The 72,089-nt window shown below is 42.2% G+C and overlaps 2 protein-coding genes and 1 pseudogene across 2 annotated transcripts; 2 read left to right on the plus strand and 1 right to left on the minus strand.

Moving 5' to 3' along the window:
- Positions 1 to 417: 417 nt before the first annotated feature.
- On the minus strand, positions 418 to 16,480 carry LOC121439428 (annotated as a pseudogene).
- Positions 16,481 to 16,743: 263 nt separating this feature from the next.
- Positions 16,744 to 27,710, plus strand: Atp1b4 (ATPase Na+/K+ transporting family member beta 4). Its single transcript, XM_041639934.1, has 8 exons — positions 16,744 to 16,806; positions 17,035 to 17,083; positions 19,624 to 19,752; positions 20,025 to 20,129; positions 23,426 to 23,622; positions 24,795 to 24,851; positions 26,705 to 26,800; positions 27,489 to 27,710. The coding sequence occupies exons 1-8, from the start codon at positions 16,744 to 16,746 to the stop codon at positions 27,648 to 27,650; spliced, it is 858 nt and encodes a 285-aa protein (XP_041495868.1). The 3' UTR covers positions 27,651 to 27,710.
- Positions 27,711 to 59,372: 31,662 nt separating this feature from the next.
- On the plus strand, positions 59,373 to 62,471 carry LOC121439507 (EH domain-containing protein 1-like). The gene has a single exon (XM_041640008.1). The coding sequence runs from the start codon at positions 59,388 to 59,390 to the stop codon at positions 60,990 to 60,992; it is 1,605 nt and encodes a 534-aa protein (XP_041495942.1). The 5' UTR covers positions 59,373 to 59,387; the 3' UTR covers positions 60,993 to 62,471.
- The last annotated feature ends 9,618 nt before the right edge of the window (positions 62,472 to 72,089 follow it).

Consider the following 72,089-nt stretch of genomic DNA (forward strand, 5'->3'; position numbering starts at 1 on the left):
AACAAACTGCTTGGGCTCATAGCTTAGAACATAGGTGGGTGGAGTAAACAGAACAGAATGCTGGGAGGAAGAGGAAGTGACCTCGGAGACTCCACAGCTCTCCTCTCAGGAGCAGACGCCTCAGAGAGACGCCATGCTCCCAGCTCCCAGGCAGACGCACGCGATGAAGCTCCGACCCAGGATGGACATAGGCTAGAATCTTCCCGGTAAGCGCACCTAGGGGCGCTACACAGATGATTAGAAATGGGCTAAATTAATATGTGAGAATTAGCCTAGAAGAGGCTAGATAGAAATGGGCCAAGCAGTGATTAAATGAATACAGTGTCTGTGTAATTATTTCGGGGCATAAGCTAGCCAAGCGACTGGGGGGCTGGGGACGCAGCCCCGCCACTCTTATTACTACACTTGGTCCCATCATTAAAGTGGAACATGGGCACAATCTTTGTATGTACTCCCTTTATAGAATTGCCGCTGCTCCTCGGCCATCTCTGTGTAGATAACAATAGTTCTCCCGGAGAAGAAAACTTGAAGAGCCAAAATAATCTCTGCTACCATGGTATCTTTCTCAGTATGCCTAGCATAACCCAAAACCTCTAATGTTCTTCATTTCCTTTTCGGTAAACAGCCCGGTGAATCTTTTTGTATAGGAAGAATCATATTCCGCAGGGTGCATCTCTGACAAAGGCAACCACTTTGAGACTTTAATGACACCACAAGCTACTTTTTCAAGCCAATAAAGAGGTTGTGTGAAATGTTGAAGAGCCAAAGTTTTCTCCTGGAGATGCCGAAGGCTAAGGTTGTGGTCAATTCAACCCCACACAAAGGACAAATGGTTTAGTGTAGTTAATTGCATCCTGTCTTAGCCAATCGACCGTTTTGTAAGTATTCTACCAGTCCCTCCGGTCACTGCTTTCTATTTGTATTGGAGATAAGATTAACCATAGGCCTGCCCCCTGGTCTGAGTCAGACTGCAACATCTCTTGTCCATGTTTCCACACAATCACTGATGGAGTGATGACCTGGAGTATACTCTACTTTCCCAAATGTGTGTGTCTGACAGCCTTGCTTCTCCATGACATCCATCCAGGTTGTATAATTTGGATGGAGGCTCCAAAGAGCCCACTCCACACTGCTACGTGTGGTCAACACCAGAATGGAGTTTGTGGAGGCATTCCGAAAGGAGATGCTGTGTACCTTCATGAAGTTGATGAGTGCAAGTTTGGCTGAGTGGCTCCCTGGTTGTAGTGTTAACATTTCCATCAAAGAAGTCATTGGCAACCAGCACCACATTAGGTGTCTTGGCCACTCCCTCAGCTCCTATGCGCTGGAGTCGTTGCCCCAAGTGCCACACTCACAGCAGCAGCTGTTGAGGGGTGAGGAGGGCTAGGACTCTGGATTTTTCGTTTGGTTTCCAAATACTACAGTGGGATTGAATTTTTCTCATTACAAAGTGTGTCTTTTATGTTCAGTATATGTCTCAAACACACACACACACGCACACACACACACATATAATATATATATATATATATATATATATATATATATATATATATATATGTTTTTTGAAACAGGGTTTCTCTGTAGCTTTAGTGCCTGTCCTGGAAGTAGCTCTTGTAGACCAGGCTGGCCTCGAACTCACAGAGATCCGCCTACCTCTGCCTCCCAAGTGCTGGGATTAAAGGAGTGTGCCACCACCACCTGGCTTGTTCCAGTATTTTTATCTTAAACCTACCTTGTTCTGCTTTCTTTACTTAAAAAATATTTTATTTTATTTATTCCTTACTAATTTTATACATATATATATATAAAATGTATTCTGTTCGTAAACATCCCTTTTCCCCTATTGTGCCCCACTCCCATTCCCTCTGTTCTCTTTCTTCTTCCCAGCAGCATGTCCCTTTTCTGTTTTTATGTTTTCCCAGATTTCTCATGGTTGTTTTTTGCTTATCTGTCCTCTTTCTTTACTTTATATATGTATATATATGTATATATATAGTATAATATATATAATATTATACAATATTCTGTCTGTGTGTATGTCTGCAGGTCAGAAGAGGGCACCAGACCTCATTACAGATGGTTGTGAGCCACCATGTGGTTGCCGGGAATTGAACTCAGGACCTTTGGAAGAGCAGGCAATGCTCTTAACCACTGAGCCATCTCTCCAGCCCTATATTTTATATTTTTTAATCTAAAATGTGTTTTGGAAGTAGCATATATTGGATATGTCTTTTAATCCATTCTCGAAAACTCTGCCTGTTAGATAGCTTATTTGATACCACCTATGTCATTATTTTGGAGATAAGCCTGAAGTCTAAGCTCTCCTGCGTTAGCCTCCCAAGTGCTGGGATTCCAGGCATGTGCTGCCATGCCCAGCTTCAATATCATTACTGGTATAGTTGGATTTATGACCACCTGTTGCCTGTTGTCTATATGTATCACGTCTGTTTCTTTTGTTTCTGTATTATACCTTTACTGATATTTTTATATCAAGTAGATTTTAAATGCAACATTTTAATTTTGAAAAATTTTTTATACTTTTATTTTCTTAGTGCTCTTATAAGCCTAGCATATTTATATTATCGTCTTTCAGGTATCTATAAAATTGTTTACAGTGAAATATAGATGGCAATCCTATATTGAACAATATTACTTATGACTATGGATTATAAAAATGTTGTACTAACAAATATGTATCTTTTGGACAATATGAAATGGTTACATACTCTATGGTTCTAATTGTATAATATTGTAGAAAAGGTAAAACTAGATACTATAAAAATGTCAGTGACTGCCAAGTTAGCAACAAAAAAGAATGAATGAGCCATAGACTATAGAGGATTTTGAGAACTATGAAACTGTTGTGAATGCCATTGTGATGATGGACAGGTAGTCATGATCCATTTGCCGCACAGAATTAATCCAAATGTGAACCATGGGCTTTGGGTGATAGCTATGCGGGCTCATCAGTTGTCCTAAGTGCACTGTTCTGATGGATGGAGAATATAGGTAGTGGGGCGGGGGGGGGGGGGCAGAAGTAAGCAGGGAGTGTTAGCTTCACTTATGCTCCATTTTGCTGTGCCTCAGAACTGTTCTAAATAAAGCCAATTAAAATGTATTGTTATGAGGGCTGGAGGTGCAGCTCAGTAGCAGAACTTTGACATAGCATGTGTGTGATCCCGAGTTCCATCCCCAGCACTGTAAAGAAAATTGCTATGTGCATTTCTTCCACGTTTTTAAATAGATGAAAGTCTGAAGACTTATTGTAACCGTAGCACTTTAAGGTTCTTTCATTTTTATTTTTTGAGACAGGGTCTCTCTTTATAGCCCTGGCTGCCTGAAGACCAGGTTGGCCTTGAAATCCTAGAGATCTACCTGTCTTCACCTTCCGAGTGCTGAGAGATTAAAGAAAGACCTGTGTCATCATGCCTGGACAGGTTCTTTTATTTTGAGTAGATGATGGTAGTTAAATTTGGACCTGGCTATGTATACTGATATGTCTCCATCCAAATTCAGTGTATTTTCTAAGCCTGTCTTTCTCCATGATACTGTCCTGGTCTATAATCAAGTTAGAAAGCGTTGACTTCCCAAATGCTTAGTTCCAATCCCAACAAATAAACAGTAAGACTCAGTAAGCTGGCTAATTTTCAAAGTTGCCATAACTTTCGTCCTTTTTGCTACCTGTAAAGGTCCCTGTGCCACCATATTTGAAGGCTCCTTCTGTCCCTAATCTCCCTAAGGAGCCAGCTTCTTCCCTTGGACCCCCAAAATGACAATAGCTGGAAGGTAACCGCCCCTCTCCCAGACCTTGCTAGAAGTCAATCAGCACCTGTCTCCTGCCCATCTCCCAGGATGAAGTGTGGAAGAAGTTTTGACCTCACACTTGGAAAATTTCCTGACTCGGGATCAAAGGGATTAGAACAAGAAAGAAGACAAGCTAATGATTAAAGCAAGAGTTGGGGATACTGTTTCTTTGCGGCTATTCCTAGCAGTACTGTACTAGCATGTGATTGGCCAAATTTAACACGACTTTCTATCTGTGAAAACAGGGAAACTAATCTGTCTGGGCTCACAAATGACTCAGGGGAAAGGGTGTCTGTTGCTACCATAAGGAGGTCTGACCAAAGAAGTCTGGGAATTTTTATAAATAAATAATGAAAAAAAGATTCTGCTGGTAAACACCGTGCCTTTCCACGGCATCATTTCTTTTCTTAGCCAGGTTTTTTTTAAGGAACAGATTGTTTTTGTTTTTGTTTTTGTTTTTGTTTTTTTTTTATCATTGAATAGATACGAACTTGGCTGGGAATGGAGGACCACAGGTTAGAAGGGATTTAGAAGGTACACATCTTGCCTTCAAGGTTCTTATACTCTTACTTGAGAAGGAAAACTTAACTGGAGAGGAAGGGTGGTAACAGACGAGTAGGTATTCTAGCAGTTCACAGTGTATGGTCCTTCCTATCAGGAGCGAGGCTGGGTTTTTATGAGAGGAAGTTTTGTGTGGCTAATAAACTGTGAAAAATGAGGACACTGGCCAGACATGGTAGCATATGCCTGTAAAGCACATGAGAGGCTGAAGAATAACAATTGTAAGTTCAAGGCCAGCCTGGGCTACCTAAAATCTATCTTTAAAAACATGAGGGTACTGTACATGTTTCTTAAGAATGAAAGGAGCTGGGCGGTGGAGGCGCACACCTTTAATCCCAGCACTCAGAGGCAGAGACAGGTGGATCTCTGAGTTTGAGGCCAGCCTGGTCTACAGAGTGAGTTCCAAGACAGGATCCAAAGCTACGGAGAACCCTGTTCTAAAAATACAACAAAAAAAGGACAAAATTATTTGAAAAGTTGCTTTCTCTTAAAGAATGACTCTGCTAAGCCAGGTATGGGAGCACAGGTCTGAAATCTCAGCACTTGGAAGGTTAAGGCAAGGCAGGAGAATTACATATTTGAGGCAAGCCAGAGCTACATAGTGAGATCCTGTCAAAGGAAGTAATGGAGGAAGGGAGAAAGAGAAGGAAAAAAGAACAGGGAAAAATAAAGCTCTCCTAAAGCCTCCCTGGATCTGTTCTTTAAAGACATTAGCAGATTCCAGAAGCCTTATTTCCTTGACCTTCGTTTCCATCGCCAGTGTTGCTGCCCGTGTTAAGAAGAAATAGGACTCCGCTCCTTGGACAGTGCTACATCTCAGCTGCCCTACAAGTTTAGACTGCCCTTTCATCTAGTTAAAGCCCAGGAGAGACGGTTGACTCCATCAAGGAAAAGTGGTGAGAGACGTGACCCTATATGGACTGTACCTTTGGCTTGGTGAGACAGTGCATACCAAATTAGTAAAGTAGGGGTGCTCTTCTCGATGTTCTGCTTTCCTGATGGACAGTAATTTCATGGGATTTGTTTATTTGTCCCACAAACGAAAGAGCAAATAGCGTTGAGAGTGGTGATCTCGTCTGTTTTGCTCTCTGCATCCAGGACCACTATCTGGGGCAATGTGTTGTATTAACCATTTAGTTTACGGATGGATAGATGCATTACTTAGCAGATTCATTAAAGTAGACTTCCAGCCTGACAAGGTGTAGATGACAGGGAGCAAATAAGTGAGGACAGACAGTGAAAAATAAACTGAGTTCTTTGTTGGGAGACAGGGAATGACTACGAGAACACAATGGGCAATATCAGCTAATAACCTTCTATCATTGTAGTAAGAAAGTAAGGGTGGAGATAAAAACCAACGATCGTTGATCATCCTCTGACTGTCTAGTACTTTAATGTGTATGAATTCATTTCATCTCCACAATCCCAGAGATGAGTACTATTATGACACATGCTTGAGAGATGAAGAAGAATTAGGACCCGAGAGATTAACTAACTTGCTCATGATGCCCTCTTGAGACTCATCTTCCGCTGGTTTTGTGTGTTTCTGAGCTTCCTCTGAGAGGGCATTCTGGTTGACATTGTTCCAGTTCACTTTGCCAGGTCTGTGTGAATAGTTCTAGAAGATAAGCTTCCGGCCGGGCGGTGGTGGCGCACTCCTTTAATCCCAGCACTCGGGAGGCAGAGGCAGGTGGATCTCTGTGAGTTCGAGGCCAGCCTGGTCTACAAGAGCTAGTTCCAGGACAGGAACCAAAAAGCTATGGAGAAACCTTGTCTCAAAAAATCAAAAAAAAAATAATAATAATAAGCTTCCCCGTGGTACAAGCAAAAAGTCAGGCATAGTTACTAGCCCTCATGAAAGATTTCAATACTCAGTACTCAGCAGGAAGAGGTAGGTGAAGCTCTGAGTTTGAGGCCAGCCTGGTCTATAGAGTGAGTTCCAGGACAGCCACAGCTACACAGAGAAACCCTGTCTCGAAAAAACAAAACAAATAAGTACAAAAAAAAAATCCAGTGAGTTCAGATATTTCCTCTTTGAGTAACTGGGACAGGACTTGGAGAGAAGGGATATTAACCTAAGAAAATGTTTATATTCTGGCCAGTGCTATCGCTGTGAGAAAGAGTCCCTTATCTCTCAGGAAATTATGTCAGGAGTTTCATGTCTTCTGCCAGCATCTAGGAAGATGTGACAAATTACCTTGTTACCATGCGAGTCACATTGAAATACTCAGTATCTTCCCGGCTCGTCTCTGTCCCAGATGAAGTGTATAAGAACTGCACCCAGAGTTCTTTAGCTCTGCAGTCCCCCCCCCCCCGCCGCGCCCACCTCCCAGGGTGGATTTGCTTCCCAAGGTGCTGGGATTGCATTTGGTGGCGGTGTTCTACCGTGAGCTGTCACTCATACCTCTGCTCCACTAGACCTGAGCTCACTTTCCAAGTATGGGGACAAAGGGAGCAGGTTTAGCATATCCGATTGGTTCTCCTTCTATATTCTAGGATAGTGCGAATACTTTTCTTATTTTCTTAGTCATGCTCTTTTCCAGGACGGTGGTTCTTGTGGGAGTCGGGTTTTTACCAGGTAAAGATATAAGAACGGACAGAATCCCCAGATAATACAACTGGAACGCCCTAGACACCTCATAAGCAAACAGCTAGTCTTAGTTGTTTCAGGAAAACTGGCTAAACCCTACATTGATACAGCAGGCTTTGTTCATCTGTCCTGGGCCACCTAAGTGGCGGGATCCAGAGATTCCATTTCCCCACTAATTCTAAGCCTTGGCTTAGTCGGGAAAAGTAATTTCAGTAGCTATTTCTTGTCTCAGGTGTCCCAAGCATCCCTATTGTTCACTTAGGTCTTTTCCGCTCATTGTTTACCAACTCTTTTTATGTCCAGTGACGTCAAGGTGGCAGACAATCCATTTTCTTTGTTCACAAGAGCCAGAGAAACAGCTGCCACCCTGGGGCTGGAGAGAGAGGAAACAGGAGGCTGTGGAGAAATGAGGCCATTTTCATCTATCATGTTCCCAGAGGACTGTTCCACCAGAAGGCCTGATGACTTGTCTATTATTTCCATCAAAATGATTGCATACCACCCTCACAACAGCCCTCTGAGTACACCAAGGCCTGAAGAGATGAAGTGACCAGGCCACCATAACATGCAGTTACAGCAGCCCTATGCTAGGGTTTCTTTCCCCACCCTGGGTGTTGGCAAGTCAAGAGGGGGGTTCCAAGAAGAGCCTCAGGACAGAGACTCTTTGATTCTCACAGATTCTGTCCATACTGTCCAGAACACGGAAACTCAGCGGCAAAGAGCAAGATAATTCTGCTTCCTTCCAGAAAGATGGGGTAGAAGGAAGATTTGACTTGGTAAGGATTGGTGTACTGCAGAGAAGCTCCCCTGGCCTTCACTATACTCACCAACCCCCAACCACAAGATTATTTCGTTGCTACTTTATAACTGTAATTTGATACCTTTGTGAATCATAATGTAAATATCTGATATGTGGCCCCCAGAAGGGTTGTGACCCACAGGTTGAGAACTGCCGATCTGCACACTAAGGAGGATCTTGAGCAAGTTGATTCCACTTGTGTAAGTTTCCTCATTTGTGCGTCTATAAGAAGAGGCCAGAGAAACGAAAATAGCTTAGTTCTGGCCTGCACATGCCATAGAAAAACCTTTTCCTTCATGGTCTGAGGCTTAGGAATTCTGTAAGGGCAGGGCAATACAGCTCCATTTTAGAGGATTTTAGCAAGCACAACTCCTGCATTCTGTTCCCAACGCGCGCGCACACACACACACACACACAGAAAGAGAGAGAGAGAGAGAGAGAGAGAGAGAGAGAGAGAGAGAGCGGGGGGGGGAGGGAGTGGAGAACATATGCACAACACAAAAGTACAAAAGCAAAAGGGAACTAGGAATTCTTTAAGAACTGGTATCTTCACCAAGGATGTAATAATTTAATACATTCGCCATGGAAAACAGAAGTTCTCTTAGGACACCACAAGAAAAAAAAAGGCTATGGGGAGCCTATGCACATCCTAGAAAGCCACCAGCAATCTCAACTATCTCCGGGCAGCATTATGCTGTTTTCTACATATGTGGGTACCAGGCAAGCACTTGACCAACTGAGATACATCCCCAGGCCCTCTTTCTCTCATGTGTAATGCTTCCCTCTCCATTTTCCTTTCTCACGGCTGACTGGAAGAACTCGCAGCAGATAGAAATAATTCCACAGGGTGTTACTCTGGTTCTCTCAGCTTGCTACTGTCCAACTGGGAAGGGTCTGCTGTGTATCTTTATCTGTTAGCAAATTGTGTGACTTATTCCTGACATAGTCAAATTCTATAGCCAAATATATACATGTGTATATGTCCTATGTGTGTCTAGAACAGAAAGCATGTATGCAAATGTTGCCAAATGTTAACAGTTTATAGATAAAGGGCATGCTGGTGTTTATCACCATTTACTTTTGGTTTTCTTTGATGGTGTTGTTTTGTTATTATTTTGTTCTTGTTTTTTCCCAAGACAGTGTTTCTCTGTATAACAGCCCTGGCTGTCCTGGAACTCACTCTTCATTTGAGCTATTGCCTATTTCTAGAAAGTCCCCCCACCCATTTTGTGCTCACTGGGAAAAAGGTTGTTCCATCCCTAGAGGCAAAGGTCAGATATACCAGCCTTCCCAAAGCATTTCTTGATTTCATGTCCCTTTAACTCCAATATTCTTCAGTTAAGAGAGGTGAAGAATACTAGGGACATAGAAAGTGAGATATAGGTAGCTATTGGGATATGAAAAGGTCATATTAAATAAAGGGGGAGTTAATAGTTTGTTCCAAATTTTTACTTGGAAAAATATTACAAATTGAAAATAACCTTGATAAATACCAACATACTCTTGGTATGTAAATTGATGACATCTTAATTTACATGTATGTATTCTTTTATAAACATATATAGGTAGTACTCACAGGCATGCATTTGCCTGCAGCATTAGATATGAAATTTCAATCATACCAATTGACAATTAAATACTCCTAATATCTTCTAAGAATAAGAGGACCCTCTCCTTCTCTTGCATAGCCATATAGCATTGTCATATTTAAATATTATAACTATTTTAATAGAATAGAATAACATCAAATCAATGTTCTAAAATTGCCTCCAAAATATTCTAGTGGTTTGTGTTGACAGGATTCAATCAAGAACTACGGGTTTCATTTTGTTTTCTTTTTAAATCTTCTTTAATCTAGATTCTGAAATACTACTTCTGTTTTTCCCCTTTTATTAATACTAATATTTTTGGATAGTCCAGAAAACGTGTCTCATAAACCATTTGAATTAATGTTATTTGATTTCCTGCTTCTGCTGGTTAGTTTTATGTCAACTTGACATAGGCTAGAGTCATCTGGAAGGAGGGAGCCTCAATTAAATAAATGTTTTCATAAGATTGGCTATAGGGCATCTTTCTGTGATTGATGGGAGAGGGCCCAGCCAGTTGAGGGTGGTGCCATGCTCGGGCTGGTGGTGCTGAGGCCTATGAGAAAGCAGACTGAGCAAGTCATGGGAAGCAAGGCAGTAGCCAGCACCCCTCCCTCCATGGCCTTTGCATCAGCTCCTGCGTCTGGGTTCCTGTCCTGCTTAATTTCCTGTCCTGACTTTCTTTGATGATGAACAGTGATATGGAAGTGGAAGCCAAGTACACCCTTTCCTCCCCAACTTGCTTTCGGTCGTGCTGTCCATGACAGCAATAGTCCCCCTAGCTAGGACACAAGAGCATCAGCTAGAGGCTCATATAGCACTAACAATGACCCTGATATTAGCTGCAGTAAATTTGATGCCTTCACTAAGATGTAAATTTTCTGAAATTCTTCATTGCAAATGTGCATTTTTCTTTGAAAATAATAAGTCATCTTTGGAGTAATACTTAGAGACTGAAATGACCTAAAAAGATGTTACTAGTAGTTTTAGAATCTATAGATTCAATTGCTGTATTGATAAAGATAGAAAAGGACCTTAAGAAGTCACATGTTCTTTGAGGTACTTACCAATAGCAGCCACACCAGATATGATATTGTAGCACCTGCTTTTAGTTCCAGCACTTGAGAGGCAGAGGCAGACAGATCTCTATGAGTTGTCAGCCAGCCTGTCTATAGAGTTCCAGGCCAGCCAGAACAACATAAGATGTGTCTCAAACAAAAGCTATAATAATGTACCAAGACAGGAACTTTATTTAAGTTAAATCATTTATCTTTCTACCAATATAATGGCTGCACACCTAGGAAAACTGAAGTCCAGAGAGGTGAAGGTCATAGAGTTATTATGAGAAGAAATGAGGCGGGGAGATGGCTCGGTGAGTAAGAAGGTTTGCTCTGCAAGCATGAGAACCTAAGTTCAAATCCCCAGAACCCCCTTGAAAACCTGGGCATGACTGTACATGCCTGTAATCCCAGCACTGAGGAGCAAAACAGGTGGATCCCAAGAGCTCACTGGTCAGGCACCGTAGCCAAAATGACAAACCTCCAACTCGGTGAGAAACTCTGCCTCAAGGCAGTAGGTACACAGTAGTAGAGCAGGCTTCTATATGGGCGTGCACACTCACATTCTTGGGTAAATGTAATTTCTCTCTCTCTCTCTCTCTCTCTCTCTCTCTCTCTCTCTCTCACACACACACACACACACACACACACACACACACACGGGGGGGCGGGAGAAGAGCGAGCACAGTGGGTGGGGGATGGAGTAAGGAGGAGAGGGAAGGAGCTGTTCAGGAGTAGTGGCAGTTGCCAGTAACCTTAGTATTCAAGAGATAAAGGCAGAAGGATTGTGAGTTGCATGCTAACCTCAGCTACCTAGCAAGCACCTTTCCAAAAGGATTGAGCATGTAGCCTATATTATGCCCTGGATTTGATGTCCAGCACCACAAAATTAAAAGTGGCTACTAGATTAAATTCTAAAATCCATGTTTACACAGTATAATGTATTCCTTAATAAATAATATCACCTGATTTAAAACTCTTCCCAGTGTTTTTCAAGAGTTCCAGATCCGTGACACTCCTGAGAATGAGGGAGCGGGGACAATGAGCTCTCAAGGGGGGCTTTGCAGATGATGCCATCGAGAAATCAATTGGCATTCCTGTGGTCTTACAGCAAATGCATCACTGAACTCCGATGCTGATGGAGAGACCTTTAGATCTGGCTTACGAGTCTGACTTTGATTTAAGAGGCAGCTGAGAGTCCCTGTGATTTCTGACTACTGCTTGCTGAATCTAGAGTGAGTTCATATTGGATGAATGTCATTCACGGCCCTCACTGTGATGAAATGCAGCTGCCTGATCATAAACAGGTTTGCAGGATTTCATGGGAAAGCCTCATGTTATCTAACCACCCCTTCTATGTTTGGCATGTCTGATTGGCTTTCCTTAGGCTTACTGCTCTCTCTCCTGCCTGGTGCAGGGAAAATTCTCCTCTTCAGATATAACTACTTCAAGGAGATCTCTCCCGCTCGCCCTCCATCCTACATCCTCTGCAGACAGTAAAAGAAGTCTTGCAGTGTATGATGAATGAGTGTAGTCCATGGCTGCCCTCCTAGTCTACAAATGTTCGCTTGAGAATGCAAAGAAAATGTGGCAGGGAAACACATACAACACATATACTTACATACGCACATGCATACACTAACATGCATATATACCAGCACACACATAAACACAAATATATACCAACTCACACACTAACACACATATACACACAAATAAGCAGCAACACGTGTACATAAACACACAAATGCACAAAAACACACATATATACTGACACACACACACAAATGTATGCAAACACAAACACACAAATACACATTCACACATAAATATACAGCAACACATATACATACAGAAGCACACACACACACACCAACAATCCAAAGGCTCTGTTCTGCTCAAAAGGGCCATTTGTGATGTGGGGCTTCATTGAACATTTAATTTGAGGCCAGCCATTTCTTAGTGATAGAGGTGTCAGGAAAGCATGCCTGCACCTGTTGCAAAGTCTCACTTGCTGCTGGGCACAGACACACACATATAGAATATCATCCCAATTTTAGCATATGTGCTCTTGAATAAAGTGCGTGCGCGTATAAAGTATCATCCAAGTTTAGCATATGTCCCAATAAAGCAGTCAGCATCAGATATAGACACAGCACATTTCAAGCTTAGGCGAGTACTAAGAAGAGGTCATGCATGCATAAAAAGCCCCCCTTCCTACTCCTCAGCCTGATAGTGGATGCTTAGGGCACCTCTGTCCTATGACACCAAAGATTGAGCAGCTCCAGGGACAAGCTGCTTCCCAACCTGCAGAGGAGACTGAACTCTCTGACTAGATTTGTTTAACAATAATCTACCAAAAAGAAAATCTGTTACCCCTGTATCTTTTTACCTTTAGAGGCTTCTGCTCCCCCCCCCCTTTGGAGTCACTTGGAACAAGGAATGCGCTTTCCCACATAGAAACTTCTGCCACCGGTTCCCAGCAGGGACTCTGAGATGATTTGTTCCCTGTGTCTCTAAAGTCCATTTTCACAGTTAGTGCTGCCCCCACGGTTATTGCACCGCTCCACCTTGCTCAGCAAGCAAACAAGAGTTGCTGGGAGGCTGGGCCACTGCGGGTCCACTGCTGTGCTGTCATTCTGCTGGCCAAAAGCCACTTAAGGAAGCAGGTAAGTACGCGGTTCCAGAGGCACATTGGGGTTCTGAGAGGTACCAGCCTAGTTTAGGCAGAAATAGGCTCTAACTTGATAATCGGCTCATCACACACAGTAAGAGACACCCTGTCTTATTCAGAGACACCGTGGGTGGTGCAGAGGATGAATAAGCATGATTCACTGCCACTCTGGCACCCGGGGCACGAAGAATAATAAAACCCAAAGAATTGTAGCCGCCTGAGTAGTAAATTAAGAGATCCAGGGCTCAGCTAGACTCTAGACATCAATGTTACCATGGCAATAAAGGGCCCCAGCGTTCGGCAGCTATTACAGAGCAGGCATCTAATAGGCTAGTCTATGTCACAGCCAAAGCCCAAGGGGCTAACAAAGAAGACCAATTAGCATATCCGTTCATTATGGGCCTCTGCACACTTCTTCTCTTAATTCCAATTAGTTGTTTGTTTGAACCAACATCTCTTGCCTGTATTATACCCATTAGTGCCTTCTAGCCAGCAGAAATAGGATTGAATTTCCACAAGGTCTTCGCAATTTCCCAAGCCTTCAATTTTCCCTGCAGGGGTCTAGTCTTACGTAGTCACAAACCCACGGCCTTCAGGCCCTCGAAGTGAAAGCCTCTCTCACTTTCCAACTGTACTCTACAGATGGAAACCGCTTTGGAATGTGATGGGCTAAGGGATTTTCCTGGAACCTAGTGAAATAGGGATCTGGGGCCGTAATCTGGACCATTTAGGTCAAGGAAACCCTCTGATCTTAGCCAGTGAGCCTGCTGGCTTGGCCTACTGGTCATTACTCAGAGGCTAGCTGTTCGGGAGACAGGGGAGAGCAGGGGGGTGGGGGAAGAACACTGGACACCAGGAACCAGGCTGACACCATCAAAGTCAAGCCATAACTATTCCAGTCCGAAGTACTGCCCTTCAAGGTCTGGCCTGAGGCCTGCCTATTCTGGAAACTCTCCCTTGGTCATCATAGCCCCAAGTGAATTCTCCCACTTCCTTCAGTTCAAAAAGGACACCCTTTGTTAGGAAGTGTTTATGGGTAGCCTCGGGCCCTAATTTGGCCTATCACTTCCTTCCTCAAATGACTTGTCCACTGAGAACACAGGTGACTAAGGCTAAGATGGACAGAGGATTTGGGAGCATACTTAACAGTGCCTGAATGACTCCAATATCAAGAAACTCTTAAGCTCCATTGCCCCGCCTACACCCTACTCCTCACCCCTAGTCTGAGAAGCCAGCTACTCCCTGCAGAGAGAAGCTGATCTCCTGTGACTGTGACCCACACTGCCCATTCACATACAGACACACACCTCCATGGAAATGGTCCACAGGAACAGATGTGAGGAATTAGCCTATGTCACATGGTACCGCCAAAAATCCTCTAAACTGCTCTATCACCTCTTCCTTCTACTCAGGACAGAAAAGTAGAAGAGTCCAGAAGACTGTTTCTGTTCTTAATTGCCAGCCAATGGCCATAGAATTTTACCAGAGCAGACAACCAGGACATCCTATGGGGGGGGGGGGGGGGAGAAAAGCAGCTTTTAATGCTTTGTCCAAGGAAAGAACATGAGGCTTTGAAGACTTGAATAATGTTGTCTTTGAATCTGTAGTCATATTCAAGGCTTTTTAAATTCCCCCTTCCATGCCTTTGCAGCCACTGATCTACTGACCTGTTCTGGCTCCATTCTGTACACTGCTTAGCATATTGTCTTTTTTTTTTTAAATTGACAGAAACGGCTTCTTATTTATTTCTTTTTAGGGTGTTTTGCCTACATGTATATCTGTATACCACATGCAAGCTGTGTTTGTGGAAGCCAGAGAGGGTGTTTCATCCCCTGGGACTAGAATTACAGATGCTTTCGAGCTATCATGTGAGTGCTGGGAATTGAACCCCGGTCCTCAGGAAGAGCAGCCAGTGTTCTTAACTGCCGAGCCTTGTGTCCCACTCCGACAACTCTTTCAACTAGAGTTGAATGTGAACACATTCAGACGTTTTTGGCTTTGAAGGCAGTCTGGGCTGTAGTCGAAGCGCATTGCAAATGTCCTGAGTATGTATTAAACTAGTTGGGATAAGAAATTCTGGAGAATGCAATATTTTATTACTTGAAGTCTTCTCACACCAAATTTATTTTGTCTCCATACTCTTGATTTTTGAACTGTCATTAAAAGATCATATTCTCTTTTGTTAAGATTTGTTTTATTCTCTCTCTGTGTGTTGGTGCGCAAGTGAGTGTGGGTATCCATGGAGGTCAGAAGAGGGCATCAGTTTATCTAGAACTGGAGTAATAGGTAGCTGTGAGCCACCTGACATGGATGCTGGGAACTGAACTCTGGTCCTCCACAAGAGCAGAAAGTGCTCTTACTGCTGGGCCGTCGCGCCAACCTCTAGGAAGATAAGGCCAGTTAATAGATCCTGTATTTAGTTTTGAGGCCTCCCTAGGCCTCGGATTTATCCTTTTCAACCCCTGGGATAACACAAAGTACTGGAGTGGAGAACGTATAAGAAATAGAGCTAAACATGTGTTCAGCACTGATGATGCCCTGAAATCGATCTTTATTTTATTGAAATTCAAAGAGGGGAGTGACTTAATTTACTGTTTGCCTTGGTTATGCACTATTCTGTAACCTGGGTGAAATTGAGGTAGGGGGTGGTTTTTAAAGGAAGGATCACAAACTCCACCCAGGCCTCACAGTAGTGGACCAAACCGACCCAAAGTGCTCTACAGTGTTCCTAGCAGTTTCTAGTCATTTTCTTTCGCTGGATCCCATCTTGGCTTCAGGGGTTATATATGTCTGGGAAACGGACACTGCAAAGTTCTGCCTTGTTCCCTGCCCTGAAGCTAAGGGATAAATATAGATCTCAACCACTACAGAAATTTGGCCAGGATTCCAAGGGTGTGGATGAGGGGCAGTGACTGATGGGGCCACTGTGACATGTGGCCTAGAAAAATACTTCTTTCTATCCAAGACCCTCTTCGGGATAGGGAAGGTTCAAGAAGGAGCCTTTGCATCTAAGACATAATACACATTTTTAGGAGTTCAGGAAGTGATCAGGCAAGGAATATTTTATAGATGGCTTGGAGTGCGTGGCGAGAAGACGGTAGGGAGAGCGAAGGGAATCTTCCCTAACACCCTAGATCCTTTTGCATGAGATCAGCCTTACGAAAAAAGCAAGTTATTCTTGGACATCTCCCCTCACCCTAACTCCCACCCACACCCCACCCCCTTGCACACACACACACACACACACACACACATGCACGCACGCACACACGCACACACATACTGATATTCAACTCTCAATTGAGAAGAATATGACTTAAGATTTCCACTGAGTCCATCATATTTCGGGTGCTGGCGAAGGGCAAGAGGTGGAAAGGCACACGAAGGGGGCGGTGAGTTGCTCATCCTCGTGACCCAGAATATCTCCCCCTCCCTGTAATGATGAGCTTGCTTTTCCAAAAGGGCTTTCCTTTGATTCCAGGAAGGGGCCAACCAATGAGAGAGGAGCATGTTAGATTATTTTGGGGAAGGGCTCGTGCCAGCAAGGTTCACTTTTAGTAGGCGCCAAGTGTCCCCAGCAACCAGTGTCTCCTGTACCAGCAGAAGCTCCAGAACTCCGACCTACTCGCCTGCCTCTGCTCTGCAGCATCTTGGCCCGCTGAACAGCCATGAGAAGGCAGCTCCGCTCCAGAAGGGCTCCGGCCTTCCCTTACGGTTATCGCTACAGACTTGTGAGTCTCGGGGAGCCGAATATTTTGCTGCCCGTTTTTAATTGGTTGAGGTTGTTGAAGTCAGTGGCCCTTCCTCCCAAAGGTCCTTTTGGCCAAGATTCATGTGTTTTGTAGCCAATGTTGCTAATTCAGCTCCGTTTGCATGAAGTAGCCAACTCTATCTCCTGAAATTAGGAAGAGCAGGTGTGAGGCTCTAAACAACGCCCATCTCCCTTTGCTCCTCCTCAGTTCCCAGCCCCACCCCTGCCCAACCCTGAAACTGTAAGTAATGTACCACGTAAGGGACATTCCAATGTCCTGGAAGCTACAGACAATTGCTAGTCACTCCTTGGAGCTCCAGAGGGGGTCCAACTCTTTCTTCCTCGCCTGAAGAGGACTGGTAAATCTGGCTTGGGAAATGCAAGTCCAATTCTGGGAGAGGGGACCCATACATTAACCCTTAAACAACCATTGGCACTTCACTAGACATCATCCATATAAATTGTTGTGGTGGATGGCAAGCCGTGGGACAGCAAAAAGGGGTGATGTAGAAAGGTTCAAGTGCTTGGGGAAGACATAGCAATGGGGATGCTTAATTGTAGGCTGCAGCCAGACCCATGGCACACAGGTCTTGTGCTAGCGCAGTAATTCAGACACCTGTCTGCAAGACAGCTGAATATTGACAAGAATCATATGAGATAATAAATATTATTATTATTATATTTTTCAAGTGCAAAAACAGGCTTAGAAAGGCCTTAAAATCACACAGTAATTTATAAGTAACTTATAAGTGACAGTTCTGGGATTCAAATACCAGAATTCATCCTCTTGCCAGAATGCCTCATTATCTTCATGAATTTGACCAATGAGCAAGGCCCTCCCTGATTTGTAAGGTCTCCAGAGATTAGAAGCGCTGTTGGGTAAAGAGTTGGGAGCATGAGCCCTTAGTGGTCTGTCCAAACTTGGGTGGGGACTACTCGGGACAGAAACCTAGAGGAGGATCCCAGGTACAGCTATCTATCTGGAGGAGGAGAGATTAGAGACATTGATGACTGTAAGTGTGGCAGAGCTTGCTTTTGCCTGAGGGCTGTGAGAGACCAAACTTGCCAGTCTCAAGGTTACCTCTCCCCGCATCAGGCTAAGGGGACTCACTAGTAGTGCCACTATCTTATCTATAGCTTTCTGGCCCACACATTTTAAGGAGGAGAGAAGATATTGCCAAGGGAATAAACAGGTGATTCATCGATTACCCTACATGCATGAAACTGAATGTCTTGGTCCCCTAAGATGGCTCCAGGCTGTCGGTCCATTCCCAGGATGGGAATGGGAGTGGAGAAATGGAGGCAGAAACACAGGATGCATCCAGTTAGGATAGTCAGTGAACAACAGGCAAGAACCACAAACACACAGACATGGTTGCTTCTTCTCTGGGAACTCCAGCGAAATCAATGCGTCCATGTTTCAATTTTGCTTTAGTTCATCTTACGCAAACATAAAGGGTCAATTCCATTTCCAGCTGGATTACTACAGTCACTCTCTCTCTCCCCCTCCTCCACCAATTTTATTTGGTTCGTGGTTCAATTTTCAGAATTAACATTTGAACTTATTTTGGGGTACACTGGAGTTGTATGGTTTATCCCAGTTTCTGGTTCATGATTCAGTTCAAACCTTTAGTCCCAGTATCATTGGCACATCTATGAGTGAAGGCAAATACATTTGCCTGAGAGGTCCCCAAGGAAGGCTAAAAGAGCTCTGGGCATTTAGCTCATGCTCATTTTCCTCACCCTGCTATATAGTCCTGGAACAAACATAATCTTAATACAACACAGAGAAGGGCAATTCATATAATCATGCATCTGAGCTTATAGCAATAATAACAATATTAATAATAGCAATAACGATGGATGCCATTTATAGAGCACTTAGGATCTGCCAGGCAATGTGCCATGGTGTTGACATGCATTATTTAATGTTTATTTAATATATCAAGTACTACGCTTCTGTCCTTGTTACCAAATGAGGACACTAAGGCCCAGAGTGGCAAATCTCAGATCCAAGATGGAACAGACAGAAGTGGTAGAATCAGGATAAGATTATGAAAAGACTGAATTTGGGATACTGTCAGGGATACAGATGAATATATGTTGTAGATTCTACAACTTTCCCAAGTTCACATACAGCAGATATCAGTGATTAAGTACTATTTTCTCCTACTGTCTTCCCCACCCTTCATTAGTGTTCTTTTTGGAAAGAAGAGCAACTTGAACTTTGCTAAGGATGAATAAGATTTGAAATAAGTAGTCAAGGATAAGCCTTGATTAGAAGTAAGTCCAGTGGAAATGAGTCAAAACTTTGAATTCTAGATCATGTGAAAAGCCTTGATTAGAAGTAAGTCCAGTGGAAATGAGTCAAAGCTTTGAATTCTAGATCATGTGAAAAGAAGGGCTGCTTTTCAGTCCCTTGCAAATATCTATAATCACGTTACTAGGTCTCTTTAGGATACCTGACATAATGAAGAACAAATGATCTGTATTCAGGACATCAGCCATGGCCTAGAAGACTCCCAAGCCATGTCCCCACTGCTCTCTGTTGAAGCCCACTCCCTATAATCTTGCGTATAGTCCTCATGTGCCCGGCAAGACGCTTCTCTGAAGATACTGTAAAGGGAAAGCACTTTCAAACCCCTGACACAGTCAGTCGTCACCAGTTCCAGATTGACAAAGGCCAATAAGAAAGGAGATCCTGAATCTGCCTGAGTTGATTTGGGTTCATGAGTCCAGTGGGGAGGTGGGGCTCATTGGCAGGCACTGACTACTGTCATCTTCAATTGCTCTACAGGTCTGATTTTAGTCATTTACTTCTTCTTCTACGCCTCCCTGGCTGCTGTGATCACACTATTCCTGTACATGCTGTTCCTAGCCGTCAGTCCCTACATGCCAACCTTCACCGAGCAGGTGAAACCTCCCGGTGAGTGTGCCCAAATGCCCTGCATTGTCAGAGCTCTCTGGACAGAAATCCGCTTGCACAGCATGTTCAGCCTCAATTAACTTGGGTTCTTCCCGGTAATGACTTAGAGATTCAATTATTAAGAGGGAAAGTAAAATGGTACTTGGAAAATTATGGCCCTTTTCATTTTGATTGCTGTGGGGGGTGGCAGGGAGGGAAGTGTCATGGGAATCTGTATAGGAAAAAAAATCCAAGAATGGGTTAATCTATCCCAGACCTGTTTTCATTGCCAGGAGTCATGATCAGACCCTTCACTCATAGCCTTAACTTCAACTTCAACATTTCCCAACCTGAAACTTGGCAGCATTATGTGGTCAGCCTGAATGGCTTTCTCCAGGGTAAGTTGCCCTGAGGAGTGAAAAGCTCTTCAGAAAAGTAGTGGGTGGCCAGGAAAGCTGCTTTAGTCACTCCTATCCGCCATGGTCCTCTGCTGTCTCACATGCCTGCTTGCACCCTTTATAATTTTTTTTTTTAATGCTCCGATTGTGTGTTGCCCGATGTGAGCTCTCTAAGACACAGAACTTCTTTTCTCTTCATGAGCACACTGCACCACCTACTTAAATCCTGGGCACACCCAGGTGATTGGCTTCCTAAGTGATCTCTTCTAAATGATCATTCTGGAGGGAGCTAATGGTGAGGAAAGGAGACTGTCCTCCGAGAGCTGCAAGATCCCCGCCTCCTGTATGTCACTGGGGTAAGAGGAGTCTGGGATGAGCTATCTTGAAGAGGGAAAGTAAGTGTCTTCTTGTAACAGCAATTTATAAACGAGTCAGAGGACTGAAGCTCTGCCTAGCACGTTGACCTCAAGTGTGCTGAGAATTCCCGTGTCTGTAATGTTCTCAAATGAATGGCTTTGTCTTTCACTCTGTGAACGCTAAGGTGGGAGTAGCTTGGAACCTTTAGGAGAGAGAGCAGCTCTCTGTTAGCCTGGGGTCTGCAACATCAACATCACACAGGTGTTGGTAGAATCTCAGACCATACCCCATAGCTATTGAACTGGTCTTCATTTAAAATTTTTCTAGTGGCCGGGCGGTGGTGGCGCACGCCTTTAATCCCAGCACTCGGGAGGCAGAGGCAGGTGGATCTTTGTGAGTTCAAGGCCAACCTGGTCTACAAGAGCTAGTTCCAGGACAGGCACCAAAGCTACAGAGAAACCTTGTCTCGAAAAAAAAAATTCTTTTGATGTGTATGAACTTTTCAGTGTGAGAAATGTCATGATTCCTGACCATGCTGGTGCCATTTAAGCAGGAGTTAGAAGTTCAGCTTTGTATTAGTGTTGCTCACTGCTGTTTGGGGTGAAACAGCTTCAGAATCCGCTCCTGTAGAATGACAGAGCTGGGTTCTTTCTGATCCATGGAGTTCTATTTTGGGCCACAAAAGTATTTTGGGCATCTTAGTCAGCATAGTATCTTTCTTTAAAAATGCTTGTGAGCTATTTCAAGGATGCAAGTTGCCAGCATTTCTGCTGAGGAAATCCCTGCAATAAGATAGTAGATGGGGAAATACCAATTTTGTCCCGATGATGACGGCAGGGAACAACAAGAAGGCATTGGGTTACTTCTAAAAAGTCGATGGCATGTGACTGGGGAGATGGCTCAGCAGTTAAGCCCTTGCCACTTGCCAAGCGAGCAAGAAGACAAAAGTTCGGATCTCCAGAATCCTCATATGCTGTATGGCTATGGGAAAGAACCTGTAACTCCAGCCTCGGAAGGCAGAGCCGTGCAAAGCTGACTAGTGAGATGAGCCATATTGTTGAACTCTGTGCTTGATTGGAACACCCTTGCCTCCATAAATAAAGTGGAAGAGCAATCCAGGAAGCATCCCAGCATCAATCTTGGGTCTCCACATGCACGTGCACATGGATGTACCCACACACATGCAACACACACCACGTATGCAATACATGCACATGAAAATGAGAAATAAAACTAATAGATACGATGTCTTTCCCAGAAGGACCAGTATCTGAAATCCATATTCCAGAGCATCGGTTTCATCCCTATGAGTATGGGAATGGTGCAGTGAGTGCCACACCCATGCTACATTTTTAACGGAACTACCTCAAGAAAAATGCTGAGTCGTGTGAGTGCAGTTTCTATTTTAAAAGTTAGTGTTTGAGCATAGTTCTTATTCCTGTAAAAAGATTAAAACAAATCTTTGAATTAAATGTAGTTTTGTCAAAATAAGTTCTCTGGACTGGGAACATAGCTTAGTGGTAGAGCATTTTCCTATTATGTTCAAGGCCCAGGACTGCAAGTAAGAGTTCCAATGGAGGAGGTAGATAAAGAGACAAAGTGGGATCCATGTGTGAAAATATTATAACAAAACCTATTTTCGTTACTAACTTAATTGCAATTCAACATTTAAAGTCAAGGATTTTTGAGAAATAAAATAAAATAACCAATTTAACATCTCATTATATCCAAGTTACAACCTGTCTAGATTTGGAGCCTGCAGTCCTTTCTAAGTTTTGCCTCTGGTGGGTCAATCTTTTCCAAAAGAGTGAACAGCTTCGGACATAACAGCATGTCTGGGTGCAAGAGGATTCACTGAACCCCACCATCTAGGGTGGCACAGTACATTTTCAAGGCCCAGTTTTATGGACTCCGAAGGCTCCAATAGTGAACGCGCAAATAGCTCCACTTCTCTCTCTCTGAGATAAGTAGCTGGGACAGACGCCCCATTCTGTCTAATATAAAAGGTCCAAAGTACCTCAGAGTTAGAGAAGCCCTCCCTCCCTTATTTGCTTGCTGGGGACCCTGTAGCTGTCTTCAGTTTCTAGACTTCAATGTAAACCTTCCTTTTGCAGTGGTGACTTGCCTCTTTAGAAGTTGAGGAGTCTTCTTGTTTTTTTTTCCTCCTCTTCTCCCTCCTCTTCTCTCCTCTCCTTCTTTCATATCTCTCCAGTTCCTCTACCACAGTCACCTGTGCTTGATCTCAAAGGGAGACATTTCCTAAATTGAATTTAAGGACTTTTAGGCTAGAAACAGCCTCCTGACATATACTGTGTCTTGATATGATATAGCCCCTCTTACAAAATCTACTGATACAGGCCTGTTCCTCTCTCAGAATAGAAGGGACAGCCACTCCAACTTTGCTGTTTGCCATATCCAAACAGAAATAATGGGAAATGGAGAAAAGATATAAAATGATCAACTTCTAACCTGAGACGGACACTTGAAAGTTCTGAAGAAGTGAGAGGCAGTGGATTATACTAGCAGCTGGACTGAGAGGAAAGCTGGCTTCCTTGAGCAGTGGCTCTCAACCTATGGATCACAACTCCCTTGAGTAGAGCATAGCAGATATCGTGTGTATCCAATATTCACATCATGACTCACAACAGTAGCAGAACTACAGTCAGGAAGTAGAAATGAAAATAATTTGATGGGGGGGGGGTCAGCACAACATGAGGAGCTGGATTAAAGGGTCGCAGCATTGGGAAGGTTGAGAACCACTGTGCTAGAGGGTTGGCGCTGGGAATATCCCTTGGTACCTAATACCAGTCCCCAGGGATTGTGGTAGAACAAGAGGACTTCAGAAGGAGTACAGGGACTTAGAGGGAAACAACTGAAGGTGTGGGCTTCCCTTCTGGCACCTCTCTAACATGATCCTTTGCCACCCACATGTGCTCTAGGCTATAACGACAGTCTTCAAGAGGAAATGAATGTAGATTGTCCTCCGGGACAGTTCTTCATCCAGGATGGAGATGAGGATGAGGACAAGAAGGCCTGCCAATTTAAGCGCTCCTTCCTGAAGAATTGCTCTGGGCTGGAGGACCCTACTTTTGGATACTCTACTGGACAGCCCTGCATCCTCCTCAAGATGAACCGGGTATCTTAGCCCTTGGGGTCTGCTGTGTTATGTGGATGCATGGGTAGAGAGCATGGAAACCATATTTCTGCTGGACTCTGGTATGCACACATTGCAGCTTTGCCCATCTTTATCCACATCATCAAAACTGCAAGTAGCCGGACACATTGACCAATTAATTTTTTTCTGAACATTTCCTACACACCAACCTGCCCCTTGAGGGCCACTAGTTGAATGCAATAGAGTGTGTCTCTAATCCCAGCACTCAGAAGGCAGAGGCAGGAAGGTCTCAAAATTCAGGTCAGCCTCTGTCTCAAAAATGGAATGGAAATCCAGAAATGGTTGTAACACAAGCAGGGTTGACACTGGGCGAAGATGGAGAGTGATTCTTATGCTTTTATAGCACTTAAAAATGCACTGTTCTGGGCTGGGGAGATGGCTCAGGGGTTAAGATTACTGGTTACTTTTCTGAAGGACCTGCATTTGATTCTCAGCTTCCACATGGCACCTGTCTCTAACTACAGTCTCAGGGGATCTAACACTCTCTTCTGGCCTCTGTAGCCATCAGACATGTATATGGTGCATTCACATACATGCAGGCGAGTCACCCATACACATACAAATAAATTAGTAATTAACTTTTTAAATGCACCTTAAAAAAAAAAAACATGTCTTCCTTAGGGAGTGCCAGAACCTTTTTGTCAAATATAGTCATTGAAACTAGAAAGTTCTTTACATCTTTTTGGTTATTTTTGCAGTAGTCTTTTATTCTGTGGATGGACCTAATACACAAATATTTCAGGAAGCAAGCTGGGCTACACAACTTTGAAGTTGTTTGTAACATTCCTAAAAAGGGGCATAGATGAAATTTATGTGTGAGGAGTAATGAGCAAAGGCAGGGAGAAAAATCCCATTTTTACTGTGAAGTCAGTTTCTTCAAAAGTAAATAAATAGGCCAGGGTGGTGGTGGTAGATGCTTTCAATCTCAGCAATTGGGAGGCAGAGATAGACAGATGTATGTGAGTTTGTGAGTTCGAGGCCAGCCTGGTCTACAGAGTGAATTCTGAGACAGTCAGAGCTGTTACATAGAGAAACCCTGTCACAAAAAAAAATTAAATAAATAAATAATTAAATAAATAAGTATAAATATATAATTAAAGCAAGCGCTGTTTGTTTGTTTTTTTTTCCACTAGATTGTAGGCTTTCGTCCTGAGCTTGGAGATCCTGTGAAGGTAGCCTGCAAAGTTCAGGTAAATTCTCCTTTGGAGTAAGTATGTTTAGCGCTTTTGCTTCAGTCAATCAGAGATAGTTCTTCTGTTGCAAGAACTTCTACATGGGTGGTAAGTAGGAAAAGCATTAGTGTTTTTCATAATTTTTCTTCCTTTTAATGTATTAAGGTCTTATTTCCAGAAAGCATTCAGTATGTGTACGTGTGCGGGCACATGTGTGCATGCGTGCGTGCGTGCGTGCGTGCGTGTGCACCTGTGAAAGCCAGAGGCTGAACCTCACCTCGGGGCCACAGCAGGGAACCAGACTGTGCTGAGACATTAATTGGGATTCTGTTTACACTCTTGCTTTTAGCTCTAATGGCTTGCTTCTTTGAACCAAACAAGCAGCTTTCATTAGAGTCATTAGTCCCTGATTTTAAAACTGAACTTCACATTTTACAGCAATGACCAGTGGCACTGGGTGTTGCAATAACAAACGACTACAAGGGAGGTATACACAGAATCCATTAATATGCTAATTAACGGTCCTTCAAGGGACCATTAACTCCTATCTCATCTATGTCAGTTAGCTCCTTTGTAGGCAAAAGCCCTCAATCTTGGCATTGCTTCTTAAACATTGTTCTCTTCTGTTCAGTGACGTCATCTGCATCCTTTAGCCTTGGATAGTTGCCTTGCAAACGTGAAAATAGTCATTGTCAGAACTAGGAATAAAGCAGACAACTCTAGGCTTCATAGGGGCAGAACGGAAAACAGCAAGAAAGACTCATTCAGCCACCCAGCCACATTCAGCAAATGTCTATCAATCACTTTCTATATGCTAAGTGTTTAGCTAGCTGTTGGGGATGCCTAAGTAAACACAACTGAAATCAGGGCCAAGACATCTTAACAGGCAGAATGAAAGGTACCATGGGGACACGGAAAAGAATGGCCAGTCCCGCGTGGAAAGTGGTAATAAGGAAGATGAGCTTCCTGAGGTCAGGCCGTATTTGCTAGCTGAGTAAGGTGAGAAGAGACGAGCATTCCTTCTGTTCAGATGTATGTGTGTGTGTATATAAAGTCACATGTGGGCTATGACTACAAACTAATGGAATTGATCCCACAGGCCATCATTAAAGATAAATTCATTCGTTTTTGAATATATGAATAAGTCATAAAGACCAACGCAGTTGAAAGTAACAGCAAATGCTGTGCCACTGAGCCACATCCTAGCTCTTAATCTAACACATTACCTGGTGTCGTGTAATTCAGGGTAGTCCTGTTTAATCATCCCCCTTATTTGGGTCCTCTTGCTTACTGTCGGAATTTTGTGCTCAGTGATGAAGCAGTACAGAGAATGCGAAGAGAAGCATGCGTTCATGTGAGCTAACTATAGATGGTGTGTCTATACTTCAGGCTCCTGTGTACTTGATGTGACTTCCAGTAGAACTAAACCTGCAATGGGAACTTAGGGAATGTTCCCTAATGCATACCTGCTTCAGTTGCAAAATCCAAGGCCGGGTAGCATACTGTGATTCTTTGGAGATAGGCTACAATCACAGGCTCTTCCTAGAAAAGTACAAAGTTCTCAACTGCCTTTGAAGCCTTTCTGCCTAGGACCCAAGAAACCAGAACAAAGTCATACCGAGTAACTTTGCTCTCAATCACCCAGGCCTTCAATATGATTTTCTTTGAACTATAATGCCAAGGCACATTCACACCCTAGAAACGCTTCTCTGAGGACAAATCAGGGTTGAGCCCTAGCCAATTCTGAGTTTAGGTTTGAAACAATAGGTTGAGAGTCACATAGTGACTTTACCTGAGCCAGAATCCCTTTAGACTGGACTCTAACTCTCTCTGTAACCCAACATTTCACATTTATCTGTTTTTGCTTACAGAAAGGTGACGAAAATGACATTCGATCCATCAATTACTACCCAGAGTCGGCGTCTTTTGACCTCCGCTACTACCCTTACTATGGCAAACTGACTCATGTAAGCTGTATCCTTCTTTCCCCCTTTTATAACGAGCTCAGAGACAGAGGGAGAGCTGCCTGGGATTTGTGAAGATGAAGGAGCAGGTGGTGGTAACAGACAAGTGAGCTGTGGACTACAATAGGAGTGGGGGAGGGGACCCCATCCACACATTCTAACAACCGCACATCCTTCCGGACCGGAAAGGCTGTCATATATGGTCTTATCTAAGCACTTCAGTTTTCAGATGAGAAAATTGGAGCTCAGAATGCAGAAGGGATTACCCAAAGTCACACAGCTAATTACCAACCAAGCCAGGAGGAGACATTATTAACAGTGTGTTTAATGTCCAAGTAATCACACATTCCTGTGGGCCAGTGCAGGCTTCGTCTCCACTATAGGATCTTGAGGTATACTAGCTCTCGTTTGATTTATGGTCTGATAGCCATAAAATCAAATCATTCTGAGTCAGAATTGACTTCCCCCCAGAGGATAATCAGACAACTTGACACTGACTTATGAGAGAGCAGTGTAATTTCTCGAAAGCAGGGAAAGCATGTTAGTTGCTGGAATCACTTGGGACTTGGCATCATGATGTCTGCACAGTTCCCTTTGCCGAGGTTATCCTAACTTGAGCCTCTGATCACCACCTCCCCAATCCTTGCTGCCATCTTGGTCCGTTTAGAATGTATTGTTCTTGCCCCTACAGGTTAACTACACCTCGCCCCTGGTCGCAATGCATTTTACAGATGTGGTGAAGAACCAAGTAGTGCCTGTACAGTGCCAGCTGAAGGGCAAAGGCATCATCAATGATGTCATCAACGATCGTTTTGTGGGGAGGATAATCTTCACCCTGAACATAGAAACCTAGGAACTCCTGGGGGCCACTCACACCGGTTCTGGTTTCATTTTGTGTTATCCCTGGTAGCACTTCGATTCATTTTTCTTCAGTTAAGACACAGCCAGATGGACGCCTAAGACCAGATCATCTTTCCTTGCCTTTGACGTGTGGATGAAGTGATATTGTGGGACCTGCTTGGTTTTTTTTAAGGTCGTCTCTCCCGGTGACAGACTATATTAATTTCCTCTCCTTCCCTACAAATTCAGACCTCTTGATAGAAGTCTCACTATCTACAGCATCTGATAGCATTCATATTGTCAGGACAATGTCTATCATGTTTTCTTAAAATGTGTTGGTTTTAGAGGTGATATTATTCCCAGTCAGGTGGGTATTCTAACCCACCACGCACTCACCTTTAAAACTGCCTTCCAAGGTCTTTCCTCAGAAACTAACACCAGACAAACCCAGACTATACAAAACTGAAAGCCACTCTCCCTACCTAACTTTATATAGGGGTAGGGGGCTTGAACATTTAGCTGTCTCCCATAGGTGACTTAATACTGATTCATGATTCCATTATTTTCCGCCAGGACAGCAAGCAATGCTGGCAGGTTATTGGTCTGGGATAGAGATGAAGACCTTCTGTGAGACATTTTGTGGAGGGAAGTAGATCCTAGTGCAACCAGGGAGAAGTGTTAGCATAGGGAGGCGCTGGTTCTTGATTGCTCGGTAGTATAACCAGCCAAAGGCAAAAATTCTTGCAAACAAGTTTTTCTCAACTCTTAACAGAAGAGAAAACATGAAAAAAAAAAACTTCTTTGGTCAAATCGTCTTGGCCCGCTTGCTTGATAGTTGTGTGGTTGTCTTTGAGATCAGCAGGGATGGGTGCCTTGATCCCCCAGCTACAACCTTGGGGATTGAAATTAGGATTCTCCAACTAATACGTGGCAGGACAAAAAGCTCCTGCCAGGCCTCCCTGAAGCCAATGCTCATTAGCCAGTTTTGCATTTCCTTTAAAAATCACACGAGGCAGATGTTTATCCAGGTTGTGTATCAGCCAAGTTGCTTTGTTTTTTCTTTGGCCATGTGACCATTCCAATTGCTTCTTAATGCCTCCACCAGAGGGAGGGCTGGAACAAAAAGAGGAGGCGTGCATTACAGAATAGCATAGTGTCTCAGGGTCCAAAGCAAATTAGAATTCCACTTCCAAGCCTGCAGTTTGGATCTACACTACAATGTTTAGTTTCTCCAGGAAGGGGCAACTGATAGCCTGCCGGGGAAGACAAGTGAAGACGTGACTATGACATAGGGTAACGAGAGATACAGACATAGTATACGGAAATGCTATGGGGAACACAAGGGACAATAACTCTCTCTGGCTGAGAAAGTAGAAGAGGGAATTGTGCACTTAAAGCCATAAGCATGAAGCAATCATCTCGTGCTTTGGTAATTTTGAACTGTTCACATGAGAGCTCAGAGGAAAGGCTGGGAGAGTGGATTGCATGAGTATTCAGGGACGATGCATGAGAGTCTTTAAAGCATTTTAATCAGGGAATCTCTGTGTGCACATTGGCATTTTAGCCAGAGCACTTGGGCAGTAATAACATAAGGGATGAATCAAAGACAGAGACGACAAGACCAAGACAGGAATTGAGGGGAAGGAAGAGTATAAAATGACCCCAGAGTTTTAAGCTTGGCTAAAACCAATGAGATAGTGATATTGTTAATCATGACTGGGTATAAAAGAGAAAGAGATTGGAGAGGAAGTTGCTGAGATCACTTTGGGACCGATTTAGCTTGTGGTTTCCTCTGGTCAGACACTGCTGCAGAGATACAAACACAAGTAGAGTAGAAGAGAAGGAAAGCTGAGAACAAAAACAGCGCTTGGTGAAGTGAACTGATTAAGGAAGTATTTAATCTTGGGAACTTGAGCCGATTCAGCTTGGGAACTAGAGCCACAGATCTAGCTCCTAACACGGTGCTTTTCTCTGGGTTTCGTGGCAGAATGGACTGCTGTTGCTCTTAGGACTGCCCCTTCCAGACCCTTCTAAATCTTCTGCATAGATTACAGAGGGGCTGGCCGCATTTAACAAGCAACTGAAACAGGTCAGTTGAGCAGCAGAGTGGGCCTACGTAACACGGAGACATAAAGAAACTCACTCCTCCGGCCCTACTTCCTCAACAAGTTCAAGTTTCCTAGCCCTTGAAAGGGAGAATAAGGAAATGAAAACAACAACAGCTTGAGACCGGTTCAAAATGACCTCTGTCAAAACCTCAAGGTTTAACAGCAAAAGAGTATACAGCAACAAATCTGGGAAGGCTCTTTAGGGAAAACAACCTGCATTGCCTCTGACTCCAGGTCCAGTGCCCTTTCCACTCAGAGCCACTGCTTACCAGGAAGTGCCTACCATCTTTTGAAAAAGCATATCCCAAATCATATCCCAAACATTCTGAAATATATCAAACTTGAGTTAAGATAGTTAACAGTTCGCAGGAACCCAACTACTGGTGCTATATTTTATACATAATACATGGTCCTGGTGAATGTGTTTAACTATTAGGTAAGAAATTAGAAATGATCTTGTCATGTGCGTTTCTCATTCAGTGGCAGATATCACGTTCACACGTTCCAAGAAGTTTCGAAAAGGACTAAGACAGTTTGGGCTGTCAGCTAGAACATGGAAAAAATAGCTTTCTTATACAAAACTAAATATTATACAGAACTGGATTAATGAGTGTGTTCGTTCATGTGAGAGTCTAACTGTTCAGTAAGCTTCTAGTTGATTCATTTAAACAGGCTCCCATACTGTGCTGTACCAGGATTTGATTTGGATACCATCTGTTGCAATGCACTTGGTTTTACTTGATTGTCAATGAGAAATACTACTTCCACATGGCTTCATGGTTTTGTTCTTGCTATACTTTGTGTATGGTTTTTCACTTTCTACTCCTCTAAAATGATTATTCTAAAGTCATCTTTCTTAGGCATCCATTTACTTGGGGTCTTCATGTAGAAAATATTTTTATTGTCTTGGGGAATTGGTGGCAACAATAAATGCAATTTAAAAGCAATATATGAATTTCTTTTTCTGAATCTTACCATTGATTTTTTCCCCCAGAGGAATATGGGCAGCAAGCCATATGGGGGGAAAGCTTGACAACTGATATTCTATTAGTTCAAGACTGGTTGGTTTTTGTTTTTGTTTTTCAATATTGTTTTTAACTTGTAGGGTTTCATCTATAGGGACAAGAAGTTAAAAGCTGTTTTATTTAAGGGCATCTCTCTTTCCAACATCCATTCTCCATTTCCTAAAAAAACACTTTGTCATAGCAACCTTACTTTGTCATGTTATCCCATCTCTTTGTTTCCTAAACAGGAATTTGCTTTGTACCCCTAGGCTAGTCTTGAAGTCACAATCTTTCTGCCTTGCCCCCATCAGGGCCAGCCTCTTCCTTTATCAAAGTTGAATCCTGCTATAAACTGTTCTTTTTGTTTATATGAGACATGGACACTGAGTGATGCTTTGAGATAGGGGGATGGAAACAAGATCTCAATAGAAACCTGGATTGTTGTGCAATAATCGGTTTGTACACTATGAAGATGTGTCTTCACCAAGGTGCCTTCTGATTGGTTTAATAAGGAGCTAAATGCCCAATAATGGGGCAGGAACTATAGGAGGGACTTCCAGGCACTGAAAGGACTCTGGGAAGAAGAAAGGTAGAGTTGCCAGCCAGAAACTGGTAGGAAACAGGAAGTGCAAGATGGAAGAGAGGTAATGCTATATAGCAGAATATAGATTAATATAAATGGGTTAATTTAGGTTATAAGAGCTAGTTGAGACAAACCTAAGCTAAAGGCCAATCTTTCATAATTAATAAGTTTCTGTGTCATTAATTGTGAGCTGGTGGCCAAAGAAAAATCTGACTATACTGGATAAGGGACTTCTAGGTTTATCTGACCACATAAGTGTCCCCCAAAGCAAATCTTTCATGGATGTAGCTGTTAAAAACAAATATCCCCAGCCTAACTCTTTATTTAAGTTAGAGACTAGGTTGTAGCAGGAATACATTATTGACTTGGGAGCTTCCCTGGCCAAAGTTCTACTAGGCTGATATGGCTTGATTTGGGGTGTATCAAGGAAAGGGAAAATATGCTTTTCTGTTCTTGGCTCTTCGTTACAATCTGTTCTTTTACTGGGCTTAAATATCTGTATGTATTTAAAAGTAACTTAAATCATACAAAAATGTGATTACACTGTGCATTTCTCCAGGCAAAAAGTTTGGGGAGGGAGGGGGAAGAAGGAGGGAAAATGAGAATGTGTGTTGGGGGCGATGAGGGCAGACAAGATTGATGGTTCGAGCAGATGAGGGAGGGGGATTTGATCGGGGGAGGGGGAGGGAAATGGGAAGCGGTTGCGGGGAGGAGGCAGAAATCCTTAATAAATAAATAAATTTTAAAAAAATCCAAAAAAAAAGAAGAAATTTAAAGGCTCCTTCACAAAGTTCTTCTGTAGAGCAGAAGGTAAACACATTTGATAGGGAGAGACAAAAGATTTGAGAAGGACGTGATCGGCTCCCCCTGACAGCTTACTTTCCAGAATGTACTGCCATGCAGGCTTCTGGATCAGTATAGCACTGATCAGAGTCCCACTATGAAATAGATAGTAATGGGTAACTTGATAGTAATTGGGAGAAGGTTTAGTTACAAAGGTATTGTGTACAGAACGCATAAATGTAGGGAAATGCAAATAGCACAGTACCCAGCCAGTAAGGGTTGAACACTTGCCACTTCCTAGACCCCATGGTTCAGGGGCAGGTGTGGGATGTGTAGAGTTGTCTGTCTGGAGGAGAGCAATGGCTTCATTGAAGGGTTAAGAGAGCCTAAGTGATAGGTCGTCATATAGAGAGAGGAAAAAGGAGACTACATACTCAATCTTCTTCCCTCTGTCTCCTGCTAGCAATTCTCCTCAGTCAGACCACAGAACAAAACTAGCAGCTACTGATGTGATCCATGAAGGTCAGCCTCCCAGGGAGGAATACAGCACGCAGAATGGTAAACGTGTATCCTGGAGATTAAAGAGCGGGTACCTAGCGCAGCTATCAGGTGGAAGTTCTGTGCAGAGATTCTTTGAAGCCTGCAGAATATAAGCAGTCCCAGAACAGACTCCAGTCACTGTACCTTTTATACCTACTCTTTTCTGTGCCTGTTCGGTCAAAAGCATTTGACTTAACTGTGGTCGGAAGCTTTTCTCTCTTCTTCAATATCCATTCTCTTTGTAAATGTTCCGACTTTTCTAATCCAGCATCCTCTGGTACAGCATATAGAATTATTTTGCTCGCGCGTGACAAAACAAACCAATGAAAAACAACAGCAACAAAATCCAATTTTGCTTCAGGAGAAAAGGGGCTGCGAAGTCTGGATATAATTTAGCTTCTGGTATAAGTCATGTCCAGAAACTCCAATACTTCATTAGGGACTAGTCTTTCCTTCTCCAGATCTCCCTTCTGCTCTCCATCATGCTAGCCTCATAATCAGGCTCACAATCAAGACAGGCTCAATTCGGGCAGAAACTACCAGAATTACTAGACTGTACCCTAAGAGCTAATGTTACCTTGAAAAGTGGAAAGGTCTCTCCTGACAGTTCAAATTTGAGTTCCTTCAAACTTTCTACAAAACAGAAAGGGGATGGACACTAACATATTCATTCTGAGAGCCCTGATACTGGAAAAGAGAACTAACTGTACTTATTTTCCACAAGAGATGGTGAAATTCTCAATGAAATCCTTGAACATTGAATTCAAAAACGTATTAAGAAGGTCGCATCAATGACCAAGTTGGTTTCATTCCAAGGATGCAAAATTGTGTTTACAGTATGTTAATCATTAAGTACAATTCAACACGTAAGGAGACTTAAGAACAGAGCCCTCCTGATCATCTAAATCCATGAAGAAAAGGCCTTCCACAAAGGTCTAAATCTTTTTGTGATTAAAGATCTGAAAAACTAGAGATGGAAAGTACAGGCCTTGGAACTGGAAAGATGCCTCAGCAGTTAAGAGCACTGGATGCTCTTCCAGAGGAATCAGTCCAATTCCCAGCACCCATGTGATGGCTCACAACAGTTTATTACTGTAGCCCCATGGAATCTGAAGCCCACTTCCAGTGTGCAGACAAAATACACCCCCACATATAGAACTAAAAATTTAATAGCGGGGTGTGGTGGCACACACCTTTAATCCCAACACTCAGTAGGCAGAAGCAGGCAGTTCTCTGTGAGTTTGAGACCAGCCTGGTTTACAGATTGATTTCCAGGACTGCTAGAGCTACACAGCTGAGGCCCTGTCTCAAAAAAAGAAAGAGAGGAAGGAAGAAAGGAAGGAAGGAATATGCCTCCATGTAATGAAAGCTACACACAACAAATCTATAATCAACATTATCCTAAATGGGGAAAACTTGAAGCACGATTCAGAGAGAGAAATTGGGGTTCAACCTGAAGACCCAAAAAGAAAAGCAACCAGCCACAGCCATTGGCTCTTACCTCGACCTCAGTCCAAAATGGCGATCCTACCTCCAGGAATCTCAGAATGAGACTGAGCCTGAGAGTTGTCTTCTCCCATTTTATAATCCTCTCTAGTTCTAGGATTAAAGGTGTGCACCATTACTATCTGGTTTCTATGGCAAGTTAGTGTGGCTACTGGGATTAAAGGTGTGTTATTGCTGCCTGGTCTATAGGGCTGACCAGTGGGGCTATTTTACTCCTCTGATTCTCAGGCAAGTTTTATTTATTAAAATATAAATGAAATGCCACTACACAAACTGACAGCATTTATTATAACATGGGGAACAAAACAAGATTTCCACTAAATCCACTCATTCAATTTAGTGCTCAGGTTCTTAAGACAGGAGAAAGAAGTAAAAACAATACAATTAAGAAGAAGACAAATTATCCCCATTTATAGATAACATGATCTTATACTTAAAAAGATACATAAACATCTCCACCAGAAAATTCTTAGAAGTGATAAACATTTTTTTTGCAAAGTAACAGGATACCAAATCAATACACAGCACACAAGGACTAGTGGGAGAGGGCCATGAATGAAAATAAAGTACAATGACATGTGTAAGAAAATGCTAATGATGTCTTACACCTATAAGAATGGCCAAGATCAAAAACAGGGATGACAACTTATGCTGGAGAGGATGTGGGGTAAAGGGAAGACTTCTCCATTGCTGATGGAAGTGAAAACTAATACAGCTGCTTTGGAAATAAGTATGGCAATTTCTCAGAAAATTAGGAAACAACATTCCTCAAGACCTAGCAATACAACTTTTGGGTATATATCCAAAGAATTCTCAATTGTACCACATGGCCATGTGCTCTGCTATGTTCATAGCAGCATTGTTTGTCATAGCCAGAACCTGGAAACCTTTAAAAACATCATATTGAGTGAGGATCTAGAAAACATATTGAGTGAGGTAGCCTAGATCCAGAAAGACAAATATCATATGTACTTCCTTAAAAGTGGCTTTTAGAAATAAAGCAAAGAGAAACCAGCCCACAATTCACAATCCCAGAGAACCTTAGACAACAAAGAGGACTCTAAAAGAGACATACATAGATCTGTCCTACATGGGAAGTAGAAAAAGACAAGATCTCCTGAGTAAATTGGGAGCATGGGGATCATGGGAGTGGGTAGAAGGGGAGGGAAAAGGATAGGAGGGGAGTGGAGAAAAATATATACCTCAATAAAAACAATTTAAAAAATCACACAAGAACAATGTTTAAGTTCATCAGTAGATAGAAATAATAAATGATGTGGGATTCCCTTCTGTATGCTGTTAATACCATTGGTTAATAAAGAAACTGCCTTAGGCTTGCAAAGGGCAGAATGTAGGAAGGTGGGTAAAACTAAACTGAATGCTGGGAGAAGGAAGGCAGAGTTTAGAGAAGCCATGAAGCCCCATGGGAGACAGATGCTGGAACTTTGGCCAGTAAACCACAGCCTCATGGCAATATACAGATTAATAGAAATGGGTTAAAAATAAGATGTAAAAGTCAGTCAATAAGAATCTAGAGCTAATGGGCCAAGCAGTGATTTAAATAATATAGTTTCTTTTTTTTTAAATGTGTAGTGGTATGTTATTTGTATTTTATTTTATTTTATTTTATTTTTGCCTTTTGGTCATGGTGTTTTATTTTTTTATTTTTTTTTACATTTTACATTGTTTTAATTATTTTTTTTAATTTATTTTTTTTAATTTTTTAATTTATAATAATATAGTTTCTGTGTGATTATTTTGGGGCCGAGTAGCCAGGAACTAACTAGCGGCCTCATACTACAAATTGTTGTACCAATATGGGACTGACAAAAATCCATGTAAAACCTAAGAAGGCTTGGAAAGGAATTCTAGACACTAAAAAACAAAGTTTAGTCACATTTTTTCCAGGTGGGTTCTGCTTGCTGGTGGCATACTGCCACTCCTTTAAGAGAGGTCTTACTCATTCAGTGGTAGCAGAAAAAAGGCTGCACAGTTTTGAACTGGCAGCTCCCTGGGCCATGCTGTCAGCATAAACTCTGGCTTTCACGAGACTGAGGTTCTGTGAAACCTGTTCTGTTAAACAGGTTCTGTGAGCAGAGTGCTACAACTTGCTTAATGGCAACATAGACATGCTGTATGCCTAAAAATGGGGTAATGTATATGGCTCTCAGAGGTAGCTAACAGCTCCACCATGCTGGACTGGGTGGAGCAAGCAGGCAGAGTGGTGTTGACCCTAGCCACACCCACATAGCTTTAAAAAAGGGGGGGTGCTTCTGGCTAGAAAATAAGTACAGATACACAATAAAGACAGATTCAGATTTAAAAAAAAGACCTCTAAATGAGACACACTGTGTTTAAAAAAATGTACGTAGGCTTGGGAGAGAGAAGAAAAAAGAGTAGAGGTAGTAAATGGAATATAAAAGAGTAAAGACAGTCATAGATTAAAGGAGTAAAGATAATAAAATAAATATTAAACTTGTAGAAAAAGTAATAGAGTAAGAAAAATAAGTCATGTAAAGATGGAAAATACACAGAGAGTCTGGATTTTGTATATTATTGTGTTTTCTTTGAATTTTTTGACTGTGAAAGAGCTAAGTACAGAGAGACATTTCATTTTATGTGCTGCTAAGTTAAACCAATATATATATATATATATATATATATATATATATATATATATATATATAAAGGTATCTTGAGTTCAAAATTTGTGTCTAAGGATAAGTTGGTTTGGAAAAGAGATTCTACTTTTGTTTCCACAGAGGATGAGAACCTGAGGAATCCTTCTAGACTTATGTGGTTTGATGCACCAAGACCCCTGAAAGGTTGTCATGAACACCACTAAAAATACTTCACCCAACAAAAAGCAGGAAGCAGTTTGGAGAGAACTATGCCCATATTCCCAAATAATGTTTATAAATGTTTGTTTACATCTAAAGGGGGATGTGCTATAGATATTTGGTACAAATTTAAGGTCAATTTTGTTATATTATATTTATGCTCTTGATTAAGGTATTGTGTTTGTGCAGCTCATTTCAAATGTAATATATAATTAAGAAATACAGATTAATAGATAATCATCTATAATAGTCAAGCTTGTAGTCATGTTAGTTAGGTTTTCTAGATGTACAGAGATGTATTTCAGATGGATAGGCATTATTCAAACCTTTCAAAGACTACAGAATATGGCATTTAAAATGTTTTAAGAACTTAGGACTTTCCATGACAATGAGACATGTCTGCTCCTGGCAGCAACAATCTACTTCAAGAGGATGATGAACACCGAAGAGACTCCTTATGGTGCTGGTTAGCCATCTGGGCAAGAAACTGCTCTTTCCTGGCCTGTTTGATGGTAGGCTGTGTTAACTAGACAGGCAGGACCAACAGAGAAATGACTGTTGAACTTGCCTGAAAGTGAGATGGTCCTTCAGGGTTCCTGCTTCATGAAAGAGTCTGCTAGACATTCTGTAGGGCACAGAAGAAAGTGACTGAAAAACTGCTAATATAGGTGGAGCTGTCTTTGAAATTTCCTGCTTCATGGAAAAGTCTGTCAGATACTATGGACCTTTAGGCTGAAGATGGATGCTTTAACAGTACAGAAGAACTTTGGATAATTGTCCACACAGCAATATGTCTCTTTCAATTCTAGAATTTTGGAAGTTACTTACAATGCACTTCCTGTTTACATAGTAATATTATATCCTTCTGGAGTCTTTGATGTAGTTGAAGAATATATAGTTATAGTTTTTCTTAGTTATGATAAAAGATAAAATATATATAAATATTGTAACTATAATTTTTGCTTGATAACTTTTTTATGTAATTTTACTATGTTAAAATTAAAACCTTCCTTTTTATTTAAACAGAAAAGGGGATGTGATGTGGGATTCCCCTCTGTATGTTGTGAATACCATTGGTTAATAAAGAAACTGCCTTAGGCCTGTGCAGGGAAGAATATAAGTAGGCAGGGGAAAAACTAAATTGAATGCTGAAAGAAAGAAGGCAGAGTCAGAGAGAAGCCATGTGGCCCTATCCGAGACAGACACCAGAACTTTACCCGGTAAGCTACCACCTCATGGTGTGATACACAGATTAATAGAAGTGGGTTAAATTAAAATGTAAATGTTAGCCAATAAGAATCTAGAGCTAATGGGTCAAGCAGTGATTTAAATAATATAGTTTCTGTGTGATTATTTTGGGAGTCTGGGTGGCCGGGAAACAAATAAGTGGCCTCTTACTACAAATATACATGATGTTTTGTCTAATCCCTTTTTAATGTTTAAGATATTTTTAAGTGAATTTATTAAACCTATTTGGTAAGAGAGATATTTTTTTAAAAAGAAAGAAAATGCCAATGATGAAACCTATTAGTTTTTATTCTAGCCATAAAAACAATTAAATTAATTAAGTAATTAAAAAATGTTTCTGAGTCCCCTATTCCCTTGAATTGGTTCAAGCCCTTGAACCTACCTCTGTGGACATCATGAGAAATTCCTCTGACTGCCATGCTTGAATCTCCTGCCCCATAGGTTGGTATCAATACCATTTGAATTGCTTGAATTAAAAGTCTGGAAAAATTGATCTCCTCTAAGAAAACTGAACTAATCTTACCAGAGGAGAGTGGATGGAAATGGTATACAGGATGGATATCTCCTACATTCCATCAGGGTCCTGTCAAACCCCACACTATCTTCTGTTTGTTTACACTCAAACTTTTATTATAAAGTTTTTTCCCCAATTTTTACAGAAAGACCTCCTACAAACAATCCTTTCACCCTAATCTAGCATTTTTTCAAGCCTTTTTGATCAGGGAAAATGAAAGTGGGGAGAGAAGAAAGGATGTGGAGGAAGACAATGAGGAAAGAACTTGATCTGTTCTGTTTTGTCTTTACCAAAGAAAATACGTAAATATTCATTTGCATCTTTGTTCATAGAAAAGAGATATGCCTTCATAAGATAGTTTACTTAAATTAGAAAACTGCTTTGACTCTGATAAAATAAACATGTGGTCAGGAAGTATAGCTAGGTGGTACAGCATTTGCTTAACCTAATCCCCAACACCATAAAGGAAGAAAAGGAAGATGAGGATGGAAAGCTGACTTTTTTTCAGTAAACTAATATTAATTGTTCAGTCTTAATGAAGTTGCTTATTAGCTCCATAATCTTTTAGTGTACCCCTTAGGATTTTCATAGTTAAAAGACTCTCAAGTGTGGAATAAGATGAGATTGACACATTTCTCCTCTTTCAATCTTCTGAAAAAGTCAGTTGTCTCTCTATACAATTGTAAGAAATAATTATTTTAACTAATAGCACAGAGGCTGGAGAGATGACTTAATGGTTAAAAGCACTTGCTGTTCTTGCAAAGGATGCAGGTTCAATTGCCAACACCCACACAGGGGATCACAGCTGTGCATAACTCCGGTTCCATGGATCCGGCACGCTCTTCTGACCCCCATGAGTACAAGGCACACTGATTAGGAATGGGCTAAATTAATATGTGAGAATTAGCCTAGAAGAGAATGGGCCAAGCAGTGATTAAAAGAATACAGTTTGTGTGTTGTTATTTCGGAGCATAAGCTAGCCATGTGGGCGGCCGGGTGTGGGGGACGCAGCCCTGCCGCCCCATATTACTACAGTTGGCGCCCAGACATGTGGACAGCCGAAACCCACTTAAAAAACCTGAGAAGGCTTAAAAATAAGGGAGAGAGAGTTTAACACAGATTTTTGCTGTTTGTTGGTGTCGTGCTGTAGAGAGATTTCCTGATTCAGCAACAGTAGCAGAAAAACCACTTTGTCATTTTAAATCGCAACTTCCTGGGGCTGTGCCGCCATTGCGATCTCTGTCTGGCTCCTGCGGGAGACAGAGCTTTTGAATAGAGCATTTGGAGTAAAGTGCTACGATTTGTTTGATGGCAACTTGACTCGCTGTGTTCTCAGGTCTGCTCTGCTTGCTAGAGGCAAGTGGGCGCGTCATCTAAGAGAGGCTTCCTGACTCAGCTTTAGCTGCAAAAGCCTGCAGCTCATTAAGAGGTCCTGCCACGAAACACTTAAACGGTTAAAGCTGAACACATGCTTTTCGGTTTTCAGCCATAGCAGGAAAAAAGCTGCGCCATTTAAAAATGCCGGCTTTCTGGGCTGTCCTGCCAGGACAAACTCTGACTCTTTTACGCAGGCGGTCCCTGCAGTTTGCAAACACAGGCTGCTGAAGCTCGCTTGCTGGCTACAGCCAGTACCTCAGCCATGAGGCTGGAAAGCTAAGGAATGGACTGGATCTAGCTGGCAAAGCCACGCCTTTAATCCTACCCATATTGCTCAGTAATTTAAAGGCTGGTGTGGTCAGAAAAAGAGAGATATATAGTAAAGAGAGATTCAAAGACAAAGAAAATTTCTAAATGGTTTGAAGTGTGTTAAAAATATATGCAGACTAAAATTTAAAGTTCTTAAAGTAACAAAAAAAAAGGAAGAAAGTTGTGTGTGTGGTAGCACACGCCTTTAATCCCAGTGCCTAGAAGGCAGAGACAAACAGATCTCTGTGAGTTCAAGGTGTAGTAGTGTACACCTTTAATCCCAAATGCCTGGGAGGCAGAGACAGGCGGATCTCTGAGAGTTCAAAGACAGCCTGGTTTACAGAGTTAATTCAGGTCAAAGATACAGAGAACCTGTCTCAAAAAGCAAAGAGTTAAAAGTAAAAATAAACAAAATAGAGGTTAAAACAAAGCTGCACAAAGATGGAAAATACACAGAGAATCTTGATACTGTATGCTATTATGCTCTCTTTGAATTGTTTGAATGCTGAGGAAGAAGCAACAGCTGCTAAAAGATATTTATTGATAAATGCTGCTGAACTAATCCGACATAGATATTTTGATGCCTTAACTTTGAAATTTGGATCTAAGGACATGATGCTTTGGAAAGGAGTTTCTTATTTTGTTTTCACAGAGGATGAGACGCTGTTCATTTCTTCTATTCCGATTTGGTATGATGGACCACGCCCTCCTGAAGGGTTGCAGTGAACATCTTCAGAAAATTGCTTCGCTCAACTGCCAACTGAGATGAAACTAGCACACAGGTTATACCATGAAAGACCTAATTAACGACGCCCCCATTCAGCAGGAAGCAGTTTGGAGAGAAAAAACTGCGCCCATGTTCCCAAATATGGTTTATAAACGTCCTTTTACATTTAAAGGGGGATATGATATAGATATGAATAATTTACATTAGTATAGATTTTGCTTTATTGATAGAAATTTAAGGTCAATTTTGTTATATGTATAAGTGTTTCTGATTTTGATTAAGGTATTGTGATTGTGTAGTTCATTAAAATATGTACTGTATAATTGAGAAATATAGGTTGTTAATGGATAATCATCAATAATAGTAAAGCTTGTAGTCATGTTAGTTAGATTTTCTAGATATATAGAGATATATTTTAGATAGACATTCTTCATGTCTTTCAAAGATTACTGAATAGGACATTTAATGTTTTAATAACTGAGGACTTTTCATGACAATGAGACACTCTGCTCCTGGCAGCACCAATCTACTTCAAGAGGAAGATGGGCATCGAAGAGGCACCTTATGGGGTTTGATAGCCATTTGGGCAAGAAACTGCTCTTGCCTGGACTATTGCATAAACTGGAAACAGAGAACCTGCAGAGAGAGGACTACTGAACTTGCCTAAGGTGAGATGATCTTTCGGGGTTCCTGATTCATGAAAGAGTCTGCGAGACATTCTGCAGGACACAACAGATAGTGACTGAACTGACTTTGAATTTTCCTGCTTTATGGAAATGTCTGCTGGATACCATGGGCCTGAAGGCTGAAGATGGATGCCCCAACGGTACAGAGGAACTTTGGGTGACTGTCCAGGCAGCGAGATGTCTCTGTCATTTCTAGAGTTTTAAAAGTTTCTTAGTTCTTGTTTACTTAGGTAATATTATATCTTTCTGGAGTCTTTGATGGAGTTAAGAATAGTTAGTTATAGTTATAGTTTTCCTTAGTTATGATAAAGATTATTGTAACTTTTACTTGATAACTGTTTTGTTATATGTAATTTTGCTATGTTAAATCCTTTTTTTTTTGTTTAAACCGAAAAAGGGGAAATGATGGAGGAAGGTCATTGGCTAATAAAGGCACTGCCCTGGCCCATTTTATTGGTTAGAGGATAGGTGGGAGGAGTAAACAGAACAAAATGCTGGGAGGAAGAGGAAGTGAGCTCGGAGACTCGACCGCTTTCCTCGCGGGAGCAGACGCCTGAGAGAGACGCCATGCCCTGCTCCCGGGATGAAGCTCGGACCCAGGATGGACTAGGCTAGAATCTCCCCGGTAAGCGCACCTTGGGGTGCTACACACAGATGATTAGGAATGGGCTAAATTAATATGTGAGAATTAGCCTAGAAGAGAATGGGCCAAGCAGTGATTAAAAGAATACAGTTTGTGTGTTGTTATTTCGGAGCATAAGCTAGCCATGTGGGCGGCCGGGTGTGGGGGACGCAGCCCTGCCGCCCCATATTACTACAGCACACATGTGGTACACACACATACCTATGAACAAATCACTTAAAGATATAAAATACAAAAAATAAAATATAAAAGACGTTTAAAATTAATAGATCAAGACCACTTAAATGTATTAAAATAATACTTGTGAATGGGAAAAGATTAGCAAATGATGCGTACACTGAAAAAGGTACAGGACAAATCTATTCTCAACATTATACTAAACGGGGCAAACTGAGAGCATTTGCTCTAACATCTGGAAGAAAACAAGGGTTTCCACTACATTAAAATAAAGATCTAAATACTTGGGCTGGGGTCATAGCTCAGTGATAGAGTGCTTGTCTAACATATCTGATATACTGGACTCCATCTTCAGTCCTGCCAAAGAAAATAAAATGAAAATATTCATCAAATTGATCCATAAAGTCAATTCTCTCAAAATCTCAACCATTGTTCCCTCCAGAATTTAGCAAGGAACTCCTAAAATTCACAAGGATATGAAAGAGGCTTGAATATCTAACCTTGAAAACTGAGTACAAAGCTGGAAGGTTTACCATTTCCAGCTTAAACACTTACTCTATGGCTGGAAGAATTAAAACTAGGGAGAAGTAATATAGTTGCTATCATGGAAAAGACAGCTCTAATGGGATGTAACTGTGAGGTCAGAAGGAAACCTATACAACTGTGGCCAGCTGATCAGGACAAATGGTGCTACGACTTCTCAGTCATCAAAGAAAAGGTTCTTGTTGGCCTCTGCACTCAGGAGAGACAGGCTCCATCCCTCAACATAGGCAAGGATAAACCTACCCTGGTGGCCCCAGTGGCTCAGTCTGACTTGCCTGGCTAACACCCAGGCCCACAACTGGGCCTTGGTTGATCCACCCTAGCATCTACCTGATCTGGGTTCTGCAGGAGCTCGTGGAGGGACTGGTCCTGTGGAACAGTGCCCACAAAATGTTCAACACACAGGTTGCCTAAGAAGAGCTCTGGTGAGGATCCAGTGAGGATGGTGTACAAAAACAGACCGGTGACTCATTGCCATGAACCAGTCAAGCTGATGAGACAAGAGTTATACTATATGACACACCGAAGCCTCCAAAGCCATCAGGACAGATGAAGAGATGATGGAAAAGCAGGAGAGAAGGAGAAGCAGAGATTTTTCTGTTTCTGGTGTGGTTTTTGTTGTTTTAGTTTATTGGGTTTTTTCTTGCTTTTGTATGCTTGTTTGCCTACTTACTTTTTTTGTTTTTGCTTTCATGGAGTAGATGCAAGAGGGGTGAGGGTGGAATATGGAAGGACCAAGAGGTGAACGGATTTGGGGTGCATGATGTGAAAGCCACAAAGATTCAATAAAGAAGTTTTGGGGGGAAGAAAGGGTTTATTTGGCTTACACTTCCACGTTGTAGTTCATCACTGAAGGAAGTCAGGACAGGAACTCAAGCAGATCAGGAGCCTGGAGGCAGGAGCTAATGCAGAGGCCATGGGTGGAGCTGCTTACTGGCTTGTTCCTCATGGCTTGCTCAACCTGATTTCTTATAGAACTCAGGATCATCAGCCCAGAGATAGCACCACCCACAATGATCTAGGCTCTCTACCATCAATTATTAATTAAGAAAATGCCCTACAAGCTTGCCTACAGCCCAGTCTTATGAGGGCATTTTCTTAATTGAGGTTCCTTCCTCTCAGATGACACAGTTTTGTGTCAAGCTGACATAAAACTACGTGGCACATTCCTATAATTCCAATACTTGTGAGGCCTCCTGGACCACAATGTGAGAGACATACAGACACAGACAAACACAGAGGGAAATACAATTCAAATATAACTAAATACAGACAAACGAGTGGACACTGGTCAGCATTAACAACATTGGTACTCTGGCCTAATCGCCTTTCTTACCCTCACTATTAAGGCCGCAACATCAAGACACAATATGCTCATTTGTATAATCCCAAGAGAACTTTCTATAGTGCCCATAGTCATTGGTAGGTGACTGAGCTGGAGAGATGGCTCAGAGGTTAAGAAGTTAAAAAAAGAAGAAAAAAACAGGCTCTCGAACAAATGGCGCTAGAACAACTACCATTCAAAAGAAGAAATTTTATACTCCTTACACCATATACAGAAATGAATCAAAGGTAGAAGAATTTGTGAAACAGCTGGGCAGTGGTAGCACACACCTTTAATCCCAGGACTTGAGAGGCAGAGGAGGGCAGATCTCTTTGAGTTCAAGACCAGCCTGGTCTGCAGAAGTAATTCCAGGACAGCCAAGGATATACAAAGAACCCCTGTCTCAAAAAATAAAAAAAAAAATTGGTTTTAAAAGTTTAAAATTCTTAAAAAAATATAGAAATCTTCAAGACCTTGGATATTTTTTTATTTTTAAAGCAAACTTATTTTACAAACCAATCCCAGTTCCCTCTCCCTCCCATCCTCCCACTTCTCCCACCTTCTCCCCATCCACTCTTCAGAGAGGGTTTTTACAAACTGATTTCTTAGGGTTGAGTGTGGTGACTTACTCATATACTTCTAGCTCTTAAGAGGCGGAGGCACAACACTCATACATTCAAGGCCATCTTGACTCAAAAGAATCAAAAGATAAAGTTTTAAAATATGATACCAAAAGTATAAGTAGCTAAAGAAAATCAAATAAATTACACTTCATCAAAATTAAAACCCTCTGTGTGGTCAAGAAAGTAAAAATATAACTCATAGATTGGAATGAAATACTTACATATTATATGTCCAGTAAAAGTGGAATATCTCTAGTATATGGAAAGGTCTTTTAGGTATGAAAAGGTAATGCATCTAAAGGTGTGTGAGGGTTCTAAAGAGGCGTTTCTCTAAAGAAGATATATAAATGAACAATAAGCACATAAAAATATTCAATATCGTTACCCATTAGAAAACTGATAATCAAAACAATGACAAGATCTATGCTGATATTTGCAATCCCTTTTGAACTAATTTTTGTGTATAATATAAAAGAAGGGGTAAACTTCATTATTTTTCTTCTATGTGGATATCCAGTCTCCCCAATACTATTTATTGAGAAGTCTGTTCTTTCACTGGTGTCTGTTCTTAGAAACAATGTCAATATTAGTTCTCTATAACTAGATGGGTTTGTTTTTAAACCCTTTATTTTTTTCCCACTGGTGTATATGTTTTCTCTTACCCCAATGTGATGCTGTTTTGATTATAACTTTGCCATACAGTTTAAAATAAGGAGTCTCTTTGGGGAATAAACATGGGACCAACAGAATGGACTCATACTTGTCCAGACTAGACTTAGTTACTGATACTTCTGAATTTCCAAACTGCCAGCCAGTAAAGCCAACATGCCTCTCTTCAATAACATTGCTACCTCAGGTATTCAACTGACCATTTGGTGACTGTCCACAATGTACCAGTTATATTCTGGTTGTACCTGAAGTTTGTTTTTAGCAACAAAAGCATTTATCCATGTATACTTTTGCATCTCTTAAGCACAGACAGGTCAGTACACTACCATGTGAATACTTAACAGAGTTATAACAGATTCAACTTAAAGTTGAATTCCACCAAAGGATTTCCAGCATAGCAAAGAAAGGTACAAGAATTAGCCTATGATGATGAGCCACACAGATTTCATACCATATACTACCACCATCAAAATGGGTGTTGTGTGTGTGTACGTGAGCATGTGGTGTGTGTGTGTGTGTGTGTGTGTGTGTGTGTGTGTGTGTGTGTGTATCCTATGTACTATAGGATATTTAACAGCATCCTGGGCTTCTATCTACTAGGCTCCACTATACAACCCTCCCAATTGTGACAAACAAAAATAGGGGTGTTATGCCTCTGGCTGTGTGCTAAGAAGGCTAAGATATGTAGTTCCGTGTCTCACTGGAATGAGGAATGTAGATAAGAATCCAGTTCATGATGCCCTCCCACAATAAAGAGAAGCTGATAAGAAATAGCCTATGATAGCAATCCAATTATATTTTTAGACAGGATCTTGCAATAACTCCCAGACTTTCCCTCTTCCTGCCTCTGCCTCCAAGGTGTGCAATCACACTTAGTTCTTTTAGTGTTTGTTTGTTAGTTTTTTTGTTAGAGGCTTTCACTACATAGGCCAGGCTAGCCGTGAACTCAAGTCACCCCAGGTCACCTTGTCACCTTGTCAATTCTGACTATAAATGGATAGGTACAGTGATCTCTGATTAGGAAGAACATGATAAAAGAGGAACAGACTGAGATCAAGCCAGTCAATAGATGGGCCACTGAATCAGTCAATGGGATAACTGGGATCTAGAGAAGAGAAAAGAAAAATGTATTATTAGTCAGTGTTCTCTAAGGGAACAGAACCAATAGAATGAAATACATATGCATACATATATATTTATGTGACATATATACATACATACACACATGCACATACATATATGTGGATGGAGATTTATTAGAGTGACTTACAGGCTGTGGTCTAGGCAGTTCAATGATTACTGTCTCCTGATGGAAAGGCTAAGAATCAATAGCTGTCCACTCCACAAATCTAGATGCCTCAATATTTCCAACCTGGTGTCAGAGAATTGGGAAATTCCTAGAGAGCTGATGGGCTTCAGTTTACGCTGGAATCTGAAAGAAAAAGACTGTAACAGCAGTGAGGTAATGTCTTGGCAACAGGATGGATGAACTTGCCAGTGACCACGTCTTAGTGTTTTTATTGCTGTGAAGAGACACCATGACATGGCAACTCTTATAAATAAACCATTTTATTGGGTTGCCTTGCTTACAATTTCAGAGGTTCAATCCATTATCATCACGCCGGGGAGCGTGGTGGCGGGCAGGCAGATGTGGTACTGCCTACAACTGACATACTAGGTGGTATCCTGAGCATGTGAAACCACAAAGCCCGCTCCCACAGTGGCACACTTTCTCCAACAGCACCATACCCCTTCAGAAAAGCCACACCTCCTAATAGTGCCACTCCCTAGGAGGTTATGCGGGCCAATTACATTCATGCTACCACAGACAGTGAAGGCAAACAGGCAAAAAGCAAAAGCTTCCTCCGTCATGTCTTTTTATGTGGACTGCCACCAAAAGGTGTGGCCAAGGTTTGGGGTGTTTTCCACCTCAAATGTTCCAGATTTGGGGTGTGTCTTCTCACCTGACATGATCCAATGAATAAAATCCCTCAGGCATGCCCCAGTGCTTACATTTTAGTTGATTCCAGATACAATCTAGTTGAGAACCTAGATTAGCCAACACAAGAACTATTTCTTTGAGTTTCGGTTTGCAGCTCTGAGAACAGAGCTCACAGCCTTGCCCATGCTAGGCCAATGCTGGAACACTGAGCTATATCCCCAGTTCTTGGAATTAGCTTCAGCTTAAGGTTTTTTTTCCTTTTCCAAGTTTTTCTTTATCAAAAAACCTCAAGGGAGTCCTATAGAGCATCCTCCCAGATATTCAAAACAAAATGTAACAAAGAAGATAATATGTGGTTTCTTTCTTTCTTTCTTCCTTTCTTTGTTTACATACCAACCACAGTTTCCCCTCCCTCCTTCTCCTCACATCCTCATTCCCCAACTCCATTCTACTATTTACCCCTGCCCCTCCACCCCATCCACTGCTCCATCTCCATTCAGAAGGGATAGAGCCTCCCATGGGAGTCAACAAAACATGGCATATGAGGCAGGGACAAGCCCCTCCCCCCTGTATCAAGGCTGAACAACGTATCCCACCAGAGGAAATAGGTTCCAAGATGCCAGCTCATGTGTCAGGGACTGGTCTTGGTCCCACTGCTAGAGGCCCCACAAAAGACCAAGGCACACAACTGTCACCCAGATGAAGAGGGCCTAGGTCATTCCCATGCCAGCTCCCTAGCTGTTGGTCCAGAGTCCGTGAGCCCCCACTAACTCGGGTCAGCTGTCTCTATGGGTTTCCCCATCATGATCTTGACCCCTTTGCTCATATAATTCCTGCTCCCTCTCTTCAGGTGGACTCCAGGAGCTCGGCCCGTGCTTGGCTGTGGTTCTCTGCATCTACTTCCATCAGTTACTGGGTGAAAGTTCTATGATGACAATTAGGGTATTCACCAATCTGATTACAGGGGCGATCCCTTTCTAATTTTATTTTCTAATTGTGTGAGAGAGAGATGGAGAGAGTATGCATGTGTGTGTGTCATGTGGAGGTGAGAAGAAAACTTGCAAAAGTTGTCTTTTCTACCACATTGGAGCAGGGCACTAAACTCAGGCTGTGAAACTAGGTGGAGAAGCATCCTTATCTGCTAAGCCATCCCGCTGAACTACAATGTTGTTTTTAAGTAATTTCACTTTATTCTCTTTATTGATTTTTAAGCCACAGTATCTTTTTTATAAGGCATTTGTGGTGGTTTGAATGAGAATGGCCCCATAGACTCATAGACTTGAATGCTTGGTCACAAAGAAGTAGCACTATTAGGAGGTGTGGCATTGTTGAAGTAGGTGTGGCCTTGTGGGAGGAAGTATGTCACTGTGAGTGGGGGTGGGAGTTGAGGTCTCCTAGGCTTAAGCTATGCCCAGTGTCACAGCTCACTTCCTGTTGCCTGCAGATCCAGATGTAGAATGCTCAGTTCTTTCTCTAGCACCATGTCTGCCTGCACGCCACCATGCTTCCTGCTATAAGGACACTGGGCTAGATCTCTGAAGCTGTAAGCAAGCCCCAATTAAATGTTTTTTTTTCTTTTTAACGTTGCCATGGTGTCTCTTCACAGCAAAAGAAACCCTGACTAAGACAATGTTGCGTTTACCAACCTTAGATATTTTTCCATGGCAACACAAAACAGAATAATATGAGAATTTTCAAACATATACTTTTATCTTTGTGCCATTATTTTCATGCATTTTCTTCTACATGATCACGTTTGCTTTAACAAATTGTGGTTTTATACATTATAACTTCTGTATGAACAAATTATTTAGAATGTATTAGAACTCATTTAACCATTTCTAAATTGTGTGTTATGCTTGTTGACACTCAGTATTACGAAAGAGCATTCTTGTGTAAAATTGAATTTGCATACTTCTGGTTATTCAGGTTATGTTTTTGTTATAGAAAAACTCACAAAAGTCATATGTGATAGCTAACACCTGGAATCTCAGCACTCAGGAAGCTGAATCACAGAACTGTCATGAGTTTGAAGCAAACCTGGACTACATAGTGAGTTCCAGACCAGCCTGGGCTACAGAATGAGACTTTGTTTCAAAGCAATTTTGAAAACACATAGAACTGTCACCTTAACCATTTTAAGTACATATTTCAGTGGGGTATAGTGTGTTCATATTGTGAAACACAGCTCTGGAGCTTTAATTTTTTTAATTAAAATATATCACTTTTCCCTTCCCTTTCCTTCCTCCAGCCCCTCCCATGTTCCCCCCTCCAATGCCTCTCCTCCTCTCAGCCCCTCTCAAGTTGATGGACTTTTTTCTTTCATTTAAATCTTTCTAGTTTAAAATTCTATATGCCTTTACAGCATCCCCTCCTCCCAACCTCTGGCATCAACCATTTTATTTTGATTTTGTTGTGCATCTGGCTACTTGGATATCCTACGTAAGTGAAATCATATACCATTTACTTTCATGACTGACTTGTTTTATTTATCTTCATGTCCTCAGGGTTCACCCATGTTAGAGTATATGTCAATATTTACTTGTGTGTGTGTGCATACATGTTCATATGTATATAAGTACATGTATGTGCCAATGAATGCAGAAGTTGACATCTAATATTGTCTTGGTTAGGGTTTCTATTGCTGTGAAGGGACACTATGACCACAGCAACTCTTATAAAGGAAAATATTTAATTTTGGTAGCTTACAATTCAGAGGTTTGGTCCATCATTGTCATCACAGCAGGAAGCATGGCAGCACGCAGGCAAATATGGTGATAGAGAAGTAGCTGAGAGTTATACATCTGGATCCCCAGGCAGCAGGAAAAGAGAAAGGAAGAGAGAGACTGGGCCTGGATTGAGCTTCTGAAACCTCAAAGCCCACCCCTAGAGACACACTCACTTACTTCAACAAGGCCACACCCCCTAATAGTGCACTCCCTATGAGCCTATGGGGGCCAATTTTATTCGAACAACCATAGGTATCTTCCTCAATAGTATCTTCTTTTTGGCCTATGTGTGTACAAATGTGGGCATGATAAGCTTAAGTGTGTGTGTGTGTGTGTGTGTGTGTGTGTGTGTGTTTGCATATGTGTATGCATACACATGTATGCAGATGTTGGAAGTCCTTCCTGATCACTATTTGCCTTATCCAATGAGGCAAGGCCCCTCAACTGAACCCAGAGCACAATGGTATAACTGTTCTAGCTAATTGGTCTGCTCCACGGAACCCCTATTTTTACCTTCCAACCACTGGAATTACACACAGGCCACCATGCCCACCTACCATATGTAGGTACTAGAGATCTAGATTCAAGTTCTTCAAGTTGGTGACAAGTCACTCATCTAACTAAACCACCCCTCTATAACCACCTTAGTTTTTGATACAAGGTCTTTCACTGGAACCCAGGGCTTACAAATTAGGCAGATGGAGTGTTAAGAGCCAAGAATACGCCTATGTCTAGTTCTGCAGTGCTAGGATCCTAAGCACACACCACCAAGCCCAACCTTTCTACATGGGTTCTGGGGATCAAGCTCAGATCTTCATGTTTGCATGGCAAGCAACTTGCCTTATCTTCCCAACCCTAGTATTTTCTTCCTTAAGAAACTAAATAGCACTTCAGTGTATGTTTTTTATCACATTTTATCCATCAATAGCCATTTGAGTCTCTTCCACCTTGTGGCTATTGCAAACACTTCTCTAAATATGAGCATGCATAATCTCAGGAACATCTGTACTACTCTTTTCAATAATAACATGAAGTTAAGAAGCATATTATTAGTATCATTATTATTATTATAATTATAACACACTGAGTCCAATCTGTGCTACCCATATGCACATGAACTTGGAGTAATCCATTGGAACTTGGTTCACTTACTGGGGCCACACCCTTAAAGAAAACTGACTCTTTCTTTCCCTCAAAGCATCAACTGTCAATATCTCTAAGAAGTCAGGGATGGGAGACTATGAACCCCTTTCCACGTGATGCTAGAATGTTGACTGGCTTGCTCTTGTGCAGGTCTTGTGCAAGTAACAACACCAGCTATGAGTTCATACATAAAGCAGCTATGGTGAGCTCATCAGTGCAGTCATCTCTAGATGATAATATTTTGGCTCTGTCTGTTCAACCTCTGGCTTTTACAGGCCTTCTGCTCCAATCCTTCTTCCAAGATGTTTCTAAATCTTGAGAGGAGGGAAAACTTTGTTCTTTTTAATCGGTATTTATTTTTATTATATGCGTGGGTAAGTGTACCTGCTTGTCTGTGTATGTACCGTGTGTGTGAGTAACCAAGGAGGCCAGAGGCCCCTGGAACTGTAATTATTATAAGTGGTTATGAACTACCGTGTGGGTGCTGAGTATTGAAACCTAGAGAAGAAAGGGGCTCTTAAGAGCTGAGCCAACTCATCAGCCCCAAACTTTGTTCTTCATAAAAATTTATTTGTGAGAAATTGACATACTGATATCCAAAGGGGCTGTACATCTACCAGCAATGGAGGAGTGTTCCCTTTACCCCACACCCTCTCCAGCATAAGTTGTCATCAGTGTTTTTGATCTTGGCCATTCTTACAGATGTAGGATGGAATCTCAGAGTTGTTTTGATTTGCATTTCTCTGATGACTAAGGATGTTGAATATTTCCTAAAGTGTTTTCAGCCATTTTAGGTTCCTCTGTTGAGAGTTCTCTGTTTAGGTCTGTACTCAATTTTTTATTGGATTATGTGATCTTTTGGTGTCCAATTTCTTGAGTTCTTTGTATATTTTGGAGACCAGACCTCTGTCTGATGTAGGATTGATGACGATCTTTTCCCATCCTATAAGCTGCCATTTTGTCTTGTTGACCATATCCTTTGCTTTACAGAAGCTTTTCAGTTTCAGGAGGTCCTATTTATTAATTGTTTCTCTCAGTGTCTGTGCTACTGGGGTTATATTTAGAAAATGGTCTCCTGTGCCAATGTATTCAAGTGTACTTTCCACTTTTTCTTCTGTGAGGTTCACTATGGCTGGCTTTATGTTGAGGCCTTTGATCCATTTGGACTTGAGTTTTGTGCATGGTGATAGATACGGATCTATTTTCATTCTTCTACATATTGCTAACTAGTTGTGCCAGCACCATTTGTTAAATATGCTTTATTTAACATAGACCCAGCAAACTTTTGGGCATATACCCAAAGAATGTTCATCATACCACAAGGACATGTGCTCAACTATGTTCATAGCAGCATTGTTTTTCATAGCCAGAACCTGGAAACAACCTAAATGCCCCTCAGCCGAAGAATGGATAAGGAAAATATGATACATTTACGCAATGGAGTACTACACAGAAATGAAAATAATGACATCTTGAAATTTGTGGGCAAATAGATTGAGCTAGAAAACATCATATTGAGTGAGGTAACCCAGACCCAGAAATGCAATTATCACATGTACTCACTCATAGGTGGTTTTCAAACATAAAGCAAAGAAAACCAGACTACATTGCTGAATGAAGAAAGTGTGGAATATATACACATTAGAGTACTACTCAGTGGTAAAAACCAATGACATCTTGAATTTTGCATGCAAATGGATGGAAATAGAAAACACTATCCTGAGTGAGATAACCCAGACCCAAAAAGATGAATATGGTATGTATTCACTCATTAGTAGACTCTAGCCATAAACAAAGGGCATAGGCCTATAGTTCACAAGTCTAGAGAAGCCACATAACAAGGTGAATCCAAAGAAAAACATATATAGATCCTCCTGGAAATTAGAAGCAAACAAGATCACGGGGCAAAAGTTGGGAGCATGGGGGTAGGGGTAGGAGTGGGGTGGGGTTGGGGGAAGGGGAGAGGGGGAGAGAGAAGGGAGAAGGGAAAGACTGAGGAGAGCTTGGGGAATGGGAGGGTGGAGATGAAGGAAGGGCAGATTTAGGAGCAGGGAAGAAGATATCTACATTAAGGGAGCCATTTTAGGGGTGGCAAGAGACTTGGCTCTAGAGGAGATCCCAGGTGTCCACGGGGATGTCCTCAGCTAGGTCCTAGGGCAGCAGAGGAGAGGGTGCCTGAACTGGCCTTGCCCCACTATCACACTGATGATTATCTCGAATATCACCATAGAATCTTCGTCCAGCGACGGATGGAGATAGAGACCCTCATCAGAGCAATAGACTGAGCTCCCAAGGTCCATTTGAAGAGCAGAAGGAGGGAGAAGGTGAGCAAGGAAGTCAGGACCACGAGGGGTGCGTCCACCCACTGAGACAGTGTACCTGATCTAATGGGAGCTCACCAAATCCAGCTGGACTGGGACTGAACGAGCATGAGATCAAACCGGACTCTCTGAATGTGGCTGACAATGGGGGTTGACTGAGAAGCCATTGATAAAGGCACTGGGACTTGTTTCTACTGCATGTACTGGCATTTTGGGACCCTAGTCTATTTGGATGCTCACCTTCCTAGACCTGGATGGAGGCGGAGGGGGGAGGCCTTGGACTTCCCACAGGCAGGGTACCCTGCCCTCTCTTAAGGAGGGAGGAGGAGGGAGGAGGGTGAGTGGGGGAGCGGGAGGGCGGAAGGGGAATGGGAGGAGGAGAGGAAGTGTAAATTTTTTAATGGAAAAATAAAAAGAAAGGAAGGAAGGAAGGAAGGAAAAAAAACAGCCTGCAATTCACAATCCCAGAGAACCTAGACAACAATGAGGACCCTAAGAGAGACATACATGGATCTAATCTACATGGGTAGTAGAAAAAGACAAGATCTCCTGAGGAAATTGGGAGCATGGGATTTTGGGAGAGGGTTGAAGGGGAGGGGAGAGGTGGGGAGGGAAGCAAAGAAAAATGTAGAGCTCAATAAAAATCAATACAAAAAAAGATAAAAGGAAAAAGAGAAAAAATTAAACTCCTAAGCAAAACTCTATGGCTTCAGAGTACCATTCTAACTGCAGAGGAGTCCACCGAGATGTGTGGGGTTTGGACTGGGGCAAGGGTTTGAGTGGTTTCCTTAAACCAGCTACATGATGTTTTTATTTCCAAATTAAACACTGGTTTACATTTGAATTATTTGGGATTATGGCTGGCAGACAAAAAAATAAGTATGTTCATCCAGTATATCTTAAATTATATAGTTGTCATATCTAGAAAGTCTACTTCGTTCTACTACTGAATTCTTTACTTGGCTTTCAGATCATATGAACTATATTTATATTAGTGTCTGTTTCTACAAATTTCATTGTCTTTCTCACTTTTTTTCTTCTCAGTGTCTTGTTTTGGTTTGGTTTTTGAGACAGAGTCTCCTGTAGTACAGACTAGGCCTCAAACTCCATAGCTGAGGGTGGCCTTGAACTCTTGATCCTCCTGCCTCTGCCTCCCAAGTGATGGGATTATAGGCATGTGCCACCACATCCATCATGGTATTGTTTTTAGACAGGTTTTCATTATTTGGCTCATGATTCTCTGCCTCAACCTCTCAAGTGTTGAGATTTCACAATTGTCCAGCTGTAGGGTTGGTTTTGACAGATAGATAGGTATATTGCTTTGTGGTGAGTTAAGTTCCCTTTGAGGTTTGATGCCCTATAATTTTGACTGGATGCCCAATAGTGTTAAATTTTAATTTGGTGATATAGATATGAATAATTTGCATTGATATGGATTTTGCTTTAGTGATTTAAATTTAAGGCCAATTTTGTTATATGTATATATATATTTCTGCTCTTGATTAAGGTATTGTGATTATGTGGTTCATTTAAAAATGTAATGTATAATTAGGAAATATAGGTTGCTAATGGATAATCATTGATAATAGTAAAGCTTGTAGTCATGTTATTTAGATTTTATAGATATATAGAGATATATTTCAGTTAGATAGGCATTCTTCATCTCTTTCAAAGACTACAGAATTTGGCATTTAATGTTTTAATAACTTAGGGCTTTTCATGACAATGAGACTCATCTGCTCCTTGCAGCACCAATCTACTTCAAGAGGAAGATGGGCATCGAAGAGGCTCCTTATGGAGTTGGTTAGCCATTTGGGCAAGAAACTGCTCTTGCCTGTACTGTTGCATAAACTGGACACAGAAAACCCGCAGAGAGAGGACTGCTGAAATTGCCTAAAGGTGAGATGGTCTTTAGGGGTTCCTGATTCATGAAAGAGTCTGCGAGACATTCTGCAGGACACAGCAGAAAGTGACTGAACTGCCTTTGAAATTTCCTGCTTCATGGAAAAGTCTGCTGGATACTATGGGCCTGAAGGCCGAAGATGGATGCCCCAATGGTACAAAAGGAACTTTGGGTGACTGTCCAGGCAGAGAGTTGTCTCTGTCATTTCTAGAGTTTTGGAAGTTATTTATTTCTTGTTTACTTAGATAATATTATATCCTTCCGGAGTCTTTGATGGAGTTGAAGAATGGATAGTTATAGTTTTATTTAGTTATGATAAAAGATAAAATAGATATAAATATTGTAACTGTAATTCTTGCTTGATAACTGTTTTGTTATATGTAATTTTACTATGTTAAAGTTAAAGCCTTTCTTTTTTTCTTAAACAGAAAAAGGGGAAATGATGTAGATGGATCTTCTTTCTATGTGTTGCTTTCATTGGTTAATTAATAAAGAAAACTGCTTGGCCTGATAGGTCAGAACATAGGTAGGAGGGGAAGACAGAACAGAATGCTGGTAGAAAGAAGGCAATGAGACAGATGATATAGCTCTCCTCTCCAAGATGGATGCAGGTTAATATCCTTCCCAGTAAGCCACCACCTCATGGTGCTACACACATTCTTAGAAATGGGTTAATCAAGATGCGAGAATTAGCCAATAAGAGGCTGGAACTAATGGGCCAGGCAGTGTTTATAAGAATACAGTTTCCATGTAATTATTTAGGGTAAAGTTAGCCGTGCAGGAGCTGGGTGGCAGGAAGTGGCCCACCGCTCCTTCTACAGATTGGCCCACCTCATTTCTGACACCGGAATTTGGGGACATTACAAATACTCTTGCAATTCGTTTTTGACAGAAAAGTTCATGGAAATGGTTGCATCCTTTAGTGTCATTCGTAAAGGTCTTTCAGATGAATAAAGACCTTCAGTTACACGTGATAGTGCACACCTGTAATCCTAAATATTCCAGAGACTAAATCAGGAGGATTGTCAATTTGAGGTCAGCTAGGGCAACTTAGCAAAAACATCTCAAGGTTTGAAAGGGCTGGGATGCTAGCTCAGTGGTGGAATACTTGTCTAGCAATCATGTGTGAGACTGGGAATTTGACTCCTATGTTTGACCGTGACAAAAAAAAAAATCACTGTATAGTCTTTTCTTCACTACTTGGGCAATGCCTTCTTTAATGCTCTTCTATTTCATGAACTGTAAGATTTTAACAGTTTGGCTAAAAGGAATAGACACTACTACTACTTCCAGATCTGAGTATTCTAACCATTCTGTACAACTAATTCTTTAGCCTTGGGTAGTTTCCTCAAGTGCAAGCATGGATCCATAAAGTACCTGGGAGGACCATCAATGTACAAGGGTGTCCTCTGCAAGTCTCTGCAGTCCCTTCTGCATACATACATTATTTCCACTTAGTGCTATGCCTGGCAAAATCTACACTCTGGTTGCTACAGTTTCTCTACTCTTCTCATTTCATGGGACTTCTCAGCTTTTACCTGGTCTCCATGCCAACCTTCTGCAAGGCTGATCACCTAACCACAACATCAAGAGGTTGTTGATCAACATGTGAAGAGGTTGGAAGGTTTCAAGTTCACAGACAAGTTACCCTGGTGTGGCTGCATCACCTTTAATAGCTATTTAATACCGTCTTCTGTATGTGGCCTGACATCTTTGTGACCATTAGACATGTCCAAAAATCCCCTTGGTTTCCAAGCAGACAAAGGACTACAAATGCTGTCAGATTCTTAGCTGAGGCCTACAGCAGAGTTTTCCCTGTTTTGCTGTAACAGACCTACCTACCACTTCCACCAATGTATTTGAAAAGTGCCTTGATTTATGACTTTCTTTGTTCTGTTACTATAAAAACTTTATCAAATCATTACCACTTCGGAGTGTGGAATTTGGAGTAACCTAATTTGTGTTCCTGAGCCATGGTCACTTGAATATAGCTCTAAAATAAACTCTCATCCCCATTGAGGTGAAAATTTTGCTTTTTTTAAAAATTTAATTTTGTTGTTTTTATTTTTTAGTATTGACAATCCAAAAGAAGGAAGTATTAAGTTACTTTTCTCATTACTTTAAATAAACACATTATTAAAAGCAATTTAAAGGATGAAAGATTAATTTGGCTTTATAATTTGAAAGGGTATTATCTATCACGGCAGAAAAGGCATATCTTTGGGCAGCTGTTTCCTTACTTTTGGGCATATCAAGGGGCAGAAAGAACAGGAAACAGATCTTGGCTATAAGCCTCATGATCCACCCAGCAGAGATCTACTTTCTTCAGCTAGGCTTTACTACCAGAGGTCTATGACCTTCCCAAACAGTGCCACCAACATGCACTAAGTGTTCAAACACATGAGCCTGTGGGGGACATTTATCTAAACCATAATGAAATAGAGGGTAGTTGAAAACCCTGCTGCTATCTTATACCAGACAAGAGACAGTGACCAAGCTCCAAATTGAATACTGCTTCACTTCTGTCTTCCACCTCCCACACAGGAGTTTCCTTGTGGCCCACCCATATGCAAACATAAAGGAAAAAGGCGAGCAGCTGAGTCTAAACTAAGTTCATCCACAGTCTTAGACTTCTGTGCTAGACCGATAACCATAATCAAAAGCAAGTTGGAGAGGAAAGGGTTTATTTGGCGTACACTTCTACTTCTTGTTCATCACTGAACAAGAAAGTGAGGACAGGAACTCAAACAGAGTGGAAACCTAGAGACAGGAGCTGATGCAGAGACTGTGGAGGGGTGCTGCTTACTGGCTTGCTCCTCATGGCTTGCTCAGCCTGCTTTCTCGTAGAACCCAGGACCACCAGCGAAGGGAGGACACCACCCACAATGGATTAGGCCTTCCCACATCAATCATTAATCAAGAAAATGCTCTACTGACTTGCCTGCAGGCAATCCAATAAAGGCATTTTCTCTGTTGAGGTTTCTCTTCCTAGCTTATGTCAGGTTGACAAAAACACATCAGCGACACAAACAGGATGCATACTATGAACCTGTCACATAAAGTACTTTATCATTTAAGTCAGTTTAGTGAGAGAGCTATTTTGCCCATTTTCATCTATCCCAATTTATTCCTACTACAGAGAAAATCATGTGTTTATCTTGTATCTTTCACTCTTGAGATTTTCCTTAATTTGACTGGTATTTATTAATGTCTCTTGAATTTTCTGAAAGCACATTTACATCAAAAATGTCAAAACTCTTCTTTAAATATTTACTTTGCTATATAATTTTCTTTCGTAATTGTAGTTATTAGAATCTGAAAGAATTATATGGACTAGTAATTACAACAACTTACCTGATCATCTTGAAAGCATTGTGGTGTATCATTCCAGAATATTTGTTTTTTTCTTTCTTTATAGCTTTTAAAAATTAATTTTAGCTCGGCCGCGAGCCCTCGTCCCGCTCAGCCGCCGCTCCGTCCCGCAGCAGCCTGCCTAGTGTCCGGCAGCATGTTCAGCTGGGTGAGCAAGGATGCCCGCAGCAAGAAGGAGCCGGAGCTCTTCCAGACGGTGGCCGAGGGGTTGCGACTGCTGTACGCGCAGAAGCTGCTGCCGCTGGAGGAGCACTATCGCTTCCACGAGTTCCACTCGCCCGCGCTGGAGGACGCTGACTTCGACAACAAACCCATGGTGCTCCTGGTCGGCCAGTACAGCACCGGCAAGACCACCTTCATCCGCCACTTGATCGAGCAGGACTTCCCGGGGATGCGCATCGGGCCGGAGCCCACCACCGACTCCTTCATCGCGGTCATGCACGGCCCCACCGAGGGCGTGGTGCCGGGCAACGCGCTCGTCGTCGACCCGCGGCGCCCCTTTCGCAAGCTCAACGCCTTCGGCAACGCCTTCCTCAACAGGTTCATGTGTGCACAGCTGCCCAACCCGGTCCTGGACAGCATCAGTATCATCGACACTCCCGGGATCCTGTCTGGCGAGAAGCAGCGCATCAGCCGAGGTTATGACTTTGCGGCTGTCCTCGAGTGGTTTGCTGAGCGCGTGGACCACATCATCCTACTCTTTGACGCCCACAAGCTGGACATCTCAGACGAGTTCTCAGAAGTTATCAAGGCCCTCAAAAATCACGAGGACAAGATCCGTGTGGTGCTGAACAAGGCGGACCAGATTGAGACCCAGCAGCTGATGAAAGTGTACGGGGCTCTCATGTGGTCGCTGGGGAAGATCATCAACACCCCCGAGGTGGTCCGGGTCTACATTGGCTCCTTCTGGTCACACCCATTGCTTATCCCTGACAACCGGAAGCTCTTCGAGGCAGAGGAGCAGGACCTCTTCAACGACATCCAGTCTCTACCCAGAAATGCTGCCCTTAGGAAGCTCAATGACCTGATCAAGCGGGCCAGGCTGGCCAAGGTCCATGCCTACATCATCAGCTCCCTCAAGAAGGAGATGCCCAATGTCTTTGGGAAAGAGAGCAAGAAGAAAGAGCTGGTGAATATCCTGGGAGAAATCTACCAGAAAATCGAGCGGGAGCACCAGATCTCCCCTGGCGACTTCCCGAGCCTGCGCAAGATGCAGGAACTCCTTCAGACTCAGGACTTCAGCAAGTTCCAGGCCTTGAAGCCCAAGCTGCTAGATACAGTGGATGATATGCTGGCCAACGACATAGCCCGGCTGATGGTGATGGTGCGCCAAGAGGAGTCCCTGATGCCCTCACAGGCTGTGAAGGGAGGGGCTTTTGATGGCACCATGAATGGGCCCTTTGGGCATGGCTACGGAGAGGGGGCTGGCGAGGGCATCGATGATGTTGAGTGGGTGGTTGGCAAGGACAAGCCCACCTACGACGAGATCTTCTATACGCTGTCTCCTGTCAATGGCAAGATCACCGGTGCCAACGCCAAGAAGGAGATGGTGAAGTCCAAGCTGCCGAACACCGTGCTGGGGAAGATCTGGAAGCTGGCTGACGTGGACAAGGATGGCCTGCTGGATGATGAGGAGTTTGCCCTGGCCAACCACCTTATCAAGGTCAAGTTAGAAGGCCATGAGCTACCTGCTGACCTTCCTCCACATCTCATCCCACCCTCCAAACGGAGGCATGAGTGACAGCTGTGCTGACACACCCCCAAGCTCCAGGGCCCTGGCACTTTCTACCTGCCAGCGCCTTGCCTGCCCATGTGGGCCTGAGCCCGGAGGGGCAGAGATTTGGGGAGGGAAAGGGTCACCATCTTTCAAGGTCCATAAAGACTGAGCAGCGTTTCCTCACCTCTTGAATAGGAAAACCACCATCTTTCTTTTAAAGCTGTCGGGGGTTCAGCGGGGAGGCATGGGTGATGCTTGGATGTGCACAAGAACCATGAATATTTTTAATATATAATGTTAGAGGCAGCCTTCTTTCTTGCCTCCTCCTCTGTCTGGCAGCCCCACACTCAGCCTTTCCTTTTGCCCTGCCTTGCCCAGGCAGCCATAGTGACTGGGGATCCACCCCTCACAGCCCACCCTGGCACACCCATGTGTAGACAGGGGCCCCCCAGCTCTCTCAGTTTGTTTTCAACCTGAGGTTTATTCATGGGGCAGTGACTCGCTTCCTGCTAGCACTCGGGGAAGCTGCTTCAGGTCTCTGCTGTGGTCGGGGTGCATACCCTCCTGTTGCTTCCACACCCCGTCTCTGACACCCCAGCCAATACAGCAGCCACAGGTTAAGACCCAGCCACTGTTAACTTTTGTGGGGACTGGAGGGGTGAGAGACGGTGTCCTCCAGGAAAACACATAAGCTAGGCATCGTTCTGTAAGCGAACTCTTTATACTTGACCAGGTTTCCAGTAACTCCACAACACTTGTTCAAAGCTGTGATCTTTGTCTTCCCTTTCCTGTACCCTAGCGTCCATCAGTTCCAGCAGAGAGCAGACCCCTTGGCCTTGGCTCTGTAGTCTAGCTGAGGGAAGGCCATCCTAGCTCCTGCTCTTGAGTGCTCTGAAATGTCCTCACTTCATCAGTCTTCACGGCAGCTTCCTGGAGCCCCTGGCTGCCTGGGGTGGGCAGTGGGGCCTGTGACCTGGGGTGGTCTGGTGCTGGTAAGAGGAAGCCTGTGGCTCTGGCCTGGGTGTAGTGGCCGAGCAGCAGGACAGGGGAAAACCCAACCCCTTCCCTCTCTTTCCTTCCTCCCTCCTCCCCTGCTGAGCCAAGGAGGTCTGGGTGTCCTGAGATCCCCAGACCGAGCAGTAAGAAGCCAGAGCTAGCAAATGACCACTTTAACCACCCCACTGCAGCCTCTGGGACAGGTACACCCTATGGCCAGTGGTTGGCTGTCAGGGTGGGCTTTCTACTGAGGTGGGTGGGGCAGCTGCAGCCTGCTCATCCCACACCGCAGGTGGGCTTCAGGGAGCTGCCTACCACCTCCCAGCACTGCTCTGGGCCTTGTTGATGCTGAGCTCCAGCCTGCTAGCTCCCTGCCTCAGCTGAGAGTTAGGTGAGATGACCTCACAGGTTCACTAAAGTCCAGCCGGCTCAATCCTCACCTGTGTGTGTGGGGGGGGGGGGGTGCCTGAGCAAAGACTTTGTTCCTTGCATTAAAGAAAGTTTAATTGTGAAAAAAAAATTAATTTTACTGTTTTGACAGAAACATAGTATCTGTCGTTGTGATGATGTGGTGCATGTACACATTGCACAGCGAACAAGTCAGGGTAATAGCATTTCTATCATCTTAGGTAAGCAGGTATCTCCTACTTCTACTCTGTGCTTTTATTAGGAGTACTTGGTAGATTTTTTTTTACTTGATAGATTTTATGAAAGCTTTTAAAGTACGTTGTCAATACTACCCTAATATAACATCCCATAGTTGATTTTGTTATGAATTACACTGATAGGGCTATTTATACTGAACCACAATACTTACTTATACCCAACCACTTTTGTATTCCATGAATGTATTTAACACAATGATAATACCTTTGACATTATCAGCTCAGAATTCTTTCAGCTGCAAGGATTAGAAAGCCTATCACAAAACATCCTCAACCATAAAGACATCTGAGCTCTTTAGCACCAAAAGAAATGGTCATTTTAGGGGTTGAATAGCATCATCAAGGACTCCGGCTCTTTTATTTCCCACACTGTCATTACCAGGATGCAGCAATAGAGAAGTTGATTGCATTGTTCAGCATCTGACTTCTGATAGCTCTTCCCCTCTATGCTTTGCATGCCAGCAAGCTTGTCAGAAAGTCCTGATTCTCCTTCCTCTCCCTTTGAGACCTGACATGGCTTCAAAATCTGCAGTCCCCTTCTACTCACAAATCCTTTCATTCAGCACACCTCCTAAGCACTGTAAAAACCCATTCGTGGGCCGGGCGATGGTGGTACACGCTTTTAATCCCAGCACTCGGGAGGCAGAGGCAGGCGGATCTCTGTGAGTTCGAGACCAGCCTGGTCTACAACAGCTAGTTTCAGGACAGGCTCCTAAACCACAGAGAAACCCTGTCTCGAAAAACCAAAAAAAAAAAAAATTCGTGTTTCCCTTCCTTACTCATCTTGGGATGCCTATCCTCGTGGTCCTAGGAAGCCTCCTTGGAACCAGCCATAAATCTCCCCTCATCCTCTTGATATATGTATAGTATCATCAGACTTGACACCAAAAGCAATTTTTGGTGGAGATCTTCCCTCCTGTCTAAAATTAGCACTGTAAGAAGGGTGCCAAGACCATAGTCTTAGCATCAAAACCTCCATAGCCATGAGCCCTTTTTATCTTGCTTTGACTTGTCAACTGGCTGATGCCTGGGAGGGGGCTCCACATGTACTTTGAGCTGTTGCATGATGTCTAGCTTGTACTCTGGGTTGGACTTTGCTCTTCTGTGTTTGATGGGTTCTACAGAAACTATGGTATAGATTTAACCGACCTAAATCAGAGGGTTTGGTCATTAATAATTAATTAGCATACCAGTATGGGATAGGAGCGTCGCTTGTGTATTTTTGGCCTCGACCAATCTGTGTATCTCAAAATGGACCATTTGTCTTCCTTTCTGTGTAAACTGTGACTGGCAGTAAGATGAGGGGAAAGGCTTTACCCTAAGACTGCCTCTATGTATCAAGAAAGCACTGCAAGCCAAGCATAGCAACACACACAAGTAATCTAAACGCTCAGGAAGCTGAGGCAGGAAGATGGCAGGTTAAAGTCAGCCTGGGTTACATGGTAACACAATAGCAATTAGAGCTGCAACATAGAAACATCAGGATATCTCTGATAAATAAAAGGACCCAAGTATCAATACAGTTGTTCAAACTTCATACAGATAGCTTAGCATCTTTTTTTTCTGGCTGAATATTAGAATCACCTGCAGCATTTTTCAGACTCTTGGGCCACTGACAGTGATCTGGCTCTCTGGTTTGTCCAGTGACAACAATAATTCCTTTCCCAAGGTTCCTCGCTTTGATTTAAGGCACTCTGACAATCTACTACCTCATAGACTCATATTTTGGGTATGGTGCCAGTTAAGGTCACACATACCTTGTGCATAGCATATATTTAAATCACAATGCAGGTCTTCACCAAGACATTTCTTGACCCCTTTACTGATAGTGACCAAGGCACTTATTCACTTCTCAGAAAACATGATTCCGGGCTATTGGACAAAGCATTAAACGACATTTTCACCTTATTTATAAGCTTCAAGCTTCAGGCCTCAAAGAGTGTGACAATCTCATTTAAACGAATTTAAATTCAATTAAATGAAGCATGATACATTTTGTCATCAGTCAGAAATCGGGGTGAATTACAATGAAAAGCCGTAATCTATAGGGTGTGTGTGCATAGGTGGTAAGGCCAAGGCATCGCACACACTAAGCACGTACTCTCCTCTGAACTGTACCCCTAGCTCCACGATTCCGTTTTTGTTAGATTTATAATAGCTTTTAAGACTTGGCTCTGCACTCTCAGTGTGCCCTACATTTGGCAAAGTGCTAGCAAAGCTTTAGTGCTTCCTCTTTTGGTACCGGCAAGTTTCAAACCATACAAGCCCCTACACACATAAGGATCATTCTAAGACACACACAATTAAAATTCCAAGCTTATCTCTTTCCTTACTCTCTCAAGGTAAGCTTTTAGACCAACTCGGGAGGTACTGCTGGCCTTTTCAAAATACCATTGTATAAATAATTATCATTTTCATATTTCATTAATGTGTTTATGAGATCATCTGTCCCACTTAGGGTTTCTTTTAAAAGATTTATTTATTTATCTATCTACCTATTTATTTACTTATTATGTATACACTGTTCTGCCTGCATGTATGCCTGCAGGCCAGAAGAGGGCATCAGATCTCATTATGGATGTTTGTGAGCCACCATGTGTGTGCTGGGAATTGAACTCAGGACCTCTGAAAGAACAGCCAATGCTCCCAATCACTGAGCCATCCCTCCAGTCCCTAGTTAGGGTTCCTATTGCTGTGACAAAACACCATGACCAAAGCAACTTGGGGAGGAAAGGGTTATACTTCCATGTCACAGTCATAATCAAAGGAATTCAAGACAGGAAATCAAGCAGAGAAGGTACTTGAAGTCAGGCGTTGATGCAGAGGCAATGAAGGGGAGCTGCTTACTGGCTTGCTCCTCATGGCTTACTTAGCTTACTTTCTTATAAAACCCAGGACCACCAGCCTAGGGATGACACCACCCATGATGGGTTGGGCCCTCCTCCATCAATCACTAATTAAGAAAATGCTCTGCAGGCTTGCCTGTAGCCTGATCTTACAGAGGCATTTTCTTTTATGTATTTAATTGATGGCATTGATGGCATAGTAGTTTTGTTTTATGAAGACCTTTACTCCTGGGGTCTATATTTTGCTTCTGGAATATCCTCTGTAACTGGCCTATGGTGATGCTGTAATTGGATCCTTGTTGTGGCCACCTTAAGACCTAGAATTTCAGGACATTTCTGACCACCTCAACACAGTGGCCATCTGGAGGTGGCTTCCTCTGCATTTTTTAAGTGAGGTTCCCTACTTTCAGACAATTTTAGCTTGTGTTAGGTTGACATAAAACTAGCCAGCAGACACTCCAAATTAAAATCGAGGTAGAGGTTCATCCTGTTCCTACATAACAGTCACAATAAAAGTCTTCTCTGTCTCTTCTCATGGTCTCCCAGGACGTACTGTGGCTCTAAGCAACGCATCCGTGTACCATTATCCCAAAAGATGGTGACTCATGGTAAAAGAGTTTCGCTTTCCTGTGACTCTGCCTTATGCACAAGGGAAAATCTTCCTCTGAAATCTACAGCAGGTTTCCCGATTCCAACACATCTCTCAGTTGATCACCAACCACAGGGGACAAGACTGACTAAAATGAAATCACAAGGCAGTGAGCCAGCCTATAAAGCACGTGGAGGAAGTTTGCTGTTGCAATCAAAAAAGTTGAGATATGCCATAAGGTGGGAAAAAAACCTTAATAGGTTCTGGAGTGCTTTACAATGTGTGTAGGCTTAAGAAAGACAATGGGTATAGGGAGTCATACAAAGAAAATCTTTAAAGAGACAGCAAAAGTAATATAAAAGGAAAAAGCCACATGAAGATGGGAAATACACAGGGAGTCTGGATTCTGTATATTATTTTGTTGAGTTTGAATTTTTTGATTGCTGAGAAGCACTGGGCAGCCACTAAGAGACCTGGAATTGAAAGAGGGACTGTACAAATAAACCAGCCTGGATATTTTAAGAATGCCTTAACTTTAAAAAAGTCAAAAAATGTATTTGTCAAATAGAAATCAAAAGTCCTCTGGAGAACAGGTTTTGCTTTTGTTTTCACAGGAAATAAGAGGCTGTGGATTCGTTCCAAGTTGATGTGGATCTGGTTTGATCAAGGGAGACATCGTGAAATTTGACAAGTGATATCAGCAAAGGTTATAACTGGTCTTCCCAGGACTTGGCTATTATCTCAAATTTTCCCTCTGGAACCCTAAAATTATTTCACCCGCAATCAGCAGGAAGCAGTCTAGAGAACACAACATCCACATTCCCAAGAAAAAAGAGGTGTGGGTGGTCTTTGGTTATTTTGTGGGTCATGGATGTTTGTTATAATTTAGGAGAATACAGGAATATAGGATAAAAAACAATTATTAATCTCCTATATTTTGCCTTGGCATGGATTTTGGTATAAGGATATAAATCCAAAGTCAATTTTGTTATGCTGTATATATATTTTTATTCTTGTTTAAAGGACCTTTGTGTATGTTTTTACAACACACTGTGTATATATTTCTACTCTTATTTAAAGAATTTTTGTATATTGAAACCAATTTAAGGTTATTTTGTAACAACATATTGTATATATGTTTTTGCTCTTGTTTAAGGTATTGTACCTCTGCAGATCATTTAAAAATGTAAGGTAAAGTTCTAGTTTTTGAAAACTATTATTATGAACTATTTAGAATAATCAAGAAACACAGGCCAGTAGTTAGTCATATATAACAATCAAATTTGTAGGTAAGCTAGGTATGTTTTCCAAATAATATAGACATATTATAGATAGATAGATGGTCTTTAAATACGTCTAAGACTTATAGAATATGGCATTTTAAATATTTTGTTAATTTAAAGTTTTTGGTGACAATGAGACACATCTGCTCCTGGCAGCACCAATTTAATTCAGAGAAGATATGAGCATTGAAGAAACACCTTGTGGAGTTTGTTTTCAGTTTGGCAAACTTAGCACTGAGCAAAGAAAGTGCTCTTGCCTTTGACTGCTGCCTATGTACTGTGTGGACTGGACATGCAGGACCCACAGAAGAATGACTGCTGCAGACATTACCAAAGCAAAGCAGGATGGTTATTCAGGGTTCTTGCTTCTCAGAAGAAACTGCCAGACATTCTGCAGGACACAGAAGAAAGTGACTGACAAACTGCCAATATAGGTGGGGCTGTCTTTGAAATTTCCTGTTCCATGGAAAAGTCTGCTGGATACCATGGGCCTGTAGGTTGAAGATAGATGCCCCAATGGTACAGAAGAACTTTGGGTGACTGTTCAGACAGTGAAATGTCTCTGTCAATTCTAGAGTTCTGGAAGTTGCTTACAATGCACTTCCTGTTTACTTGGGTAATACCTTATCCCTCTGGAGTCTTTGATGGAGATGGATACTAGATAGGTATAGTTGCAGTTTTCTTAGATATGATAGAAAGTAAGTTAGGCATAAAATTTTGAATTTACTAAGACACATTATGGAGGATTTAAATTTGCCAGATACAAATGAATTGGAACTCAGTACATTGTGAATGTAATCTTTATTTGATAATTGTTCTTATTGTGTACAGTCTTACTATGTTAAAGTTAAAATGTTTCCTTTTAGTTTAGAAAGAAAAAAGGGTAAATGTTGGGGAGTGTTATTTTCAGGGATGTGATTTTGTTTACGCTGCATTTGTTTAGCTCTGTGAAGCTGTGCTACTGTGTTGGTCTAAAAACCTGATGGTCCTAATAAAGGGACAAATGGCCAACAGTGAGGCAGGAGAAAGGCTAGGCGGGGCTAGCAGGCAGAGAAGGATAAATAAGAAAGAAAAGGAACAAGAAAACAAGGAGAGGAGATCAGAAGCCAATCACCACTATACAGCAAGCCATGAAAAAGAAGTAAACAAAGGTATACAAAAATAGAGAAAGGTAAAAGCCCACAGGCAAAAGGAAGTCAGAATAACTTATGTTAAGAAAATTTGGCAAGAAACAAGCCAAGTTAAGGCCAGGCACTCATAACTAAGAATAAGGCTCAGTGAATTGTAGCCCCCCACCAAGTTCTCTCTCTCTCTCTCTCTCTCTCTCTCTCTCTGTCCCTCTCTCTCTCTCTGTCTGTCTCTCTCTCTCACACACACACACAACATACACATGCATACACAAAAATAAAAGTATTTATTAAAACACTAAAATGTCCTAAAATTCTTGTGTATAGAGAACCATCTCAAACTCCCACAGAACCCAAATCCCTCACATTATATATATATGAATTTAGCAAGTATAGTTTTCTACCAATTGTATCTAATTGGTGGAAATAATTATATATCCACCATTATTTTTTATATTAATTATATGTCTATCACAATTAATTTATCTCCACTATTGGGATACAAATGGCATGAAGAGCCAGAATCTTTTCAATGTGGTTCACCACATTTTAAGTAAATTTAGAATTTAAACAGCCAACTTCCAAAGGGCATAAAAAGTAATGTATCTGATGACAAAACAGAGCAAGAAGGCAATAATATATAAGTCAGAAATTCAAAATTCTGTTGGAGGCGGGATGTGAATTAGAGGAGTGGTGAGGACATCTGGGACGAGCAAACAGAATAGAAACAGAAGTCCAAAGACGAAAATGGTGAACAAAACACACCAGTTTCCTGTTTAAAACTCCTCAGTGGGTCGCAGGGTAAAACAGCTTAGAAATTCCCTTTATGAATTAGAAGAGTCTTGTAATAAATATAGTCACGAACAGAAAAAGAACATCAGGAAGTCCAAGAAAGGGGAGACAGAACAACTTAAAAGTGACAAGAAACAAAGAGAGTGCAAAAAAAAGCAGTCTGTAGCAACATTCTCACCTAAGAGGAAAGGAGAGGAACGGGGGACAAAGACAGAAGCTGAACCTACAAGTTACGACAGGCAGTCCAGGCGACAATAGATGGCGGTTGCAGGAAAAGCTTACATGTCTCACAAGCCTTCTATCTACTGGGGTGGGGGTTGGACTGGCAGTGAATGGAGGAGCTTTGCAGCCTGGCACTGCAGAGTCTTCTCATCCATGATCTTGCTCCCCTTATCCCAGAGTGCTACAGCACAGTACTTGAGAAAGGGCCTATTTTTTGAGACTACATATTCTGAGGACCTGAAAACAAAAAATAACCACAGTCATGGAACTGGGGACAACAGTCCAGTTTGTGGCCAAGAGAAGGCCACAAGAGGTAGTCATGAGAAGAGGAGGATTGGACACCATCTGCTATAAGGTTTCAGTGACAGGGAGTCAAGGCTGTGACACTGGTGCCCCTATCCACTGTGGTGACATGAGAGTACTGTCACCAATTACTGTGGAAGATGAAAGCTTCAAAACTGTGGCCAGTAGACTATCCTCCCTCCAGTGTTGCCAACTGTGGTGGTTTAAATGAAAATGTCTCCATAGACACATAGGGAGAGGCACTATTAGGAGATGTGGCCTGGTTAGAGTAGGTAGCCTTGTTGAAGGATGTGTGTCACTGTGGTGGTAGGCTTTGAGGTCTCCTATGCTCAAGTTAGGCCTATGATGGCAGTCTCTCCCTGCTGCCTGAGGATCAGTATATAGAATTCCCAGCTCCTTCTCCAGCACCATGTCTACCTGCACACTGCCATGTTTCCCATAATGACAATAATAGACTAAACCTCTGGAAAGATAAAGCCAGCCCCAATGCTTTCTTTTATAAGAGTGATCCTGGTGTCTCTTCACAGCAATAGAATCCCTAAGACAGAAGTTGGTACCAGGGACTGGGGTATTGCTGTGATTGGCCTGACAATGATTTTGCTAGGAGAAATATGGAACTTGGGACTTTGGATTAGGAAAGCAGTTGAACAATTTAAGCAAGGTTTAATGGGACATCCTAGTAGGAGCCATGCTGATGGTGATTTTATTGTGGGGACCTGGCTCAAGAGGTTTCACAGAAGAATTTTAGTATGTTGCCTAGAGACCGTTCTTGTGATGTTTTTGACAAAGAATGTCTGCTTTCTGCCCTTGTCCCAAAAAATTCACTTGAGGCTAAACTAGAGAATTATGGATTAACAGCTTTAGCAGAGGAGATTTCAAAACAGCATAGAATTGACTGTGTCCTGTGGTTATTAGTGGTCACGCTTATCCAATCTACAATGAAAAGGAGTAAACACAAAATGTACAATTGGATGAAAAAGGGGCACCAGGAAGTGTAAACAGATTAAAGTAAAGCCTGATGCTAAGTGCAATAATGGGATTGATGACTTCAGAGCAAGACCACACCCAGCTAAGTTTCCAAATTGTGAAAAGGAATTAAAGAAAAGCTTACGGTCAGGCATGGCTGTGCATGCCTTTAATCCCAGCACTTGGAAGGCAGAGACAGGCAGATTTCTGAATTCAAGGCCGAGCAGGAGAACTTGGCAGCAGCTTCAGTCATACGGTTCTGCCTTTAGAATCAAGGATACAAGAAAGGGGTTATGAACTCTCCCTCCACAACTAAGGAAAGTGGCTGAGGCCAGGAATATGTCAGGGGTGTCTCTCTATGGAGGCCCAGAGGGGCCATTGTGTGAAGCTGTAAAGATGAAGTCTGGATTGCCTTGGAGAACCCAAGATGTTAGATGCCAGAGCCGTGGGATACTGTAGGAAAGCTGCTAACAGGGAGTAGAACCAGCCCAATAGAGAGATAGGTGCTACAGTCAACAAAGCAAAAAGGAGTTGGATATCTGAAGAGTGCTTTGACATTAGACATGAAGATGCAGAATTTGGAGTTTGCCCTGCTGATATTTGGTCTTCCCTTGGTCAACTATTTTCTCATTATGCTCCCTTCACTACATTTTGGAATAGTAATGTATATCCTGTGCCATTGTGTATTAAATATATGTGATCTGATTTTCATTTTGATTTTACAGGGAGCTATAGTTAAGAGATTGCCATGAATATGAGACACTTTGAACTGTGGACTTTTAAACATTGTTGAGACTGTGATAGACTATGGAGACTTCTGAAGTTGAACTAAATGCATTTTGCCTGTAGGGGGTAGGGAGTGGAATATGATGGTTTGAATGAATGTCATAACCTTTTAGGTAGTGGCATTATTGGAGATGTGGCCTTGCTGGAGTAGCTGTGGCCTTGTTGAAGGAAGTGTGTCATAAGGGGTGGGCTTTGAGGTTTCAGAAGCTCAAGCCAGGCTTACTCTCTCTTCCTGCTGCCTAAAGATCCAGATGTAGAACACTAACTCCTTCTCCAGCAGCATGTCATCCTTCCTGCTGCCAGGCTTCCCATCATGATGATAATGAACTAAACCTCTAAACCATAAGCCAGACCAAATTAAATCCTTTCCTTTATAAGAGTTTCCACAGTTTATTCACAGCAATGAAACCCTAACTAAGACACCAACCTGTTGTGAATATTTTCTAACATGAGCTCAAAACAAAACCCCAAACAAGTCAAATCAAAACAAACCAAATTAAAGGATATCCAGGTTTAATTGGACTTCTGCACTCTTGGGTGGCCCCA

Source organism: Microtus oregoni, unplaced genomic scaffold, assembly GCF_018167655.1.
Source record: "Microtus oregoni isolate MIOR12 unplaced genomic scaffold, Mior012 000061F_ref0000440, whole genome shotgun sequence".
NCBI lineage: Eukaryota > Metazoa > Chordata > Mammalia > Rodentia > Cricetidae > Microtus > Microtus oregoni.

What these genes read in the sequence shown, in the direction of transcription:
- Atp1b4 (XM_041639934.1), top strand. Translation starts at nt 16,744, where the DNA reads ATGAGAAGGCAGCTCCGCTCCAGAAGGGCTCCGGCCTTCCCTTACGGT. An exon ending in ACGGTTATCGCTACAGACTT is followed by an intron (nt 16,807 to 17,034) that starts GTGAGTCTCGGG and finishes GCTCCTCCTCAG; the next exon opens with TTCCCAGCCCCACCCCTGCC. An exon ending in AGGTAGCCTGCAAAGTTCAG is followed by an intron (nt 24,852 to 26,704) that starts GTAAATTCTCCT and finishes TTTTGCTTACAG; the next exon opens with AAAGGTGACGAAAATGACAT.
- LOC121439507 (XM_041640008.1), top strand. Translation starts at nt 59,388, where the DNA reads ATGTTCAGCTGGGTGAGCAAGGATGCCCGCAGCAAGAAGGAGCCGGAG.